Source organism: Mus caroli, unplaced genomic scaffold, assembly GCF_978045245.1.
Source record: "Mus caroli unplaced genomic scaffold, Mus_caroli_1 scaffold_7, whole genome shotgun sequence".
In the NCBI taxonomy this organism is placed as follows: domain Eukaryota; kingdom Metazoa; phylum Chordata; class Mammalia; order Rodentia; family Muridae; genus Mus; species Mus caroli.
Genome location: NW_028227262.1, coordinates 79511042 through 79583130, shown reverse-complemented (window position 1 = coordinate 79583130; position 72089 = coordinate 79511042). Strand labels below are relative to the sequence as shown.

Here is a 72089-nt window from a genome sequence, read left to right as displayed (position 1 = left end):
TTTCCATCAAAACAGGAAAATTTAAATCTCCTCATCGTTAGCTGCATAGTTTAGACAAGACATTACCTTACTTCACAAAATAAATGTGGATATTTATTATCCCTCACTAATTGGTTTTATTTATTTAACAGTGGTTTTTAATAGATGTAATGACATATAATTATGATTGGAAGAAATTGTGCAAATTGTTAACCCTAGAATCTAAACTCTTAAATCCAAAGGCTTGTTCATGATGCATAGAGATACTTATGCAAAGGTCGGTTGATTATGTGCTTCCCAAGAAGTCAAGTCTTGCCTGAAACTGATAATGTAGGCTCTCTGACCCATTTTCCCTACATTTCCCTACAAGTTGAAGGTGGGATGTTGATGGACTTAGGGGTATACAATATCTCTGTGGGTGCTTTTCTAGTCTGTTTCCCTGTCCATGTCTTCCTACACGTTTCAATGAACATTTAATCCTCCTTTTCTGATTTTATATCTCGTGAGAGGGTTGATCATTAAGCATGTCCATAGAACATCATAGAAAGGAAAAAAGATCCTGACAAATATTCTTCTAGAAGACATGAGAGCAAGTGAGGAAATGGAGAACTGACTTGCTGATTTACTGATGCCTCATGATTCAAAATAGTCTAGTGACCAAAACAGTCTAGATCCCTGGATTTTCTGGTTGTATTATATTGCTGTGCAGAGATACCATAACCACAAAAACTCTCCCAAAGAAAGCCTTTATTTGGGACCTGCTTAGTGTTTAGTACATTATCTTCATATTGTTGATCATGGCTGCACTAAGACCTACATGAGAGATGAGCGTGTGGAATCTGGATCAGCAAGCTACCAGAAAGTAGAAATACTGGGCATGGATTAGGCTTTTAAAACCTTAGAGTCTAATGCAGTGACACACTTTCCAGAAAGGCCATACCTCTAAATCCTATCAAATAGGGTTTCTTACTAAGAAATATTTGAAATATATTTAAATATATGAAACTATGATGTCCATTCTTATTCATACAACCACAGTACTCATAGAAATAACCAGAAAAAGGGCCAAGCACTGAATTTCATGTAGTCTTTGGGAACACATAAATTTAAAAGTGTTTCCTTTTTGTTTCAGATGTGTATAGATTTTGCATTAAGCAGTATTTGTCTGTGGAGTCAGGGCTGCTCATAAGCCCATGATCCTCTTTAGGAAGTCTTTTCTTTGCTAGGACTAAAAGTCAAACAACTGATTCTGAAAAAGGTTTCTTGACAAATTATATAAATAATGTGCTAAATACACATTAATATCTTGACTTCCCGTGATGGTGTGACACTTTCTTCTATAGATGGAGACAGAGAGGCTGGTAAATATGTCTGATGGATTTCATACCAACACATTACATTGGAAAATTGAAAACAAACTATTACATAATTATTCCTATTATTATTAAGTGTAAATTAAATTTAATTTAACTGTAATTTAAATTTGAAATTGACAACAAAAATATTTTAAATAATTTCCCTTTCTCTATTTATAATATTAGAATGTCTTTATGATTTTAATTATTCATATTAAGGTAACACACACAAATGGATTCACAGACAGCCAGAGAGACAGACAACCAGACAGACAGATGATAGATAGAAAAAAGCAAAATAGAGAGAGAGGGATTAGTAGAAATAGAGATACAAAAATAATTTTATACCACCCAACATTCAGATAAAAGAAAAAGAAAAAAAAAAAACTTGTATTTTAGACTCAAATTCCCCAGGGAAAATAATTTTGGTTGGATTCTGATCTCAAACTCCCTGCCCTCTGTTACCTGAGACACTGATTAGCAGGAAGCTGAAAATCTGCACTTGAAAATCCATTTTGTCTTTGAATTTTGGTCCCTAGCTAATTGCTACTATTCTCATAAGTACTTTGCTTTAAAACAACTGTGAGATATTTGTGGTTACTAAAAATGTAATATGCAAATAGAAAGATACAGTCTAGACAGTTCTTGGCTTAAAAACACATGGGGCAATAAGGGCTGTAGGTTGATGAAGATGCACTCATCTAAAACGACTCTGAATAATCACCATACTCAGTATTTCATGTGCCCTGAAACAGTTTAATTCCTGTTCTATTTATTATCTGAGAGAATCTGAGAGCACTTTTCAAATAAATTACATGTATTTATAAAGCTCGACAGCCCCTGAGTCTGCAAATTTAAGTCTAAGCTTGATCAAATATTTTACTTATAGCAAACACTAAGGGAATGGGGAAGGACTTGAATGAGTGGGTACTGAGAGGAGAAGGAGGAAACTATACTGTTGAAAAGTGAATAAAACAATTTATTTAAAAATTGTTTTAATTTACCTTAGATAAAGTGTTAATTATCTTTCTATAATGTTAAAGTCTGCATAGCCATGATGAAGCATGACTATGTCTCCAGATCTTAGGAATGATTTCTCATTCCTCCCTTCATGAAATATTTCCATTTTTTAATGAACTATTATGAAAAACAACTGAGAGAATCTGTAAATAGTTAGATATATTGAGAGATACTGACCTAAGAATGGTTGAAATCAATTCACTTATTAAGTATGCCTTTCTAAGAAAACTTTTCTAACTAAATGGCTAGCTTCTTTCTGAATAACGCATATTTTCATCTTTCATTGTATTTAGTAGCTAGTCGTTAGTCTTATTTTGTTTACTACAGAAGGAAATATCTTCTACTATTTTTTGTGAATATGGGCTTTATATTTACCATTTAAGGATACAAAAGTGATTTCCAGAGTGTTTGTACAAGCGTGCAATCCCATCAGCTATGCAAAAAACCAGATACACAGAAACTAATAGACAAGAAAGTGGGTAAGTCTCTTGAGCACATGAGCACAGGGGAAAATTTCCTGAACAGAACAACAATAGCTTATGCCTTAAGATCAAGAACTTGCATATAGGACATCATAAAATTGCAAAGCTTATATAAGGCAAAGGATACTGTCAATAGGACAATATGGCAAACAATAGATTGGGAAAAGGACTTTACCAATCCAATATCTGATGCAGGGCTAATATTAAATATATACAAAGAACTCAATAAGTTAGACTCCAGAGAACCAAATACCCCATTAATAAACTGGATACAGAGCTTAACAAAGACTACTCAACTGAGCCCTTCCAGTTCGACCAGCACCTGGGTAGCTAGGGCACAGAGTTGGCTGACACCCGCCAGATACTCACAACATCCGCCATGGGATCTTAAGACTTCTGTTGAGTGGAACACAGAGTCTGCTCCAATCCAATCTAGTGGGACCTGAGACTGCATTAGTTAGGGAAGCAGAAAACCGGCCTGAGTAGAGGCACAAGCCCCTTCTGGTCCGACCAGCACTGGGGTAGCTAGCGCACAGAGTCAGCACACCCTCCAGCTGCCCAGGACACCCACCAAGGGATCTTTAGACTTCTGTTGAGTGGAACACAGCTTCTGCTCCAATCAAATCGTGTAGGACCTGAGAATGCATTAGTTAGGGAAGCAGAAAACCGGCCTGAGTAGAGGCACAAGCCCCTTCTGGTCCAACCAGCACCAGGGTAGCTAGGGCACAGAGTAGGCTGACACCCACCAGCTACCCAGGACACCCGCCACGGGATCTTAAGACTTCTGGTGAGTGGAACATAGCATCTGTTTCAATCTCTAAACAGAGACAACTATAACAACTAACTCCAGAGATTACCAGATGGCAAAAGGTAAACGAAATAATCTTACTAACAGAAACCAAGACCACTCACCATCATCAGAACCCAGCACTCCCACTTCGCCCAGTCCAGGGCACCCCAATACACTGGAAAGGCTAGATCCGGATCTAAAAGCATATCTCATAATGATGGTAGAGGACATCAAGAAGGACTTTAATAACACACTTAAAGAAATACAGGAGAACACTGCTAAACAGATAGAAGACATTAAAAAGGAAGCACAAAAATCCCTTAAAGAATTGCAGGAAAACCAGACCAAACAGGTGATGGAATTGAATAAAGCCATCCAAGACCTAAAAAGGGAAGTAGACACAATAAAGAAAACCCAAATTGAGACAATACTGGAGATAGAAACCCTAGGAAAGAAATCTGGAACCATAGATGCGAGCATCAGCAATAGAATACAAGAGATGGAAGAGAGAATCTCAGGTACAGCAGACTCCATAGAGAACATCAGCACAACAATCAAAGAAAATACAAAACCCAAAAAGATCCTAACTCAAAACATCCAGGAAATCCAGGACACAATGAGAAGACCAAATCTATGGATAATAGGAGTAGATGAGAAAGAAGATTTTCAACTCAAACACCAGCAAATATCTTCAACAAAATCATAGAGGAAAACTTCCCAAACCTAAAGAAAGAGATGCCCATGAACATACAAGAAGCCTACAGAACTCCAAATAGACTGGACCAGAAAAGAAATTCCTTCCGATACACAATAATCAGAACAACAAATGCACTAAAGATAGAATACTAAAAGCAGTAAGGGAGAAAGGTCAAGTAACATTTAAAGGCAAGCCTATCAGAATTACACCAGATTTTTCACCAGAGACTATGAAAGCCAGAAGGGCCTGGACAGATGTTATACAGAAACTAAGAGAACACAAATTCCAGCCCAGGCTACTATACCCAGCCAAACTCTCAATTACCATAGATGGAGAAACCAAAGTATTCCACGACAAAACCAAATTCACACATTATCTTTCCACGCATCCAGCCCTTCAAAGGATAATAACAGAAAAAAACCAATACAAGGACGGAAACCACATCCTAGAAAAAGCAAGAAGGAAACCCCTCAACAAACCTAAAAGTAGACAGCCACAAGAAAAGAACGCCAACTCTAACAACAAAAATAAAAGGAAGCAACAATTACTTCTCCCTAATATCTCTTAATATCAATGGACTCAACTCCCCAATAAAAAGACATAGACTAACAGACTGGCTACAGAAACAGGACCCAACATTTTGCTGCTTATAGGAAACTCATCTCAGAGAAAAAGATAGACACTACCTCATAATGAAAGGCTGGAAAACAATTTTCCAAGCAAATGGTAGGAAGAAACAAGCTGGAGTAGCCATTATAATATCTAATAAAATTGACTTCCAACCCAAAGTCATCAAAAAAGGCAAGGAAGGGCACTTCATACTCATCAAAGGTAAAATCCTCCAAGAGGAGCTATTCAATTCTGAATATCTATGCTCCAAATACAAGGGCAGCCACATTCATTAAAGATACTTTAGTAAAGCTCAAAGAATACATTGCACCTCACACAATAATAGTGGGAGACTTCAACACACCACTTTCACCAATGGACAGAACATGGAGGCAGAAAGTAAAAAGGGACACAGTGAAACTAACAGAGGTTATGAAACAAATCGATCAGACAGATATCTACAGAACATTTTATCCTAATACAAAAGGATATACCTTCTTCTCAGCACCTCACGGTACCCTCTCCAAAATTGACCACATAATTGGTCACAAAACAAGCATCAACATATACAAAAATATTGAAATTGTCCCATGCATCCTATCTGAACACCATGGACTAACGCTGATCTTCAATAACAAAATAAATAATAGAAAGTCAACACATACATGGAAACTAAACAACACTCTTCTCAATGATACCTTGGTCAAGGAAGGAATAAAGAAAGAAATTAAGGACATTTTGGAGTTTAATGAAAATGAAGCCACAACATATCCAAACTTATGGGACACAATGAAAGCATTTCTAAGAGGAAAACTCATAGCTCTGAGTGCCTCCAAAAAGAAACTAGAGAGAGCACACATTAGCAGCTTGATATCTAAAAGCTCTAGAACGAAAGGAAGCAAATTCACCCAAGAGGAGTAGAAGGCAGGAAATAAACTCAGGGGTGAAATCAGCCAAGTGGAAACAAGAAGAATTATTCAAAGAATCAAGCAATCGAGGAGCTGGTTCTTTGAGAAAATCAACAAGATAGATAAACCCTTAGCCAGACTCACTAGAGGGCATAGGGAAAGTATTCTAATTAACAACATCAGAAATGAAAAGGGAGACATAACAACAGATCCTGAAGAATTCCAAAACACCATCAGATTCTTCTACAAAAGGCTATACTCAACAAAACTGGAGAACGTGGATGAAATGTACAAGTTTCTAGACAGACACCAGGTACCAAAGTTAGATCAAGATCAGGTTAATGATCTAAACAGACCTATATCCCCTAAAGAAATAGAAGGAGTCATTAATATTCTCCCAACCAAAAAAAGCCCAGGACCAGATGGGTTTAGTGCAGAGTTATATCAGACCTTCAAAGAAGATCTAATCCCAGTTCTTCACAAACTATTCCACAAAATAGAAACAGAAGGTACTCTACCCAACTCATTCTATGAAGCCACAATTACTCTGATACCTAAACCACAAAAAGACCCAACAAAGATAGAGAACTTCAGACCAATTTCCCTTATGAATATCAATGCAAAAATACTCAATAAAGTTCTCGCTAACCAAATCCAAGAACACATCAAAATAATCATCCATCCTGACCAAGTAGGTTTCATCCCAGTGATGCAAGGATGGTTCAATATACAGAAATCCATCAATGTAATCCAGTATATAAACAAACTCAAAGACAAAAACTACATGATCATCTCGTTAGATTCTGAGAAAGCCTTTGACAAAATCCAAAACCCCTTCATGATAAAAGTCTTGGAAAGATCAGGAATTCAAGGCCCATACCCAACCATGATAAAAGCAATCTACAGCAAACCAGTAGCAAACATCAAAGTAAATGGTCTGAGAAGCTGGAAGAAATCCCACTAAAATCAGGGACTAGACAAGGCTGTCCACTCTCGCCCTACCTATTCAACATTGTACTTGAAGTCCTAGCCAGAGCAATTAGACAACAAAAGGATATCATGGGGATACAAATTGGAAAAGAAGAAGTCAAAATATCACTCTTTGCAGATGATATGATAGTATACATAAGTGACCCTAAAAATTCGACCAGAGAACTCTTAAGCATGATAAACAGCTTCAATGAAGTAGCTGGATATAAAATTAACTCAAGCAAGTCAATGGCCTTTCTGTACACAAAGGATAAACAGGCTGAGAAGGAAATTATGGAAACAACACCCTTCTCAATAGTCACAAATAATATAAAATACCTTGGTGTGACTCTAACTAAGGAAGTGAAAGATCTGTAGGACAAGAACTTCAAGTCTCTGAAGAAAGAAATTAAAGAAGATCTCAGAAGATGGAAAGAATTCCCATGCTCATGAATTGGTAGGATTAACATTGTAAAAATGACTCTCTTACCAAAAATCAATCTACAGATTCAATGCAATCCCCATAAAAATTCCAACTCAATTCTTCAACGAATTGGAAAGTGCAATCTGCAAATTCATCTGCAATAACAAAAAACCTAGGATAGCAAAAACTCTTCTCAAGGATAAAAGAACCTCTGGAGGAATCACCATGCCTGACCTAAAGCTGTACTACAGAGCAATTGTGATAAAAACTGCATGGTACTGGTATAACGACAGACAGACAAGTAGACCAATGGAACAGAATTGAAGACCCTGGGATGAACCTACACACCTATGGTCACTTGATCTTTGACAAGGGAGCAAAAACCATCCAGTGGAAAAAAGACAGCATTTTCAACAAATGGTGCTGGCACAACTGTCGGTTATCATGTAGAAGAATGTGAATTGATCCATTCCTATCTCCTTGTACTAAGGTCTAATCTAAATGGATTAAGGAATTCCACATAAAACCAGAGACACTGAAACTTATAGAGGAGCATGTAGGGAAAAGCCTCGAAGATATGGATACAGGCGAAAAATTTCTGAATAGAACAGCAAAGGCTTGTGCTGTAAGATTAAGAATCGATAAATGGGACCTCATAAAGTTGCAAAGCTTCTGCAAGGCAAAAGATACCATCAATAAGGCAAAAAGACCACCAACAGATTGGGAAAGGATCTTTACCTATTCTAAATCAGATAGGGGACTAATATCCAATATATATAAAGAACTCAAGAAGGTGGACTCCAGAAAATCAAATAACTCCATTAAAAAATGGGGCTCAGAAATGAACAAAGAAATCTCACCTGAGGAATACCGAATGGCAGAGAAGCACCTGAAAAAATGTTCATAATCCTTAATCATCAGGGAAATGCAAATCAAAACGACCCTGAGATTCCACCTCACACCAGTCAGAATGGCTAAGATCAAAAATTCAGTTGACAGCAGATGCTGGTGAGGATGTGGAGAAAGAGGAACACTCCTTCATTGTTGGTGGGATTGCAAACTTGTACAAAAACTCTGGAAATCAGTTTGGCGGTTCCTCAGAAAATTGGACATAGTACTACTGGAGGATCCAGCAATACCTCTCCTGGGCATATATACAGAAGATGTTCCAACCAGTAAGAAGGACACATGCTCCACTATGTTCATAGCAGCCTTATTTATAATAGCCAGAAGACCAAGTTGTGTACACTTTTCTCCTTCTTAGAATTGGGAACAAAAAAACCCATGGGAAGAGTTACAGAGATAAAGTTTGGAGCTTTGACAAAAGGATGGACCATCTAAAGACTGCCATATCCAGGGATCCATCCCATAATCAGCTTCCAAACGCTGACACCATTGCATACACTAGCAAGATTTTGCTGAAATGACCCAGATATAGCTGTCTCTTGTGAGACAATGCTGGGGCCAAGCAAACACAGAAGTGGATGCTCACAGTCAGCTATTGGATGGATCAAAGGGCCCCCAATGGAGGAGCTAGAGAAAGTACCCAAGGAGCTAAAGGGAACTGCAACCCTATAGGTGGAACAACATTATGAACTAACCAGTACCCCAGAGCTCTTGACTCTAGCTGCATATGTATCAAAAGATGGCCTAGTAGGCCATCACTGGAAAGAGATTCCCATTGGACTTGCAAACTTTATATGCCCCAGTACAGGGGAATGCCAGGGCCAAAATGTGGGAGTGGGTGGGTAGGGAAGTTGGGGAGTGGAGTGTATTGGGGACCTTTTGGATAGCATTGGAAATGTAAAGGAGGAAAATACCTAATTAAAAAATAATTTAAAAAAAAAGAATACTCAACTGAGCAATATCAAATATTTGAAAAGCACCTAAGGAATTTTTCATCATCCTTAGTCATCATGGAAATGCAAATCAAAACAACCCTGTGATTCCATCTCACACAACACAGAATGGCCAAAATAAAAAAAAAATGCAGGTGATGCAGATGCTGGTGAGGTTGTGGAAAAAGAGTAATTCTTGTTTTATAATCTCATGTAGTTACAGCTCTAGGGCTGTTGTTAGTGACTGAATGGAAGTGTGATTGTGCCCTATCAGATTTAGGATAGGTAAAAATCCTTTCCCAATCTATTCGTGGTCTTTTTGTCTTTTTGATCATAATCAGCAACCAAAAGCAGACACTATTTCATATGCCAGCAAGATTTTGCTGACAAAACCCTGACATAGCTTTCTCTTGTGAGGCTATGCCAATACCTGGCAAATATAGAAGTAAATGCCCACAGTCATCTATTGGATAGAACACAGGGCCCCCAATGGAGGAGCTAGAGAAAGTACTCAAGAGATGAAGGGGTCTTCAACCCTATAGATGGAACAACAATATGAACTAACCAGTACCCCCAGAGCCTATGTCTCTAGTTGCATATTTAGCCTAAGATGGCTTAGTCGGCCATCATTGGGAAGAGAGGCCCCTTGGTCTAGCAAAATTTATATGCCCAGTACAGGGGAACGCCTGGGTCTAGAAGTGGGAATGGTTGGGTAGGAGAGCAGGGCAGGGGGTATTGGGGACTTTTGGGATAGCATTTGAAATGTAAAAGAAGAAAATATCTAATATATTTTTTTAAACTAAACAAAAAAAACAGAAATGTGATTGTGCTGCCATATACTGTTGTAGGTTGTTTTTTTTTTAATTTGGAGAGAAAATTATTTTAAGCACATATTAACAGTACAATTTAGTGGAAAAGGCGGTCTACTAATAAAAATCAGAAAATATATTAGAATGGATACTAATTTTCATAGGATAACAAAAGCAGTGTATTGTGAGCAAATAAATATCCTGAAGAAAAAACACAAACCAAGAAAATTCTAAAATGAGTGAAAGAAGCAAAAATTAGATGTGAGGGTTCATGGGTAACACCAGTAAAAGAGACTGCCACACGTGTCTTCAACAAACAGAACAAAAATTAGGAAAAAAATAAACACTGGAAATGTAGATTATTTGAGTACAGCACTGAAGTACAATGGAATATTACAGAGACATTCATCTAAATATGCAATTGACATTGTAAAGCAGAACACACTGTTTGGACTACTGCAATCAAACCACTGGCCAGAGTTTATTTTCTAAGAGGAAGTAGCTAGACCCTAAGGACTTAGAGGGTTTTTGTTCCAGTCCGTATCACTGTGTGGATGGGAACTAGTAAACTGCTGGCAGTAATAAGTGGCAGCATCTTCAGCCTCCATGCTGCTGATTGTGAGAGAATAAGAGGTCCCAGACCCACTGCCACTGAAGCGAGCAGGGACTCCAGAAGCCAAGTTGGATGTGTGATAAATCAAGAGTTTGGGGGAGGATCCTGGCTTCTGCTGGTACCAGTACATGTAAATTACACTTGAGCTGGCACTGCAGGTCATGGTGACCTTTGCCCCTGGAGATGCAGACATGATTGCTGGAGACTGGGTGAGAACAATTTGTCCTCTGGACATTATGACTAGAAAAAAGCAAAATAGAGGGAGAGGGATTAGTAAAAATAGAGATACAAAATAATTTTATACCACCCAACATTCAGATGGAAGAAAAATAAAAACTGTATTTTAGACTCAAATTCCCCAGGGATAATAATTTTGGTTGGATTCTGATCTCAAATTCCCTTACTTCTGTTACCTGAGGCACTGATTAGCAAGAAGCTGAAAATCTGCACTTGAAAATCCATTCTGTCTTTGAATTTTGGTCCCTAGCTAATTACTGCTCTTCTCATAAGTACTTTGCTTTAAAACAACTGTGAGATATTTGTGGTTACTGAAAATGAAATATGCAAATAGCAAGACACAGTCTAGTCAGTTCTTGGCTTATAAACACATGGGAGAATATGGGCTGTAGGTTCATGAAGATGCACTCATCTAAAACTACTCTGAATAATCACCATTCTCAGTATTTCATGTGCCCTGAAACTGTTTAATTCCTGTTCTATTTGTTATCTGAAAGAATTTGAGAGCACTTTTCAAATAAATTACATTTATTTATAAAGCTTGACAGCCCCTGAGTCTGCAAATTTATGTCTAAGCTTGATCAAACCTTTTACTTATAGCAAACACTGAGGGAATGGGGAAGGACTTGAATGAGTGGGTACTGGGAGGAGAAGGAGGAAAATATAGTGTTGAAAAGTGAATAAAACAATTTATTTAAAATTTGTTTTAATTTATCTTAGATAAAGTTTTAATTATCTTCCTATAATGTTAAAGTCTGCATAGCCATGATGAAGCATGACTATGTCTCTAGATCTTAGGAATTATTTCACATTACTTCCTTCATGAAAGACTTCTTCCATTTTTTAATCAACTATTATGGAAAACAACTGAGAGAATCTGTGAATAGATAGATGTATTGAGAGATACTGACCTAAGAATGGTTGAAATCAAGTTACTTATTAAGTATGCCTTTCTAAGGAAAATATTCTAACTTAATGGCTAGCTTCTTTCTGAATAACACACATTTTCATCTTTCATTGTATTTAGTATCTAGTCGCTAGTCTTATTCTGTTAACTACAGAAGGAAAGTCTTCTATTATTTTTTGTGAATATGGGCTTTATATTTCACCATTTAAGAATATTAAGTGATTTCCAGAGTGGCTGTACAAGCCTGCATTCCCATCAGCTATGCAAAAAAACAGATACATGGAAACTAATAGAAGAGAAAGTGGGTAAGAGGCTTGAGCACATGAACACGGGAAATTTTCCTGAACAGAACAACAATAGCTTATGTCTTAAGATCAAGAACTTCCATATGGGACATCATAAAATTGCAAAGCTTCTATAAAACAAAGGACACTTTCAATGGGACGATATGGCAACCAACAGATTGGGAAAAGAACTTTAACAATCCTATATCTGATGCAAGAATAATATTAAATAAATATTAAGAACTCAGTAAGTTAGACTCCATAGAACCAAATACCCTATTAAAAAACTGGATACAGAGCTTAACAAAGAATACTCAACTGAGCAATATCAAATATTTGCAAAGCACCTAAGGAATTGTTCAACATCCTTAGTCATCAGGGATAAGCAAATCAAAACAACCCTGTGAATCCACCTCACACAACACAGAATGGCCAAAATAAAAAAAAAATGCAGGTGATGCAGCTGCTGGTGAGGTTGTGGAAAAAGAGTAATTCTTGTTTTATAATCTCATGTAATTACAGTTCTAGGACTTGTGTTAGTGACTGAATGGAAGTGTGATTGTGCCCTATCAGATTTAGGATTGGTAAAAATCCTTTCCCAATCTATTCGTGGTCTTTTTGTCTTATTGATCATAATAAGCAACCAAAAGCAGACACTATTGCATAAGCCAGCAAGATTTTGCTGACAAAACCCTGACATAGCTTTTTTCTGGTGAGGCAATGCCAATGCCTGGCAAATATAGAAGTAGATTCCCACAGTCATCTATTGGATAGAACACAGGGCCCCCAATGGAGGTGCTAGAGAAAGTACTCAAGAGCTGAAGGGGTCTTCAACCCTATAGATAGAACAACAATATGAACTAACCAGTACACCCAGAACCCGTGTGTCTAGTTGCATATTTAGCAGAAGATGGCCTAGTTGGCCATCATTGGGAAGAGAGGCCCATTGTTCTAACAAACTTTATATGCTCTAATACAGGAGAACAGCAGGGTCAAGAAGTGGGAATGGGTGAGTAGGAGAGAAGGGAGGGCAGGGGGGTATAGGAGACCTTTGGGATAGCATTTGAAATGTAAAAAAAAAAAAAAAATCTAATTTTTTTTAAAGCTAAACAAACAAAAACATAAATGTGGTTTTGCTGCCATCTACTGTTAAGATGTTCATAGCAGCCTTATTTATAATAGCCAGAAGCTGGAAAGAACCCAGATGCCCTTCAACAGAGGAATGGATACAGAAAATGTGGTACATTTACACAATGGAGTACTACTCAGCTATTAAAAGGAATGAATTTATGAAATTCCTAGGCAAATGGATGGACCTGTAGAGCATCATCCTGAGTGAGGTAACAGAATCACAAAGGAACTCACACAATATGTACTCACTGATAAGTGGATATTAGCCCAAAAAATTAGGATACCCAACATATAAGATACAATTTGTTAAACGCATGAAACTCAAGAAGAACAAAGACCAAGGTGTGAACACTTTTCCCCTTCTTAAAATTGGGAACAAAAAAACACATGGGAAGAGTTAGAGAGATAAAGTTTGGAGCTTTGACAAAAGGATGGACCATCTAAAGACTGCCATATCCAGGGATCCATCCCATAATCAGCTTCCAAACGCTGACACCATTGCATACACTAGCAAGATTTTGCTGAAATGACCCAGATATAGCTGTCTCTTGTGAGACAGTGCCGGGGCCTAGCAAACACAGAAGTGGATGCTCACAGTCAGCTATTGGATGGATCACAGGGCCTCCAATGGAGGAACTAGAGAAAGTACCCAAGGAGCTAAAGGGAACTGCAACCCCAAAAGTGGGTCATTATTAGGAACTAATAAGTACCCCAGAGCTCTTGTCTCTAGCTGAATTTGTATCAAAAGATGGCCTAGTAGGCCATCACTGGAAAGAGAGGCCCATTGGACTTGCCAACTTTATATGCCCCAGTACAGGGGAATGCCAGGGCCAAGGGGTGGGGGTGGTTGGGTGGGGGACTGGAGGGGGGAGTGTATTGGGGACTTTTTGGATAGCATTGGAAATGTAATTGAGGAAATTACCTAATTAAAAAAAAAGAAAATGTTAAATACTTGCAATTTGAATGCAGGTTTCCATTGAAAACTGAAGTAATTTGGTAGCCTTATAAATGGAAAATTTTGCTTACTTGAACTAACAAATACAGTATTAGTATGTTAAGATATATTATATTGAATATCTCTAAAATTTCAACACCATCTGAACTGTACAGGCCTCACTGAGATTCCCCACCTGGATAGGTAATGCTTTTCAATTCTTAGAGGAGGGACAGATTTCCAAAAGGGAGTAATGGTGCATAATCAATGCACTTTTTCTTATTGAAATATTTATCTCTTTTCGTATTTCGGTAAGTTTTGTCATCTCTTTAGTCTTGAATTATGTGGAAGAAATAGGTTGGGATAAATAATACTCATTTTCTTACCTTTTAAAAGTCATAACATAGCCACATACTGTTTGTCACTACTTTTTCCTCCATTCATACAAATCCACATACACTGCTTGCTCTTTCTCTGATTCGTGTCTTCTTATTACATCTATTCATACATAAATAAATTTGTTTAATTGATATGGTTTAGATATTTGATGTGCAATTCCCTTAGCAACAGATGTTATCATTCCAAAAATACTCCATAAATTATCAAAATGCTGATATTAGGAGATTATGTGGTGACCAGTCCTAAATTATCCAACAACAACACACTTTCTGCATCTATTTCATAGGAATCATTGCAGAGTGGGTAGAAATATTATAAGAGCCAGAGAAACTTGAGATTTGCTTTTAGATAGTGTGATGGTTTATATATGCTCAGCCCAGAGTGTGGCACTATGAAGTGTGGCCTTGTTGGAGTAGGTGGGACATTGTGCGTATGGCTTTAAGGCCTTCATCTTAGATTCCTTGAATTCAGTATTCTGCTAGCAGCTTTCAAATGAAGAAGTAGAACTTTCAGATCCTCCCAAACCATGCCTGACTGGATGCTGCCATGTTACTGCCTTGATGATAACAGACTGAATCTGGGAACCTGCAAGCCAGGCCCAAATAAATGTTGTCCTTATAAGACTTGCCTTGGTCATGATGTCTGTTCAGAGAAGTAAAACCCTTAGGCAGACTGTGTCTCCTAGAAACACTAGAGAAGCTGAATCCAGGTGGTCTAATGGCTGATGCATAAACAAGACATGAAAAAGAATGACTCCTGAATACATGTAAATATTGAAATAGTAATTCTTCATGGTATTCCACCCAGAGTAAAAATTATGGTGAAACTGTGGAAATTCTGAGAGTAGGCAAAATAACACTGTTAACTAGAATAGAACCCCTGGATAATCAGTAAAACAGGACTGTATTCAAACTCTGTGTTTTCAACTTTATTTTACCTCAAAGGACATTAGTAATAAGGAAAGTGATTTTCTGACTTTCTTCTGATGGAAGGTTCCTGAGGATCCTACCGCTTCTCAGGATGCTATGATGTACCTGATATAATCTGTCTCCTAGGAAAATTATCTGAATATGAGGATATCAAAATAATACAGGCTATTGCAACTGTTCTTAGATTCTCAATAAAACTTGATAGTAGGACTGTATTGATGAATAGAAGACACATTGTGGACACAGAACATGATAGAATCAAGTTAATATGGATAAAGTAACTGCTAATAAGGGACTAAAGCTGGATAAATCAACCATTTGTAATCATACAAATGTCCAGGCATTTGGTTTCTCTATTTCTTGTCTACTTTGGTCATTAAAGGTTGTTTTTCAATTAATCAGAAGTCAATGGAGAAATACATGACTAGTCAGAATGATGACACACTCAGACCTGAGTACTTAAGTTAATCTGGAACATCTAGCTTATATCTCAATCTCAGGTCTCAGAAAATGTCATGGAATAGGTTCAGATTAAATGTAAAACTCAGAAAATAGGAGAGCTGTGAAATGCTGTCCTCTGGACACAATGTGGCTATTGCAATCTTGAACTCAAGAAGCAGTGATTATCTATTTGCAAGATCACGGCAGTTAAAATCCTGATCTAGATGACAAGTTCACCTCCAGGACTCAATCTATACTGACCAATTAGTGCTATAGTGGTTTCTGGAGATCCAGAACCTTTAGTATTAGAGAATATAATATACTCTAGTACTAAAAGTGACCACAGGGTACCATATTTCAGAAAACAGAACCACGTAAATGCTCATGTGGATATCACTAACTAGGGTAAGTAGGTTATAAAGAGAGAAATATGAGGAAATTTGGGAAGGTGGTTGTATTACATGGATATTAAATGTATGAGAGGGAGGAAGTGATGATAGGCATGATAATAGTTTGTTGTGTGGTTGAGTAAAACTCAAAAATATAGAAAATTTTAAAAATAAGCTTTCATCTGAATGCACAGATTGAAACTAATTTATCAGTCTCCCCCACTCACCTTCTTCATTGCTTTTACTATGAGAAAACCCAAAACATCAACTCTTAATATTTAATAAAAACATGTTTACCCATCAACATAGCTCTAGGTTTTCTTTGTCTATTTCCTAGTTTGGATTTACATTATCTGTACCAGAAACCTCTCTGTCCCTTTTCTTTCCCATGTCCCCTTTCAGAATAATTGTCACTCTTTTCACTCTGTATTTTTACTCTTCAATTTTACACTTCTCATTTATCTTTAAACTATTATTCATAGCTATTACATTATTGTTTTGCACATGTTTCTAAGTTTTAGATTGTGATGATAGGTGTTTATGCTTCCTATTTAAGCCCTTTTGAGAACCCTAATCACTTCTCTGAAATTTGTCACTTTTTGATGTCAGCAAAGCTATAGAAAGAGACATTCCTAAAGACAGAGGGTCTTCAGAAATGGCAGATAAACATGACACAGAACACTCCTGAGAAAGCACCTTTGTAGACTCTTTAGGATAAACAATCACACTTGCTTCCTTTCCCCATACATTGGGTAGCTCTACAGGGGCAACTCAGCTCTAGGGTTGCTTATGTTCACACAGAGAAATGTTGATGTTAATTATGTTCAAACTTGAGGACTTAAGAATGAATTGGGGAGCAATCTCATCAATATACTCAAGAAATAATACACTGGAAATAGAAATTGGCAAATGGTAATTCTCTTTGTTCTCTTAGGTGAGTTTTACACAAATTCTCATTTGATAAAAACCAAATACCTCTTTCACTCAACTGAAAGATAAATCTTCCTTTTAAACTTTGTTGTCACAGATCAAGGAAATACATAGGTAAGAAAGATTCATGCATAAGATCCAAATATCATGAGACCTTTAACAAAAATAGGGCAGAATAAATGTCCCAAAACTGTGTTCAGTTTTGTATTTGTGAGAGTAGAAGCCAAATCTCACATGGATCTATAGACCTCAATTCCTAGGCTCCTGGTACAGATCCTCATCTTGGCTCCACTAATTTCAGAAGTAATCATTCTGCTACTTTACTATTCCCCATCCTTCAATAGTAAAACACTTAATTGAATAGATTTACATGAAATGATCGAGTAAAAAATTTATAAGAATATAATGACTCATGAATCAGAGGTAAAGGTAATTTGATGTTGATTACTAGAAATCTTGGATTATCATTAGATTATACCATAAATAGAACACCTATGAATTTAATTAATATGTAGCATTATTTTAATAGGTTAATATGGAGTAAACCTTCTTTTCTTTATATATATATATATATATATATATATATATATATATATATATATATATACAGAGAGAGAGACAGAGAGAGAGAGAGAGAGAGAGAGAGAGAGAGAGAGAGAGAGAGAGAGGAGGGTCCCTGAATTTGTAAACTTAGCACAGCTGAGGCTGTAAACATTCTGTACAAAGTGGGAAGTCTGAATGAAATCCCTCTCCTTGGAGCTCCAAGAACCCCAGAAAAGTGGAGACAGAAAGAAGAGACAGAAGTATGGAAAGACCAAGAAACAAAGTCCTCTTTTTTTTTTTTTTTTTTTTTTTTTTGGTTTTTGAGGTAGGGTTTCTCTGTGTAGCCTTGGCTGTCCTGGAACTCACTCTGTAGATCAGGCTGGCCTCGAACTCAGAAATCTGCCTGCCTCTGCCTCCGAGTGCTGGGATTAAAGGCATGTGCCACCACGCCCAGCTGAATAAAGCCCTCTTAATCGACATGAACAAAGATCACATGAGACCACAGAAATGAAGGAGCATTCACAGGGCCTTCACAGGTGTCTACCATATCCTCTGCATGTATATTATGGTGTTCACTTTCATTTATTTATGAGATTCCTAAAGTATGCAAATAAATGTTTCTCGAACTCTTGCGTTCTGTTGGATTTCTCTGTCCAATTTCAATGTGTGTACTGGTGATATCATAAATATCATAAACTGAAAATATTTCTCCTCAGCCAAGCAGATGGGGTTTTAGAATTGTCTACTATGTAAGTCCTTCCTAATTCTCTGATTTCTATAAATTGAACCCTAAAGAATATGATACAGAACAGAGGAAAGCTGAAGGAATTTATAGGGCAAAGGACCTTACTCCCCATTCTATTTGGAGACAATTTATCTTGGGTCAGTTCTGGAAAGACTTGGGTGTGAATATTATATTAATTCATGTTCCATAATTAAAGGAGGAGGCATATTTTCTCATTTTGTTTTATGTCCATAGTTGTTTTGCTTGCATATCTATTCATCATATTCATAGTCCAAGGCATCCAAAAGGAGGTGTTCGATGGTGAATATTCTGGAATTGGAGTTACAGAGAGTTGTGAATTTCCAAGTGAGTTGTGGTTGCTGAGTTCAGGATCATCTCTGCAGCCCTGGAGGAAGATAATTTTTTAAAGTCACCAGTATCACTACTTGTCCCACATACTAAGGAACTGTGGACAATATTTATAAATGGCAGAAAAAAGGTTTTGCTTTGTATTTTTTCTTTTTTTTAAATTGGGCATTTATTTCATTTACATTTCCAATGCTATCCCAAAAGTCCCCTACACGCTCCCCCACCAACTACCCCCCCCATTCCCACTCTCACTTCTTGGCCCTGGCATTCCCCTGTACTGAAGCATATGAAGTTTGCATAACCAATGGGCCTCTCTTTCCACTGATGACCAACTAGGCCATCTTCTGATTCATATGCAGCTAGAGACAAGAGCTCTGGAGAGGGGGTACTGGTTAGTTCATATTGTTGTTCGACCTATAGGATTACAGATCCATTTAGCTCCTTGGGTACTTTCTCTAGCTCCTCCATTTGGGGCCCTGTGATCCATCCAATAGCTGACTGTGAGCATCCACTTCTGTGTTTGCTAGGCCCTGGCATAGTCTCACAAGAGACAGCTATATCTGGGTCCTATCAGCAAAATCTTCTTAGTGTATGCAATGATGTCAGATTTTGGAGGCTGATTATGGGACGGATCCCCAGGTATGGCAATCTCTAGATGTCCCATCATTTTGTCTCAGCTCCAAACTTTGTCTGTGTAACTCCTTCCTTGGGTGTTTTGTACCCTATTCTAAGAAGGGGCAAAGTGTCCACACTTTGGTCTTCGTTCTTGAGTTTCCTGATTTTAGGAAATTGTGTCTTATATCTTGGGTATTCTAAGTTTCTGGGCTAATATCCACTTATCAATGAGTACATACTGTGCGAGTTCTTTTGTGATTGGGTTACCTCACTCAGGATGATACCCTACAGGTTCATCCATTTGCCTAGGAATTTCATAAATTCATTCCTTTTAATAGCTGAGTAGTACTCCATTGTGTAAATGTACCACATTTTCTGTATCCATTCCTCTCTTGAGGGGCATCTGGGTTCTTTCCAGTTTCTGGCTATTTTAAATAAGGCTGCTATGAACATAGTGGAGCATGTGTCCTTTTTACCAGTTGGAACATCTTCTGGATATATTCCAAGGAGAGGTATTGCGGGATCCTCCAGTAGTACTATGTCCATTTTTCTGAGGAACTGCCAGATGATTTTCAGAGTGGTTATACAAGGTTGCAATCCCACCAACAATGGAGGAGTATTCCTCTTTGTCCACATCCTTGCCAGCATCTGCTGTCACCTGAATTTTTGATCTTAGCCATTCTGACTGGTGTGAGGTGGAATCTCAGCGTTGTTTTTATTTTCATTTCCCTGATGATTAAGGATGTTGAACATTTTTTTCAGGAATACCTTGGCATGACTCTAACTAAGGAAGTGAAAGTTCTTATCTGTATGATAAGAACTTCAAGTCTCTGAAGAAAGAAATTAAAGAAGATCTCAGAAGATGGAAAGATCTCCCATGCTCATGGATTGGCAGGATCAATATAGTAAAAATGGGTATCTTGCCAAAAGCAATCTACAGATTCAATGCAATCCCATTCAAAATTCCAACTCAATTGTTCATTGAAGTAGAAATGGCAATCTGCAAATTCATCTGGAATAACAAAAAACCTAGTATAACAAAAACTCTTCTCAAGGATAAAAGTACTTCTGGTGGAATCACCATGCCGGACCTAAAGCTGTACTACAGAGCAATTGTGATAAAAACTGCATGGTACTGGTATAGCAACAGATAAGTACACCAATGGAATAGAATTGAAGACCCAGTAATGAACCCACACACCTATGGTCACTTGGTCTTTGAAAAGTGAATTAAAACCTTCCAGTGGAAAAAAGACAGCATATTCAACAAATGGTGCTGGCACAACTGGTGGTTATCATGTAGAAGAATGTGAATTGATCCATTCCTACCTCCTTGAACTATGGTCAAATCTAAGGGGATTAAGGAACTCCACATAAAACCAGAGACACTGAAACTTATAGAAGAGGAAGTAGGGAAAAGCCTCGAAGATGTGAGTACAGGGGGAATACTGAATAGAACAGCAATGGCTTGTCCTATAAGATTGAGAATCAACAAATGGCCCTCATAAAATTGCAAATCTTCTCCAAGGCAAAAGACACCATCAATAAGACAAAAAGGCCACTAATTGATTGAGAAAGGATCTTTACCTATCCTAAAACAGATAGGGGACTAATATCCAATATATCTAAAGAACTCAAGAAGGTGGACTCCAGAAAATTAAATAACCCCATTAAAAAGTGGGGCTCAGAGCTAAACAAAGAATTCTCATCCGAGAAAACAGATTTTGAATACAAGTAAAAACTCCAAACCAGAAATACATTATAGTCTATTCAGTGGTTTAGTAAGAATAAAACCTGTACATTTTCCCAAGGTGGTTCAACAAATGACATACAATTATAAATGAAAATTCACTATAGGGTTATTTCAAATGGCTAGGTTGGTTAAGTGCACACTTGGTAAATGACAGTCTCCACCTCATACCCACCCCCCGCTACCATGACTTATTTGGTAGAATAAGTGAGCTGACATCCTCCTAGTAGAAGTGCTATAAGTATAAATATTTGAGAGTAAGAGTTCAAGTTGCAAACAGTTGTTCAATTCACGTTACTAATTTAAAGAAGAAAATGAAATATCACCAATGCCAATATCTACTTCAATGCTGAAAATGTATCAAAGAATCTTTTATAAAAAGGTCTCCCATTGGCGAAAATAATTGGTAGCAAATTTTTTCAATAGTCTGTTCTATTATGGGAGACCTGGGCACAGTACAGTAGAGTTACTAAGAAATATTAGCCCTTCCCAGGCCCTGATTATTTGGTTTGGTCCACTATTCTCACTTGCAACTTTTTGTTAGTCTTGTTGTACCCTATCTAGGAGTCAATCAATGTCTGCTCACAGTACAGCCATAAAGACTCCCTCCCAGTTTTTAGTGTTCTTGCTGATTTGGATCCCAGGTATTGAAGGATGACTATGGGTATTCTTTAACCATTTGCAATCATGACTTGGAACTTCAGCAAAGTTGTTTTTGTCTTGATTAAACAAGTATATTGTTTGTATGATTCCAATTACAAGCATAATATTTGGCATCAAGTTGACCCAATCCCCATCCTACTCATCTGCATATGTAGAGGGGAGAGTCACTATTAATTGCATGACAAGTTAGAAGATTACTATATCATTAGCCTGATATCAGCAGAAACAAAGGAATGCTCCTAAACTCCTCATATACCACACATTCAGGTTGAAATCAGGGGTTCCTTGAAGGGTTAGAAATCATGGATCATTTTGTAGTTTCATATTCTTTTCTACTTTTCATCTGTCCCAGTAGATGGACACCTTTAGAAATAAAAATGAATAGTAAAGAAATAGGTTGTGTTCTCTCTAATGAAAGACAAATGCTATACATTAGATGGCTTGTGGTTATGCCCAAGGCTCCCTGTTCGGTGAATTTTCATGAAATTCTGGGATTATGAAATAATGGAAGCTTTTCTTTAAGAATATGAGATTGTGATGTCCAGGCTGCAGAGGGATGGAATAAATGTCATTTAGCCTACTTTGCTATTAATGAATGTAAAACTGCCATGGAATAACAGTGTGTTGGGTGAGTTAATTTGTAGCTGAATATAAACATTAATTCCACATTATAGTGAGACCAACCATCATAACCTAGCAAGAGAAAACTTATTTTGAACTTTGTTTTTTATTTACTTATGTATATGTCTTTATGTAATGTGTATATGCCAATGCCCTGAGAGTCTTTGTTGTTGTAGTCTGCCATGTAGATATATACCTGTTGATTTGCAATGAGGTAAGGCCTCTCTAGCTAGGGTTTAAGATACTAATCTCACTACACCATAAATGAAGCCAATAGTGTTAGTAAATAATGAGATTTTCTAATATGCCTTTGTACATGCTTGAATAAGAACCCTTGTTTAATAAATGTTATGAATCTTTACTTTTGACAGTTTTGTTTTGTTCCCATTACACACAGCCCAGCTATCACAACACTAGATTAAGGCATGGCTCTTTTTCATATCTATAATATAAAAATAGTGCTATTTAGGATATATGGTTTGTGTGTATGTATGTGTGTGTACATTGATTATGTATTCTTGTATGTGACCACATGGTTTGTGTGTGTGTGTTTGTTTGTGTGCCTTTGTGTGTTTGTTTGAATTATAAATTTAAAGGAAGAGAATTTTAGGAGAAGAATTGTTTTTTACTGGATAAAAAATTTCTCACGACATTGATAGATGTACATAATTTTCTGATATCATTTAGTCATCTTGTAGGAGAGGGAGACTCAGGAAGTCCTTTATCCCTTTTTTCAGTCTCCTGTGAGCCAAATAGGAACAAAGACCACAGAGACGAAATAAAAATCTTCTGTTGTTTTGAGAGGTCTATTCTACTCAAGGCAGTCTGTTGGGCCTCTGGGGAGGCAAGAGTATTAACTGTAAGACGTATGGAATCCCTAAGCGTCGCTATGCAAAATCAGTAAGTTAGAACTGAAATTATGATGTTAAAAGAAGACACCTTCTGTTTCCACCCTTCTTCACTCTATTATTAAATGTGATGTATAGCACTTTCTGTAGTGTACATGTCAAAATAGTTTATAATAGGAAATGAATGAAACTGGCTCATCATATGACTGAATTATAGCTCTCCATAAATCCTCAGAGTTAATTGTAATAATGAATTTCAGGATCATTTTAGTGAACAAATCTTAGAGACATAAGGTCACACTAATGAGCAACATATTTAAGGACATTTGACGAACAAATTGACAACCAAAAAACCTGAGAATTTATACTTCCTTTGAATAAATGTCATAGTCTCACTTGAACAAATTTTGACTTGATTAAATATTGTAAGTTTCAGAGTGCAGACTGGAGGAGATTGTACACAATACAATGTCTTTTAAAAATATTATGTTTATCCTAATAGTTTTGCATCAAAGATCATTCAGAGCCAGTTTCAAAGTGATATATGTTGTCAATGTTCCATTTCGTGATGCATACCTTCCACCATGCTTTTTCCTTTGAGCTAATCATTCTCTTTTTTTGGTTTTTGCTTTCTTTCTTTCCTTCTTTCCTTCTTTCCTTCCTTCTTTCTTTCTTTCTTTCTTTCTTTCTTTCTTTCTTTCTTTCTTTCTTTCTTCCTTCCTTCCTTCCTTCCTTCCTTCCTTCCTTCCTTCCTTCTTTCTTTCTTTCTTTCTTTCTTCCTTTCTTTGTTTCTTCCTTCCTTTTTTCTTTCTTTCTTTCTTTCTTTCTTTCTTTCTTTCTTTCTTTCTTTCTTTCTTTCTTTCTTTCTTTCTTTCTTTCTCTCTTTCTTTCTTCTTTCTTTCTTTCCCTAGACAGGGTTTCTCTGTATAGCTCTGGCTGTCCTAGGTAAGCTAAGGATGTCTACATAGTTGCGATTTTGTTTCCACATATGGATTCAGAAATAGTATCTTGGTTTCTAACTCATCTAATTAGCAGAACAAGGAGAAAACACTGGAACATACAGAAAAGAATCCTTTCAGATGGCCGTTATTTTAGTGGTGAAGAAAGTATAGATGCCAGGACAAAGTAAAAAAGGCAATGCATGTTAATGTTATAGAACTGTAAGTGCAATTCACCAAAAACTTAGTCATACAGGCTGATGATATGAATAAGTCACACTTACTTACTATGTTCAGGTACTAGGGTTTCTTTAGTAAAACATGAGTATTCAATTATTCATATCTCATGTTACGAGAAGTTATTAGAAAATCAAGGTTATGTACAAATGGAAAAAGTCTTCCAAAAGAATACATGTTTTGTTTCGGCTAGAAAGGAATCCTCTAATTTATTTCTGTTTTCATCTTTTATGTAGTTATGTGACTAGAATTTTGGCAAAGGCTTGCTAGACATCATTCTGAAGGTGATAAAAAGTGTAGGACAACAATCCAAAAAAATTGACTATTTTCATTTAGATTTTTACATACGATTGAATGTTCCTTGGGTGTATTTTTTCATAATTATTTATTGAACATTTATAAGGCAACTTTTGAATATTCATTTAAGTAGGTTGCATAAGTAAAGTTGTCTTTATAAAGAAATGAAATTCAGTTCATTATGAAAAGTTCTTGGCTGTATTTCAAACAATCCATTATAACTTCAACCTAATATTCCCCTCTGGCAGAATATATATCCTAATATTAATTTTTGGAATTGAATCTTTTGGTGCCTTGTTCTTATTCATATGAAACTCTAGTATAGGAGTAGTATCTGGACGGGAAGAAAAACAAAAAAGAGCTCCAAATTGGGTGTCCACTTTTAAGGTCCATCCTTGCAGAAAAGATGAGATAATCAAGAGGAAAGAACTCAATCAAGAGTTTCTTCCTCGTCATCATTGAGGATTATTAATAAGATGTCAAACGCTATAGAAACTCTCAGGTGAAGCCTTGGGCATTTATGCTTTACAAATAAAAACATGAAGATTTGCTCCAAGTACTTCTGCAGGGGATACTGACATTCGTCATCATGCCACATTTGGATCTCCATGAACAAATACTTCCCATTGACACCTTTCATGCAAACCTTACACTAATCTCCAAAAAGGAATACAAAATGTATCATAAGCTTTAATTTACATTGGAATCCTAATGATTTTCTAGAGGACTTTGTTCATAAATGTTCACACAAGACAAGTTCAACAACTACAAGCATCAAATCTCTAAGAGATTATGGTGAGTAAGCTTGAGGAAGACAACCATGCAGGGCCACAGATAAAATGATAAGAAAAGAAAAATATCAAAATGGAATAGATGAGTGGGTTTATCTGAAAGAAAGACATGAGGGGTGTTAGAAATAATAGACTGACATTGAAAAAGACAGCTATGTAACTGTTAAAACCCACTATTTATATTTAGAATCTAGTTAGTAATAGAGAATGTTGTTAATCATTGAAGTTAAACAAGACCAGTATTTTGTAATACAATTAAAATACCAACAGAAATTCGTAGTTTGCATGGGTAAAAACATGAAGTCTACAAAATAATAAGTAAATAGTTAGTTGATAATTTCCTCAGCTGAAAATATAATCTCACTGAGCTAAAATCAAGGATTAAGAAGAACTATGTCCCTCCAGAGGCCAAAGTGAGTAATCAAAATACAAATTTTGCATCTTTAAGATGCCCTATATATTCTGTATTCAAAGCCCTATTCTTTCCCTCAGCATTGTCTTTGTTATCATGCCTTTTCTGAATATAACTCCAAGCCCTAGTTAATGGTGAACCATTATAATCGCATTAATTCCACTATATCATTTCAATATATACTCTACATATCAAAATCTCTAACTACTATTTGACAAAACTCATATGCCAAATAACATGAATGGAATTAAATAACTAGGATTCATAGGACAGGGTCCACTATCTATGTGTCAATAAATTTTTGCATATATTATAAATATAATTGATAAACTGTCTTCTTGTAATAGAAAATGAAAATCTCATATGGAAAATTTATGGTAGAAGAAATGATGAGAGAAATAAAACTCTTAGAGACACCAGCTATGTGAGACTAAGGGCTAGGGAGCTTCTTGTATGTTTAAAATCGATTTCATGCTCCACATGAGAGTAAAGAATCTTAGAGACACCTGTGATTTTTTGTCAAAAGTTTGTAGGAGTGAGTGAGAGTTACTGCTCATTAAAATAATCAGATATTCCAGGGTAATTGACCAATCCTTAAATCTTCTCTCCTTAAAATCAAAAGCCCAAACCAAAATCAAACCAACCAAACCAACCAAAAATACAAAAACCAAACTATATCATGCATCATGATACATTCTCTGATTAGTGCCTTAGGGTATCTTACACATCCTTGTGATTCTACTTCATGAAGACAATAAACAACTATCAAAAATTAGTTAATACGATTTCATCAAAACGGGAAAATTAGAATCTCCTCACTAATTGGTTTTATTGATATAACAGTATTTTTTAATAGATCTAATGACATATAATTATATTTGGAAGAAATTGTGCAAATTGTTAACCCTAGAATCTAAACTCTTAATATCCAAAGGCTTGTTCATGATGCATCGAGATACTTATGCAAAGGTCGGTTGATTATGTGCTTCCCAAGATGTCGTCTTGCCTGAAACTGATAATGTAGGCTCTCTGACCCATTTTCCCCACATTTCCCTACAAGTTCAAGGTGGGTTGTTGATGGACTTAAATGTATACAGTATCTCTGTAGGTGCTTTTCTAGTCTGTTTCCCTGTCCATGTCTTCCTACAGGTTTCAACGAACATTTAATCCTCCTTTTCTGATTTTATATTTTGTGGGAGGGTTGATCATTAAGCATGTCCATAGAATATCATAGAAAGGAAAAAAAGATCATGACAAATATTCTTCTGGAATACACGAGAGCAAGTGAGGAAATGGAGAACTGACTTGCTGATTCACTGATGCCTCATGATTCAAAATATTCTAGTGACCTTTCTAGATCCCTGGATTTTCTGGTTGTATTATATTGCTGTAGAGAGATACCATAACCACATAAACTCTCCCAAAGAAAGCCTTTATTTGGGACCTGCTTAGTGTTTAGTACATTATCTTCATATTCTGAATCATGGCTACACTAAGCCAGACATGAGAGATGAGCGTGTGGAATCGGGATCAGCAAGTGACCAGAAAGTAGAAATACTGGGCATGGATTAGGCTTTTAAATACTTAGAGTCTAATGCAGACTTTCCAGAAAGGCCATGACTCTAAATCCTCTCAAATAGGGTTTCTTAAGAAATATTTGAAATATATTTAAATATATGAAACTATGATATCCATTCTTATTCATACAACTATAGTACACATAGAAATAACCAGAAAAAGTGCCAAGCACTAAATTTCATGTAGTGTTTGGCAACACATAAATGTAAAAGTGTTTCCTTTTTTGTTTAGATGTGTATAGATTTTGCTTGAAGCAGTATTTGTCTGTGGAGTCAGGGCTGCTCATAAGCCCATGATTCTCTTTATGCAGTCTTTTCTTTGCTAGGACTAAAAGGCAAACAACTGATTCTGAAAAAGTTTTCTTGACAAATATATAAATAATGTGCGAAATACACATTAATATCTTGACTTCCTGTGATGGTTTTACACTTTCTTCTATGGATGGAGACAGAGAGACTGGTAACTGTGTCTGATGGAATTCATACCAACACATTACATTGGAAAATTGAAAATAAACTATTATGTAATTATTCCTGTTATTATTAAGTGTAAATTAAATTTAATTTAACTGTTATTTAAATTTGAAATTGACAACACAAATATATTAAATAATTTGTCTTTCTCTATATGTAACTTTAGAATGTCTTTATGATTTTAGTTATTCATATTAAGGTAACACAAAAATTAATTCACAGACGGACAGACAGACAGATGATAGATATAAGAAAAATTAATGTTAATTTATTAGTTCTCTGTTGCCTTCCTGGTTTCTTTATTAGTGGTGTGTTCCAATTATTTGTAATGAGAATAGAATGAAAATATACATGCCTGTCAGTAGTTTTTCTTTTTTAATTTGGAGAGAAAAATATTTTAAGCACATATAAAGAGGACAATTTAGTGGAAAAGAAGGTGTACTAATAAAAACCAGAAAATATATTAGGATGGATACTACATTTGTAGGATAACAAAATCAGTGTGTTGTGAGCAAATGAATATCCTGAAGAAAAACCACAATCTAAGAAGATTCTAAAATAAGTGAAAGTAACAGAAACTAGATGTAAAGTTTCATGGGGACCACCAGTAAAAGAGAATGCCACACTTGTCATATACAAGCAGAACAAAAATTGAGAATAAATAAACACTGGAAATGTAGACTATTTGAGAACAGCACTGAAGTACAGTGGAATATTATAGAGACATTCATATAAATATGCAAATGACATTGTAAAACAGAACACCCTGTGGGGACTACTGCAATCAAACCACTAGCCACAGTTTATTTCTAGGAGGAAGTAGCTAGACCCTAAGGACTTAGAGGGTTTTTGTTCTAGTCTGTATCACTGTGTGGTTGGGTGACTTCTCCACTGCTGGCAGTAATAAGTGGCAGCATCTTCAGCCTCCATGCTGCTGATTGTGAGAGAATAAGAGGTCCCAGACCCACTGCCACTGAAGCGAGCAGGGACTCCAGAAGCCAGGTTGGATGTGTCATAAATCCAGAGTTTGGGGGAGGATCCTGGCTTCTGCTGGTACCAGTACATGTAACTTACACTTGAGCTGGCACTACATGTCATGGTGACCTTCTCCCCTGAAGATGCAGACATGATTGCTGGAGACTGGGTGAGAACAATTTGTCCTCTGGACATTGTGACTAGAAAAAAGCAAAATGGAGAGAGAGGGGTTAGTAGAAATAGAGATACAAAAATAATTTTATACCACCTAACATTCAGATGAAAGAAAAAGAAAAAAAACTGTATTTTAGACTCAAATTCCCCAGGGAAAATAATTTTGGTTGGATACTGATGTCAAATTTCCTGCCCTCTGTTACCTGAGGCACTGATTAGTAGGAAGCTGAAAATCTGCACCTGAAAATACATTTTGTCTTTGAATTTCGGTCCCTAGCTAATTACTGCTATTCTCATAAGTACTTTGCTTTAAAACAACTGTGAGATATTTGTGGTTACTGAAAATTAAATATGCAAATAGCATGATATATTCTAGGCAGTTCTGGCTGATAAACACATGGGAGAATATGGGCTGTAGGTTCATGAAGATGCACTCATCTAAAACTACGCTGAATAATCACCATTCTCAGTATTTCATGTGCCCTGAAACTGTTTAATTCCTGTTCTATTTATTATCTGAGAGAATCTGAGAGCACTTTTCAAATAAATTATATTTATTTATAAAGCTCGACAGCCCCCGAGTCTGCAAATTTAAGTCTAAGTTTGATCAAACATTTTACTTATAGAAAACACTGAGGGAATGGGGAAGGACTTGAATGAGTGGGTACTGGGAGGAGAAGGAGGAAAATATAGTGTTGAAAAGTGAATAAAACAATTTATTTAAAATTTGTTTTAATTTACCTTAGATAAAGTTTTAATTATCATCCTATAATGTTAAAGTGAGCATAGCCATGATGAAGCATGACTATATCTCTAGATTTTAGGAATGATTTATCATTTCTCCCTTCATGAAAGACTTCTTCCATTTTTTAATCAACTATTATGAAAAACAACTGAGAGACTCTGTGAATTGATAGATGTAATTGAGAGATACTGACCTAAGAATTGTTGAAATCAAGTTACTTATTAAGTATGCCTTTCTAAGGAAACTATTCTAACTAAATGACAAGCTTCTTTCTGAATAACACACATTTTCATCTTTCATTGTATTTAGTAACTAGTTGCTAGTCTTATTCTGTTTATACAGAAGGAAAAATATTCTATTAATTTTCTGTGAATATGCGCTTTATATTTCACCATTTAAAGATACAAAAGCGATTTCCAGAGTGGTGTACAAGCCTGCAATCCCATCAGCTATGCATAAAACCAGATACACGAAAACTAATAGAAGAGAAAGTGGAAAAGATTCTTGAGCACATGAGCACAGGGGAAAATTTCCTGAACAGAACACCAATAGCTTATGCCTTAAGATCAGAACTGGCATATGGGATATCATAAAATTGCAAAGCATCTGTAAGGCAAAGGACATTGTCAATAGTACAATACGGCAACCAACAGATTGGCAAAAGAACTTTACCAATCCTATATCTTATACAGGGCTAATATTAAATATATACAAAGAATTCAATAAGTTAGACGCCAGAGAACTAAATACCCTATTTAAAAAACTGGATATAGAGCTTAACAAAGAATAATCTACTGAGCAATACCAAATATTTGAAAAGCACCTAAGGAATTGTTCATCATCCTTAGTCATCAGGGATATGCAAATCAAAACAACCCTGTGATTCCATCTCACACAACTCAGAATGGCTAAAAAAAAAAAAAAAAAAAAAATGAGGTGATGCAGATGCTGGTGAGGTTGTGGAAAAAGAGTAATTCTTGTTTTATAATCTCATGTAATTACAGCTCTAGGGCTGGTGTTAGTGACTGAATGGAAGTGTGATTGTGCTGTATGAAATTTAGGATTGGTAAAAATACATTCCCAATCTATTGGTTGTCTTTTTGTCTTATTGATCATAAAGAGCAACCAAAAGCAGACACTATTGCATATGCCAGTAAGATTTTGATGACAAAACCCTGACATAGCTTTCTCTTGTGTGGCTATGCGAGTGACTGGCAAATATAGAAGTAGATACCCACAGTCATCTATTGGATAGAACACAGTGTCCCAATGGAGGAGCTAGGGAAAGTACCCAAGAACTGAAGGGGTCTTCCATCCTATAGATGGAAGAACAATATGAACTAACCAGTACACCCAGAGCTCCTGTCTCTAGCTGCATACATAGCAGAAGATGGCCTAGTCAGCCATCATTGAGAAGAGAGGCCCGTTGGTCTAGCAAACTTCATATGCCCTAGTACAGGGGAACGCCAGGGTCAAGAAGTGGGAATGGGTGGGTAGGAGAGCAGGTCGGGGGTGGGGTATAGGGGACATTTGGGATAGCATTTGAAATGTAAAAGAAGAAAATATCTAATAATTTTTTTTTAAAGCTAAACAAACAAAAACAGAAATGTGATTGTGCTGCCATCTACTGTTAACATAACCAAAGTGAAGGCAGGGCTGTATAATATCCACTTTGCAGTCTAGAGGAAGTATTACAATTATAGGACTGTGAGCCAAGTAGTAGTATGTTTAGAACAAAAAAACTACTATGACAAATGTGGTGATTCTTTATTTCCAATCGTTACAAACATAAATAAAATAGTGTTCACACAGACATGTTCACACTTATACCACATTTCATGACTTCATGAAATGAAAAAAGAGATATAAAATGTTCTCTGAGATAATGTGAGATTACATAAAGATACAATAATATAGAACTGAATGGTACAAAGTCATTTAATATAAAGCCATAATATAACAAACTGCAGAATATGCCATGATGTTTTAAATTGATGGCACATTATGCTGTGTTCTTGCAATCATGTGGCTACTTTAGAGTCATAGGTTGTTGCTACTGCTCAGAACCAAGGAAGAGTAGTGATACCACATAAAATGGTATAGAAAATGTTAAATACTTGCAATTTGAACTAAGGTTTACGTTAAAAATGCAGTAATTTTGTAGCCTTACAAATGGAAAATTTTGCTTACCTGAACTACCAAATATACTATTAGTATTTTAAGATACATTATATTGAATATCTCTATAATTTCAACACCATCTAAACTTTATAGGCCTCACTGAGATTCCCCAACTGGATAGGTTCTACTTTTCAATTCTTAGAGGAGGGACAGATTTCCAAAAGGGGGTTATGGTGCACAATCAATGCACTTTTTTCTTATTGAAATATTTATCCCTTTTCTTATTTTGGTAAGTTTTGTCAACTCTTTGGTCTTGAATTAGGTGGAAGAAAAAGGTTAAGATAAATTATACTCATTTTCTTACCTTTTAAAAATCATAACATAGCCACATAATGTTTGCCACTACTTTTTCCTCCATTCATACAAATCCACATACACTCCTTGCTCTTTCTCTGACTCATAGCTACTTATTACCTCTACTCTTACATAAATAAAGTTTGTTTAATTCATATGGTTTAGATATTTGATGTGCAATTCCCTTTGCAACACATGTTACCATTCTAAAAATACTCCATAAATTATCAAAATGCAGATATTAGGAGATTATATGCTGACCAATCCTTAATTATCCAACTACAACATACTTTCTGCACCTATTTTGCAGGAATTGAAAGACCCACAACATGAGGACTCCCTCAAGTTCTGACTCAGGAGAGGCGACATCCTAAATCACTCACAAGAAACAGTCTTGCTGCAAACTGCAAGAGGACTTTTAATTCAAGAGTGCTCTTGGGCCCAAGGTCTTACACCACACAGGGTAGAGGACCATGGTGCCAAGTAGCTGAGTAAGGGGGTATTTAAAGGAAGAAACCACAACCAAGGAAGTAGGGAGGGCATTGTTGGAAAATACTAAAGATACCAGTTAAGAGTCCCAAGGAAGTGCAAAGTCAGGAGTGTCACAAGGAATACCTAGTAGTTGTTCCAGTTATCTCTCAAGACAGGTTCTAAGAGCCCCTAACAATAGCACATTCTTTGAATGAACACTCTTTGAACCCAGGAAGCAGGGTGGGTGGAGGAATGTTGCCATCTGTTTTATGATTAGCATACCTTGGAGCATTGAGTCACAGAGGTCACATTCCCAAGCCTGGGCCGAAAGGCCTAGAATTTTGTTTTATATTTTTTCAGAATCATTGCAGAGTGGGTAGAAATATTTTAAGAGACAGAGAAACTGGAGATTTGCTCTAACATATTGTGATGGTTTGTATATGCTCATCACAGAGAGTGGCACTATGAGGTGTGGCCTTGTTGGAGTAGGTGGGACATTGTAGGTATGGCTTTAAGGCCTTCATCTTAGATACCTCATAGCCTGTATTCTGCTAGCAGCTTTCAAATGAAGAAATAGAACTTTCAGTTCTTCTCTTACTATGCCTGCCTGAATGCTGCCATGTTACTGCCTGATGATAATAGACTGAACCTCAGAACCTGCAAACCAGGCCCAAATAAATGTTGTCCTTATAAGACCTGCCTTGGCCATGATTTCTGTTAAGAGAATTAAAACCTTAAGGCAGACTGTGTCTCCTAGAAACATCAGAGATGCTGCATTCAGGTGTTCTAATGGCTGATGCATAAACAAGGCATGAACAAGGATGACTCCTGAATACATGTAAACATTGAAATGGTAATTCTTCATGGTATTCCACCCTAAGAAAGATTTATGGTGTAACTGGAAATCCTGAGAGTAGGCAAAATAACACTGTTAACTGGAATAGAACCCCTGGATTGTCAGTAAAACAGGACTGTATCCAAACTCAGTGTTTTCCACTTTATTTTACCTCAAAGGACATTAGTAATAAGGAAAGTGATTTTCTGAGTTTCTTTTGATGGAAGGTTCCTGAAAATCCTACAAATTCTCAGGTTGCTATGATGTACCTGATATAATCTGTTTCCTAGTAAAATTATCTGAATATATAGGTACCAAAATAATACAAGCTATTGTAGTTTATCTTACATTCTCAATAAACCTTGATAGTAGTACTGTATTCATGAATAGAAGACACTTTTTGGACACAGAACATGATAGAATCAAGTTACTATGGACAAAGTAACTGCTAATAAGAGACTAAAGCTGGATAAATCAATCATTCTATGGTATGACAGCATTTTATATTACATGAATACTCTCTGGTAATTGAAAAATTATGTAATTATACAAATGTCCAGGCATTTGGTTTCTGTACTTCTTGTCTATTTTGGTTATTGAAGCTTGTTTTTCAATTAATCAGAAGTTAATGGAGAAATACATGACTAGTCAGAATAATGACACACTCAGACCTGAGTGCTTAAGTTAATATGGAACATCTAGCTTATATTTCTATCTCAAGTCTCAGAAAATGTCATGGAATTGGTGCAGATAAAATGGAAAACTGAGAAAATAGGAAAGCTGTGAAATGCTATCCTCTGGATACAATGTGGCTATTGCAATCTTGAACTCAAAAAACAGTCATTATCTATCTGAAAGATCATGGCAGTCAAAATCCTAATCTGGATGACAAGTTCACCTCCAGACTGAATTTATACTGAGCAGTTAGTGCTATAGTGGTTTCTGGAGATCCAGAACCTTTAGTATTATAGAATATAAAAATATTCTCCAGTATTAAATGTGACCATAGGGTTACCATGTTTCAGAAGACAAAACCCCATAAATGCTCATGGGGATATCACTAACTAGGGTAAGTAGTTGGTTCAACAAATGACATACAATAAAAATGAAAATTCACTATAGGAATATTCAAATGTCTAGGTTGCTTAAGTGCACACTTGGTAAAGGACAGTCTCCAACCCCCCCCCCTTCCCTGCCCCAATGACTTATTTGGTAGAATAAGTGAGCTTACATTCTCCTGATATAGGGGCTATAAGTATAAACATTTGAGAGTAAGAGTTCAAGTTGTAAACAGTTTTTCTCTTCATGTTACTCATCTAAAGCAGAAAATGAAAAATCACTAGTGCCAGTATCTACTTCAATGCTGAAAATGTATCAAAGAATCTTTTCGTGGTGGCGCAATCCTTTAATCCCAGCACTTGGGAGGCAGAGGCAGGAGGATTTCTGAGTTCAAGGCCAGTCTGGTCTACAAAGTAAGTTCCAGGACAGCCAGAGCTATACAGAGAAACCCTGTCTTGAAAAACAAAAACAAAACAAAAAAAAAAAAAACAAAAAAAAACAAAAAGGTCTCCCATTGGCCAAAATAATTGGCCGCAATTTTTTTCCAATATTCTGTTCTATTATGGGAGACCCAGGCACAGCACAGTAGAGTTACTAAGAAAAATTAGCCCTTCCCAGGCCCTAATTATTTGGTTTGGTCCACTATTCTCACTTGGAACTTTTTGTTAGTCTTGTTGTACCCTATCTAGGAATCAATTAATGTCTATTTACAGTACAGCCATAAAGACTCCCTCCCAGTTTTTGGTGTTCTTGCTGATTTGGATCCCAGGTATTGAAGGATGACTATGGGTATTCTTTAACCATTTGCAATCATGACTTGGAACTTCAGCAAAGTTATTTTTGTCTTGATTAAACAAGTATATTGTTTGTATGATTCCAATTACAAGCATAATATTTGGCATCAAGTTGACCCAATCCCCATCCTACTCATCTGCATATGTAGAGGAGATAGTCACTATTAATTGCATGACAAGTTAGGAGATTACTATATCATTAGCTTGATATCAGCAGAAACAAAGGACTGCTCCTAAACTCCTCATATACAATACATTCAGGTTGAAATCAGGGGTTCCTGCAAGGGTTAGAAGTCATGGATCATTTTGTAGATTCATATTCTTTTCTCTTTTTCATCTGTCCTAGTAGATGAACACCATTAGAAATAAAAATGAATTTTAATAAAATGGGTTGTGTTCTCTCTAATGAAAGACAAATGCTATACATTAGATGGCTTGTGGTTATGCCTAAGCCCTGTGAATTCTCATGTAATTCTGGGATATGAAATAATGGAAGTTTTTCTTTAAGAATATGAGATTGTGATGTCCAGGCTGCAGAGGGATGGAATAAATGTCATTTACCCTACTTTTCTAATAATGAATGTAAAACTGCCTGGAAAAACACTGTATTGGGTGAGTTCTTTTGTAGGTGAATATAAACATTTATTCCACATTATAGTTTGACCAACCATCATAAGCTAGCAAGAGAAAACTTATTTTGAACTTTGTTTTTATTTACTTACGTATATATCTTCATGCCATGTGTATATGCCAATGCCTGCCCTGAGATTTTTTGTTATTATAGTCTGCCATGTAGATATATACCTGTTGATTTTCAATGAGGTAAGGCCTTTCTAGCTAGGGTTTAAGATACTAATCTCACTACACCATAAATGAAGCCAATAGTGTTAGTCAATAATGAGATTTTCTAATATGCCTTGGTACATGTTTGAATAAGAACACTTGTATAATAAACGTGATGAATCTTTTCTTTTGAGAGTTTTGTTTTGTTCCCATATACACAGCCAAGCTATCACAACACTAGATTAAGGCATTGCTCTTTTTCATAACTATAATATAAAAATTTCCTATTTAGGATATGTGGTTTGTGTGTATGTATGTGTGTGTACATTGATTATGTATGCTTGCATGTGTCCACATGGTTTGTGTGTGTGTGTTTGTGTTTGTGTGTTTGAATTATAAATGTAAACGAAACTAATTCCAGGAGAAGACTTGTTTTTTACTGGATAAAGAATTTCTCAGGACATTGATAGATGTACATACTTTTCTGTTATTCTTTAGGCATCTTGTTGGAGAGGGAGACTCAAGAAGTCCTTTATCGCTTTTTCCAGTCTCCTGTGAGCCAAATAGAAACAAAGACCACAGACATGAAATAAAAATCTTCTGTTGTTTTGAGAGGTCTATTCTACTCAAGGCAGTCTGTTAGGCCTCTGGGGAGGCAAGAGTATTAACTGTAAGAAGTATGGAATCCCTAAGGGTCACTATGCATAAAACAGTAAGTTCAAACTGAAAGTATGTCGTTATAAGAAGACACCTTCTGTTTCCACCCTTCTTCACTGTATTATTAAATGTGATGAATAGTACATACTGTAGTGTACATGTCAAAATATTTTATAATAGGAAATGAATGAAATTGGCTGGTCATATGACTGAACTATAGCTCACCATTACTACTCAGATTAATTGTAATAATGAATTCCAGGATCATTTAAGTGAAAAAATCTTAGAGACATAGGTCACATTAATGAACAACATATTTAAGGACCTTTGAAGAACAAATTGACAAACAAAAACCCTGAGAATTTATACTTCCTTTGAATAAATGTCATAGTCTCGCCTGAAGAAATTTTGACGTGATTAAATATTGTAAGTTTCAGAGTGCAGACTGGAGGAGATTGTACACAATACAAAGACTTTTAAAAATATTATGTTTATCCTAATAGTTTTGCATCAAAGATCATTCAGAGCCAGTTACAAAGTGATATATGTTGTCAATGTTCCATCTCGTGATGCATACCTTCCACCATGCTTTTTCCTTTGAGTGAAATATTCTCTTTTTGGTTTGTTTGTTTCTCTTTCTTTCTCTTTCTTTCTCTTTCTTTCTTTCTTTTTTTTTTTTTTGGCGAGACAAGGTTTTTCTATATAGCTCTGGCTGTCCTGGAACTCAATCTGTAGAACCGGCTGGCCCCGAACTCAAAAATACACCTGCCTCTGCCTCTTGAGTGCTGGCATTAAAGGTGTGTGCCACCACACCTGGCCCTGAGCTAAATATTCTAATGAGTTTTATTTTTAATTTTGCTTTTCCTTAATCTTACTCCCTCTTTGTAATTGTTACAATATTCAAATTTTGGTGTACAACATAATTGAAGTTTCTGGTGCCATGTATTCACAATTAAATGAGTATTCATACTGACATTTTCTAACACTAAACTCATCATTGTACTTTTTCACCAGACATATGTGGGCTGAGCTACATTCAGAAATCTACTGCCAACTTTTCTGGCACAACAGAAACAACCAGGTAAAGAGAAACCCTCTAGATTTGCTGCTCTTGTGGTCTCTTTTACAATTAACTTGATTTTCTCATAGATAAGCTAAGGATGTTTACATAGTTGTGATTTTGTTTCCACATATGGATTCAGAAAGAGTATCTTGGTTTCTAACTCATCTAATTAGCAGAACAAGGAGAAAACACTGGAACACACATAAAAGAATCCTTTCAGATGGCCATTATTTTAGTGGTGAAGAAAGTATAGATGCCAGGACAAAGTAACAAATGCATTGCATGTTAATGATATAGAACTGTAAGGGCAATTCACCAAAAACGTAGTCATACAGGCTGGTGATATGAATAAGTCACACTTACTCACTATGTTCAGGTACTAGGGTTTCTTTAGGAAAACATGAATATTCAATTATTCATATCTCATATTACGAGAAGTTATTAGAAACTCAAGGTTATGTACAAATGGAAAAAGTCTTCCAAAAGAATAAATGTTTTGTATTGGCTAGAAAGGAATCCTCTAATTTATTTCTGTCTTCATCTGTTATGTAGTTATGTGACTAGAATTTTGGCAATGGCTTGCTAGACATCATTCTGAAGGTTATAAAAAGTGTAGCACAACATTCCAAAAAAATTGACTATTTTCATTTAGATTTTTACATACTATTGAAAGTTCCTTGGTTGTATTTATTCATAATTATTTATTGAAAATTTATACAGACAACTTTTGAATATTCATTTAAGTAGGTAGCAATAAGTTGAGTTGTCTTTATAAAGAAAAGGAATTGAGTTTATTATGAAAAGTTGTAGGCTGTATTTCAAACAATCCATTATAACTTCAACCTAATATTCCCCTCTTGGCAGAATACATATCCTAATATTAATTTTTGGAATTGAATCTTTTTGGTGCCTTCTTCTTATCCATAAGAAACTCCTGTATAGGAGCAGTATCTGGACGGGAAGAAAACAAAAAAGAGCTCCAAATTGGGTGTCCACTTTTAAGGTCCAACCTTGCAGAGAACATGAGAGAATCAAGAGGAAAGAACTCAATCAAGAGTTTCTTCCTCGTCATCATTGAGGATTATTAATAAGATGTCAAACGCTATAGAAACTCTCAGGTGAAGCCTTGGGCATTTATGCTTTACAAATAAAAACGTGAAGATTTGCTCCAATTACTTCTGCAGGGTATACTGACATTCGTCATCATGCCACATTTGGATCTCCATGAACAAATACTTCCCATTGACACCTTTCAGGCAAACCTTACACTAATCTTCAAAAAGGAATACAATATGTATCATAAGCTTTAATTTACATTGGAATCCTATGATTTTCTAGAGGACTTTGTTCGTAAATGTTCACACAAGACAAGTTCAACAACTACAAGCATCAAATCTCTAAGAGATAATGGTGAGTAAACTTGAGGAAGACAACCATGCAGGGCCACAGATAAAATGATAGGAACAGAAAGTTATCAAAATGGAAGAGATGAGTGGGTTTCTCTGCAAGGAAGACATGAGGGGTGTTAGAAATAATAGACTGACATTGAAAAAGACAGCAACGTAACTGGTAAAACCCACTATATATATTTAGAATCTAGTTAGTAATAAAGAATGTTGTTAATCATTGAAGTTAAACAAGACCAGTATTTTTGTAATACAATTAAAATACCAACAGAAATTCATAGTTTACATTGATAAAAATATGATATCTACAAATTAAGAAATAAATAGTTAGTTGATAAATTCCTAAAGTGAAAACATAATCTCACTGAGGTAAAATCAAGGATTAAGAAGGCCTATATCCCTCCAGAGGCCAAAGTGAGTAATTAATATACTAATTTTGCATCCTTAAGATGCCCTATATATTCTGTACTCAAAGCCCTAATCTTTCCCTCAGCATTTCCTTTGTTATCAGCCCTTTTCTGAATATTACTGCAATCCCGAGTTAGTGGTGAACCATTATGATTGCATTAATTCCACTATATCATTTCAATATGAACTCTACATATCAAAACCCCTAACTACTATTTGACAAAACTCATATGGCAAATAACATGAATGGAATTAATTACCTAGGATTCATTGGACACGGGCCACTATCTATGTGTCAATAAATGTTTGCATATGTTATAAATATAATTGACAATCTGTCTTCTTGTAAAAGAAAATGAAATTCTCATATAGCGAATTTATGCTAGAAGAAATGATCAGAGAAATAAAACTCTTAGAGACACCAGCTATGTGAGACTATGGGCTGGGGAAGTTTCTTGCATGTGTAACATAGACTTCATGCTCCACATGAGAGTGAAAACTCTTAGAGACACCTGTCATTTATTGTCATGGGTTTGTAGGAGTGAGTGAGTGTTAAAGCTTATTAAAATATTCAGATATTCCAGGGTAATTGAGCATTCCTTAAATTTTCTCTCCTTAAAATAAAAAGCTAAAACCAAAATCAAACCAACCAAACATACAAAAACCAAAAGAGTATCTCATGCATCATGATACATCCTCTGATTAGTGCCTTAGGGTATCTTAGGCATCCTTGTGATTCTACTTCATGAAGACAATAGACAACAATCAAAAAATAGTTAATAAGTGTCCATCAAATTGGGAAAATTAGAATCTCCTCATCTTTAGCTGCATAGTTTAGTTATGACATTACTTTGCTTCATGAAATAAAGGTGGATATTTATTAGCCCTCACTAATTGGTTTTATTGATCTAACAGTAGTTTTTAATAGATCTAATGACATGTAATTATAATTGGAAGAAATTGTGTAAATTGTAGAACCCTACAAAAAAATAGAACCCTAGAATCTAAACTCTTAATATCCAAAGGCTTGTTCATGATGCATAGAGATACTTATGCAAAAGTCGGTTGATTATGTGCTTCCCAAGAAGTCAAGTCTTGCCTGAAACTGATAATGTAGGCTCTCTGACCCATTTTCCCCACATTTCCCTACAAGGTGAAGGTGGGTTATTGATGGACTTAGGTGTATACAGTATCTCTGTGGGTGCTTTTCTAGTCTGTTTCCCTGTCCATGTTTTCCTACACGTTTCAATGAACATTTAATTCTCTTTTTCTGATTTTATATCTCGTGGGAGGGTTGTTCATTAAGCATGTCCAAAGAACATCATAGAAAGGAAAAAAGATCCTGACAAATATTCTAGAAGACACGAGAGTAAGTGAGGAAATGGAGAACTAACTTGTGATTCACTGATGCCTCACGATTCAAAATATTCTAGTGACCTTTCTAGATCCCTGGATTTTCTGGTTGTATGATATTGCTGTGCAGAGATACCATAACCACAAAAACTCTCCCAAAGAAAGCCTTTATTTGAGACCTGCTTAGTGTTTAGTTTATTATCTTCATATTGTGGAGCATGGCTGCACCAAGACAGACATGAGAGATGAGAGTATGGAATCTGGATCAGCAAGTGACCGGAAATTAGAAATACTGGGCATGGATTAGGCTTTTAAAACCTTAGAATCTAATGCAGTGACACACTTTCCAGAAAGGCCATAACTCTAAATCCTATCAAATAGGGTTTCTTACTCAGAAATATTTGAAATATATTTATATATATGAAACGATAATATCCATTCTTATTCATACAACCACAGTACTCATAGAAATAACCAGAAAAAAGTGCCAAGCACTAAATTTCATGTAGTGTTTGGCAACACATAAATGTAAAAGTGTTTCCTTTTTTGTTTACATGTGTATAGATTTTGCTTGAAGCAGTGTTTGTCTGTGCAGTCATTGCTGCTCATAAGCCCATGTAACTCTTTATGCAGTCTTTTCTTTGCTAGGACTAAAAGTCAAACAACTGATTCTGAAAATGTTTTCTTGACAAATTATATAAATAATGTGCTAAATACACATTAATATCTTGACATCCTGTGATAGTGTGACACTTTCTTCTATAGATGGGGACAGAGATGCTGGTAACTGTGTTTGATGGATTTCATACCAAAACATGACATTGGAAAATTGAAAATAAACTATTACATAATTATTACTGTTATTATTAAGTGTAAATTAAATTTAATTAAACCGTAATTTAAATTTAAAATTGAAAACACAAATATTTTAAATAATTTGTCTTTCTCTATTTATAATATTAGAATGTCTTTGTGATTTTAATTATTTATATTAAGGTAACACACACAAATGGATTCACAGACAGACAGAGAGACAGACAGACAGACAGATGATAGATATAAGAAAAATTAATGTTCATTTATTAGTTCTCTGTTGCCTTCCAGGTTTCTTTTTTTTTTTTTTTTTTTTTTTTTTTTTTTTTTTTTTTGGTTTTTCGAGACAGGGTTTCTCTGTATAGCCCGGGCTGTCCTGGAACTCACTTTGTAGACCAGGCTGGCCTCGAACTCAGAAATCCGCCTGCCTCTGCCTCCCGAGTGCTGGGATTAAAGGCGTGCGCCACCACGCCCGGCTCCAGGTTTCTTTATTAGTGGAGTGTTCCAATTACTTGTAATGAGAACAGAAAGAAAATATACATGCCTGTCAGTAGTTTTTCTTTTTTATATGGAGAGAAAAATATGTTAAGCACATATTAATAGGACAATTTTGTGGAAAAGAAGGTGTACTAATAAAAACCAGAAAATTTATTTGGATGGATACTACTTTTTGTAGGATAACAAAAGCAGTGTATTGTGAACAAATGGATATCCTGAAGAAAAACCACAAACCAAGAAGATTCTAAAATCAGTGAAAGTAGCAGAAAATAGATGTAAAGGTTCATGGAGACCATCAGTAAAATAGTCTGCCACACTTGTCTTCGACAAACAGAACAAAAATTGAGAATAAGTAAACACTGGAAATGTAGATTATTTGAGAACAGCACTGAAGTACAATGGAATATTATAGAGACATTCATATAAATATGCAAATGACATTGTAAAACAGAACACCCTGTGGGGACTACTGCAATCAAACCACTGGCCACAGTTTATTTCTAGGAGGAAGTAGCTAGACCCTAAGTAGTTAGAGGGTTTTTGTTCTAGTCTGTATCACTGTGTGGGTGGGTTACTACTCCACTGCTGGCAGTAATAAGTGGCAGCATCTTCAGCCTCCATGCTGGTGATCGTCAGAGAATAAGAGGTCCCAGTCCCACTGCCACTGAAGCGACCTGGGACTCCAGAAGCCAGGTTGGATGTGCCATAAATCCAGAGTTTGGGAGAAGTGCCTGGCTTCTGCTGGAACCAGTGCATGTAACTTACACTTGAGCTGGCACTGCAGGTCATAGTGACCTTCTCCCCTGGAGATGCAGACATGATTGCTGGAGACTGGGTGAGAACAATTTGTCCTCTGGACATTATGAGTACAAAAAAGAAAAATAGACAGAGAGGGATTAGTAAAAATAGAGATACAAAAATAATTTTATACCACACAACATTCAGATGAAAGAAAAAAATCTGTATTTTAGACTCATATTCCCCAGGGAAAATAATTTTGGTTGGATTCTGATCATAAATTCCCTGCCATCTGTTACCTGAGGCACTGATTAGCAGGAAGCTAAAATTCTGCACTTGAAAATCCATTTTGACTTTGAATTTTGGTCCCTAGCTAATTACTGCTATTCTCATAAGTACTTTGCTTTAAAACAACTGTGAGATATTTGTGGTTACAGAAAATGAAATATGCAAATAGCAAGACACAGTCTAGGCAGTTCTTGGCTGATAAACACATGGGAGAATATGGGCTGTAGGTTCATGAAGATGCACTCATCTAAAACTACTCTGAACAATCACCATTCTCTGTATTTCATGTGCCCTGAAACTGTTTAATTCCTGTTCTATTTATTATCTGAGAGAATCTGAGAGCACTTTTCAAATAAATTACATTTATTTATAAAGCTCAACAGCCCCCGAGTCTGCAAATTTCAGTCTAAGCTTAATCAAACAATTCACTTATAGCAAAGACTGAGGGAATGGGGAAGGACTTGAATGAGTGGGTACTGGTAGGAGAAGTTGGAAAATATAGTGTTGAAAAGTGAATAAAACAATTTGTTTAAAAATTATTTTAATTTACCTTAGGTAAAATTTTATTTACTTTCTTATAATGTTAAAGTCAGAATAGCCATAATGAAGCATGATTATGTCTCTAGATCTTGGGGATGATTTCACATTCCTCACTTCATGAAAGACTTCTTCCATTTTTTAATCAACTATTATGAAAAAAACTGAGATGTATTGAAAGATACTGACCTAAGAATTGTTGAAATCAAGTTACTTAATAAGTATGCCTTTCTAAGGAAACTATTCTAACTAAATGACTAGCTTCTTTCTGAATAACACAGATTTTCATCTTTCATTGTATTTATTAGCCAGTCGCTAGTATAATTCTGTTTACTACAGAAAGAAAAAACTATTATTTTTTTGTGAATATGGGCTTTATATTTCACCATTTAAGGATACAAAAATGGTTTTCACAGTGGTTGTACCAGCCTGCAATCCCATCAGCAATGCATAAAACCAGATACACGGAATCTAATAGAAGACAAAGTGGGAAAGAGTCTTGAGCACATGATCACAGGGGAAAAATTCCTGAACAGAACACCAATAGCTTATGACTTAAGATCAAGAACTGGCATATGGGACATCATAAAATTGCAAAGCTTCTGTCAATAGGACAGTATTACAACCAACAGATTGGGAAAAGAACATTACCAATCCTATGTCTGATACATGGCTAATATTAAATATATACAAAGAACTCAATAAGTTAGACTCCAGAGAACCAAATAACCTAGTGAAAAACTGGATACAGAGCTTAACAAAGAATACTCAACTGAGCAATACGAAATATTTAAAAAGCACCTAAGGAATTGCTCAACATCCTTAGTCATCAGGGAAATGCAAATCAAAACAACCCTGTGATTCCATCTCACACAACTCAGAATGGCTAAAATAACAAAAAAAAAAAATGCAGGTGATGCAGATTCTGGTGAGGTTGTAGAAAAAAAAAGTAATCCTTGTTTTATAATCTCATGTAATTAGAGCTTTAGGGCTGGTGTTAGTGACTGAATGGAAGTGTGATTGTGCTGTATCAGATTTAGGATTGGTACAAATCCTTTCACAATCCATTGGTGGTTTTTGTCTTATTGATCATAAAGAGCAACCAAAAGCAGACACTATTGCATATGCCAGTAAGATTTTGATGACAAAACCCTGACATAGCTTTCTCTTGTGAGGCTATGCCAGTGTCTGGCAAATATAGAAGTAGATGCCCACAGTATTCTATTGGATAGAACACAGGGTCCCAATGGAGGAGCTAGTGAAAGTACCCAAGAGCTGAAGGGGGGTCTGCAATCTTATAGATGGGAGAACAATATGAACTAACCAGTACCCCCAGAGCTCGTGTCTCTAGCTGCATATGTAGCAGAAGATGGCCTAGTCAGCCATCATTGTGAAGAGACAGCCCTTGGTCTAGCAAACTTTATATGCCCTAGTACAGGGGAACACCAGGGGTAAGAAGTGGGAGTGGGTGGGTAGGAGAGCAGGGCAGGGGGTTTAGGGGACTTTTGGGATAGCATTTGAAATGTAGATGAAGATAATATCTAATAATTTTTTTAAAAAGATAAACAAACAAAAACTAAAATGAGATTGTGCTGCCCTCTACTGTTAACATAGCCAAAGTGAAGGCAGGGCTGTAAAATATCCATTTTGAACTATAGAGAAAATACTGCATTTAGAGTACTGTGCACCAAGTTGTAGTATGTTTATAACAAAAAAAATACTTATGGCAAATATGGATTCTTTATGTCCAATCGTTGCAAACATAAATACAATAGTTTTCACACAGGCACATTCACACTTATACCACATTTCATGACTTCATGAAATGAAAAAACAGAGATATAAAATGTTCTATGATACAGTGAGATTACAAAAAGATACAATAATATAGAACTCGATGGTATAAAGTCATTTAATATAAAGTCATAATATAACAAACTGTAGAATATGCCATGATGTTTTAAGTTGATGGCACATTATGCTGTCTTCTTGCAATTATGTGGCTACTTTAGAGTCATAGATTGTTGCTACTCCTCAGAATCAAGGAAGAGTAATGATACCACATACAATGGTATAGAAAATGTTAAATACTTGCAGTTTGAATTCAGGTTTCCATTGAAAAATGCAGTAATTTGGTAGTCTTATAAATAGAAATTTTTGCTTACCTGAACTACCAAATACAGTATTAGTATGTTAAGATACATTATATTGAATATCTCTCTGATTTCAACACCATCTGAACTGTACAGGCCTCACTGAGATTCCGCACCTGGATAGGTTCTGCTTTTCAATTCTTAGAGGAGGGGCAGATTGCAAAAAAGGGGTTATGGTGCACAATCATTGCACTTTTTTCTTATTGAAATATTTATCTATATTGGTAAGTTTTGTCCTCTCTTTGGTCTTGAATTAAGTGGAAGAAATAGGTTGAGATAAATAATACTCATTTTCTTACCTTTTAAAAGTCATAACATAGCCACATACTGTTTGTCACTACTTTTTCCTCCATTCATACAAATCCACATACAATCCTTGCTCTTTCTCTGATTCGTGTCTTCTTATTACCTATATTCATATATAAATAAAGTTTGTTTAACTGATATGGTTTAGATATTTGATGTACAATTCCTTTTGCAACAGATGTTATCGTTCCAAAAATACTCCATAAATTATCAAAGTGCAGATATTAGTAGATTATGGTGAACAGTCCTAAATTATCCAACAACAACACACTTTCTGCACCTATTTCCCAAGAATAATTGCAGAGTGGGTAGAAATATTATAAGAGCCAGAGAAACTTGAGATTTGCTTTTAGATAGTGTGATGGTTTGTATATGCTCAGCACAGAGAGTGGCACTATGAGGTGTGGCCTTGTTGGAGTAGGTGGGACATTGTGGGTATGGCTTTAAGGACTACCTCTTAGATTCCTTGAATTCAGTATTCTGCTAGGAGCTTTCCAATGAAGAAGTAGAACTTTCAGATACTCCCAAACCATGCCTGGCTGGATGCTGCCATGTTACTGCCTTGATGATAATAGACTGAATCTGGGAACCTACAAGCCAGGCCCAAATAAATGTTGTCCTTATAAGACTTGCCCTGGTCATGATGTCTGTTCAGAGAAGTAAAACCCTAAGGTAGACTATGTCTCCTAGAAACACCAGAGAAGCTGCATCCAGGTGGTCTAATGGCTGATGCATAAACAAGACATGAACAAGAATGACACCTGAATACATGTAAACATTGAAATAGTAATTCTTCATGGTATTCCACCCTAATAAAAATTATGGTGTAACTGTGGAAATTCTGAGAGTAGGAAAAATAACACTGTTAACTAGAATAGAACCCCTGGATGATCAGTAAAACAGGACTGTATTCAAACTCTGTGTTTTCAAATTTATTTTACCTCAAATGACATTAGTAATAAAAAAAGTAATTTTCTGAGTTTCTTCCCATTGAAGGTTCCTGAGGATCCTACAGCTTCACAGGCTGCTATGATGTACCTGATATAATCTGTCTCCTAGTAAAATTATCTGAATAGGAGGATATCAAAATAATACAGGCTATTGCAACTGATCTTAGATTCTTTTTTTTTTTAGCTGTATTATATTTATTTATTTATTTATTTATTTTGATTTTTAATATTTTTATTACATATTTTCCTCAATTACATTTCCAATGCTATCCCAAAAGTCCCCCATAGCGCCCCCCACTTCCCTACCCACCCATTCCCATTCTTTTGGCCCTGGCATTCCCCTATATTGGGGCATATAAAGTTTGCAAGTCCAATGGGCCTCTCTTTCCAATGATGGCCGACTAGGCCATCTTTCGATACATATGCAGCTAGAGACAAGAGCTCCGGGGTTCTGGTTAGTACATCATGTTGTTCCAACAATAGGGTTGCAGATCCCTTTAGCTCCTTGGGTACTTTCTCTAGCTTCTCCATTGGGAGCCCTGTGATACATCCAATAGCTGACTGTGAACATCCACTCCTGTGTTTGCTAGGCCCCGGCATCATCTCACAAGAGACAGCTATATTTGGGTCCTTTCAGCAAAATCTTGCTAGTGTATGCAATGGTGTAAGCGTTTAGAAGCTGATTATGGGACGGATCCCTGGATACAGCAGTCTCTAAATCGTCCATCCTTTCAACACAGCTACGAACTTTGTCTCTGTAACTCCTTCCCTGGGTGTTTTGTTCCCAATTCTAAGAAGGTGCACAGTGTCCACACTTTGGTCTTCATTCTTCTTGAGTTTCATGCGTTTATCAAATTGTATCTTATATCTTGGGTATCCTAAGTTTTGGGCTAATATCCACTTATCAATGAATACATATTGTGTGAGTTCTTTTGTGATTGTGTTACTTCACTCAAGATGATGCCCTCCAGGTCCATCCATTTGGCTAGGAATTTCATAAATTCATTCTTTTTAATAGCTGAGTAGTACTCCATTGTGTAAATGTACCAGCATTTTCAACAAATGGTGCTGGCACAACTGGTTGTTAACATGTAGAAGAATGCGAATCGATCCATTCCTATCTCCTTGTACTAAGGTCAAGTCTAAGTGGATCAAGGAACTTCACATAAAACCAGAGACACTGAAACTTATAGAGGAGAAAGTGGGGAAAAGCCTTGAAGATATGGGCACAGGGGAAAAATTCCTGAATAGAACAGTAATGGCTTGTGCTGTAAGATCGAGAATTGACAAGTGGGACCTCATGAAACTACAAAGCTTCTGCAAGGCTAAAGACACCATCAATAAGACAAAAAAACCACCAACAGATTGGGAAAGGATCTTCACCTATCCTAAATCAGATAAGGGACTAATATCCAATATATATAAAGAACTCAAGAAGGTGGACTCCAGAAAGTCAAATAACCCCATTAAAAAATGGGGCTCAGAACTGAACAAAGAATTCTCACCTGAGGAATACCGAATGGCAGAGAAGCACCTGAAAAAATGTTCAACATCCTTAATCATCAGGGAAATGCAAATCAAAACAACCCTGAGATTCCACCTCACACCAGTCAGAATGGCTAAGATCAAAAATTCAGGTGACAGCAGATGCTGGCGAGGATGTGGAGAAAGAGGAACACTCCTCCAATGTTGGTGGGATTTCAAGCTTGTACAACCACTCTGGAAATCAGTCTGGCGGTTCCTCAGAAAATTGGACATAGCACTACTGGCGGATCCAGCAATACCTCTCCTGGGCATATATCCAGAAGATGTCCCAACCGGTAAAAAGGACACATGCTCCACTATGTTCATAGCAGCCCTATTTATAATAGCCAGAAGCTGGAAAGAACCCAGATGTCCCTCAACAGAGGAATGGATACAGAAATTATGATCTTAGATTCTCAATAAAACTTGATAGTAGGACTGTATTGATGAATAGAAGACACATTGTGGACACAGAACAGGACAGAATCAAGTTACTATTAATAAAGAAACTGCTAATAAGGGACTAAAGCTGGATAAATCAACCATTCTATGGTGTGACAATATTTTTTTTAATTTTTAATATTTTTTATTACATATTTTCCTCAATTAAATTTCCAATGCTATCCCCCACCATCCCCCACCCACTTCCCTATCCACCCATTCACTTTCTTTTGGCCCTGGCATTCCCCTATATTGGGGCATATAAAGTTTGCAAGTCCAATGGGCCTCTCTTTCCAGTGATGGCCAACTAGGCCATCTTTCGATACAAATGCAGCTAGAGACAAGAGCTCCGGGGTACTGTTTGGTTCATCATGTTGTTCCAACTATAGGTTTGCAGATCCCTTTAGCTCCTTGGGTACTTTCTCTAGCTTCTCCATTGGGAGCCCTGTGATACATCCAATAGCTGACTGTGAGCATCCACTTCTGTTTTTTCTAGGCCCCGGCATAGTCTCACAAGAGACAGCTATATTTGGGTCCTTTCAGCAAAATCTTGCTTATGTATGCAATGGTGTCAGTGTTTGGAAGCTGATTATGGGATGGATCCCTGGATATGGCATTCTCTAGATGGTCCATCCTTTCATCACAGCTCCAAACTTTGTCTCTGTAACTCCTTCCATGGGTGTTTTGTTCCCAATTCTAAGAAGGGGCATATTGTCCACTCTTTGGTCTTCATTCATCTTGAGTTTCATGCATTTAGCAAATTGTATCTTATATCTTGGGTATCCTAAGTTTTGGGCTAATATCCACTTATCAGTGAATACATATTGTGTGAGTTCCTTTGTGATTGTGTTACCTCACTGAAGATGATGCCCTCCAGGTCCATCCATTTGGCTAGGAATTTCATAAATTCATTCTTTTTAATAGCTGAGTAGTACTCCATTGTGTAAAGGTACAATAATTTCTGTATCCATTCCTCTGTTGAAGGGGCATCTGGGTTCTTTCCAGCTTCTGGCTATTATAAATAAGGCTTCTATGAACATAGTGGAGCATCTGTCCTTCTTACAGGTTGAGACATCTTCTGGATATATGCCCAGGAGAGATATTGCTGGATCCTCCGGTACTACTATGTCCAATTATCTGAGGAACCTCCAGACTGATTTCCAGGGTGGTTGTACAAGCTTCCACTGGAATGTTTTAGCTCCCGTGATGAAGATCAAGTGACCATAGGTGTGTGGGTTCATTTCTGGGTCTTCAATTTTATTCCATTGGTCTACTTGTCTGTCACTATACCAGTACCACGCAGTTTTTATCACAATTGCTCTGTAGTAAAGCTTTAGGTCCGGCATGGTGATTCCACCAGAGGTTCTTTTATCCTTGAGAAGAGTTTTTGCTATCCTAGGTTTTTTGTTATTCCAGATATATTTGCAGATTGCAATTTCTAATTCGTTGAAGGATTGAGTTGGAATTTTGATGGGGATTGCATTGAATCTGTAGATTGCTTTTGGCAAGATAGCCATTTTTACAATGTTGATCCTGCCAATCCATGAGCATGGGAGATCTTTCCATCTTCTGAGATCTTCTATAATTTCTTTCTTTAGAGACTTGAAGTTTTTATTATACAGATCTTTCACTTCCTTAGTTAGAGTCACGCCAAGATATTTTATATTATTTGTGACTATTGAGAAGGGTGTTGTTTCCCTAATTTCTTTCTCAGCCTGTTTATTTTTTGTTATAGAGAAAGGCCATTGATTTCTTTGAGTTAATTTTATATCCAGCTACTTCACCGAAGCTGTTTATCAGGTTTAGGAGTTCTCTGGTGGAATTTTTAGGGTCACTTATATCATATCATCTGCAAAAAGTGGTATTTTGACTTCATCTTTTCCAATTTGTATCCCTTTGATCTCCTTTTGTTGTCTAATTGCTCTGGCTAGGACTTCAAGTACAATGTTGAATAGGTATGGAGAAAGTGGATAGCCTTGTCTAGTCCCTGATTTTAGAGGGATGGCTTCAAGTTTCTCACCATTTACTTTGATGTTGGCTACTGGTTTGCTGTAGATTGTTTTTATCATGTTTAGGTATGGGCCTTGAATTCCTAATCTTTCCAAGACTTTTTATCATGAATGGGTGTTGGATCTTCTCAAATGCTTTTTCCGCATCTAAGGAGATGATCATGTGGTTTTTGTCTTTGAGTTTGTTTATATACTGGATTACGTTGATGGATTTCCGTATATTGAACCATCCCTGCATCCCTGGGATGAAACCTACTTGGTCAGGATGGATGATTGTTTTGATGTGTTCTTGGATTCGGTTAGAAAGAACTTTATTGAGAATTTTTACATCAATATTCATAAGGGATATTGGTCTGAAGTTTTCTATCTTTGTTTGGTCTTTTTGTGGTTTAGGTATCAGAGTAATTGTGGCTTCATAGAATGAGTTGGGTAGAGTACCTTCTGTTTCTATTTTGTGGAATAGTTTGTGAAGAACTGGGATTAGATCTTCTTTGAAGGTCTGATAGAACTCTGCACTAAACCCATCTTGTCCTGGGCTTTTTTTGGTTGGGAAACTATTAATGACTGCTTCTATTTCTTTGGGGGATATAGGGCTGTTTAGATCATTAACCTGATCTTGATTCAACTTTGGTACCTGGTATCTGTCTAGGAATTTCTCCATTTCATCCAGGTTCTCCAGTTTTGTTGAGTATAGCTTTTGGTAGAAGGATCTGATGGTGTTTTGGATGTCTTCAGGATCTGTTGTTATGTCTCCTTTTTCATTTCTGATTTTATTAATTAGAATGCTTTCCCTGTGCCCTCTAGTGAGTCTGGATAAGGGTTTATCTATCTTGTTGATTTTCTCAAAGAACCAGCTTCCTTGATTGGTTGATTCTTTGAATAGTTCTTCTTGTTTCCACTTGGTTGATTTCGCCCCTGAGTTTGATTATTTCCTGCTGTCTACTCCTCTTGGGTGAATTTGCTTCCTTTAGTTCTAGTGCTTTTAGGTGTGTTGTCAAGCTGCTAATGTGTGCTCTCTCTAGTTTCTTTTTGGAGGCACTCAGAGCTATGAGTTTTCCTCTTAGAAATGCTTTCATTGCGTCCCATAAGTTTGGGTATGTTGTGGCTTCATTTTCATTGAACTCTAAAAAGTCCTTAATTTCTTTCTTTATTCCTTCCTTGACCAAGGTATCATTGAGAAGAGTGTTGTTCAGTTTCCACGTGAAGGTTGGCTTTCTATTATTTATTTTGTTATTGAAGATCAGCCTTAGTCCATGTTGATCTGATAGGATGCATGGGACAATTTCAATATTTTTGTAGATGTTGAGGCCTGTTTTCTGACTAATTATGTGGTCAATTTTGCAGAAGGTACCATGAGGTGCTGAGAAGAAGGTATATCCTTTTGTTTTAGGATAGAATGTTCTGTAGATATCTGCCAGATCCATTTGATTCATAACTTCTGTTAGTTTCACTGTGTCCCTGTTTAGTTTCTGTTTCCATGATCTGTCCATTGGTGAAAGTGGTGTGTTGAAGTCTCCCACTATTATTGTATGAGGTGCAATGTGTGCTTTGAGATTTGCTAAAGTTTCTTTAATGAAAGTGGCTGCCTTTGTATTTGGAGCATAGATATTCAGAATTGATAGTTCCTCTTGGAGGATTTTAACTTTGATGAGTATGAAGTGCCCCTCCCTGTCTTTTTTGATGACTTTGGGTTGGAAGTCAATCTTATCAGATATTAGAATGGCTACTCCAGCTTGTTTCTTCATACCATTTGCTTGGAAAATTGTTTTCCAGCCTTTCATTCTGAGGTAGTGTCTATCTTTTTCTCTGAGATGAGTTTCCTGTAAGCAGCAAAATGTTGGGTCTTCTTTGTGTAGCCAATTTGTTAGTCTATGTCTTTTTATTGGGGAGTTGAGTCCATTGATATTAACAGATATTAAGGAAAAGTAATTGTTGCTTCCTGTTATTTTTGTTGTTAAAGTTGGCATTCTGTTCTTATGGCTATCTTCTTTTAGGTTTGTTGAGGGATTACCTTCTTGTTTTTTCTAGGGCTTGGTTCCCATCCTTGTATTGTTTTTTTCTGTTATTATCCTTTGAAGGGCTGGATTCGTGGAGAGATAATGTGTGAATTTGGTTTTGTCGTGGAATACTTTAGTTTCTCCATCTATGTTAATTGAGAGTTTGGCTGGGTATAGTAGCCTGGGCTGGAATTTGTGTTCTTTTAGTGTCTGTATAACATCTGTCCAGGATCTTCTGGCTTTCATAGTCTCTGGTGAAAAATCTGGTGTAATTCTGATAGGCTTGCCTTTATATGTTACTTGGCCTTTTTCTCTTACTGCTTTTAGTATTCTATCTTTATTTAGTGCATTTGTTGTTCTGATTATTATGTGTCGGGAGGTTTTTTTTTTCTGGTCCAGTCTATTTGGAGTTCTGTAGGATCTTGTATGTTCATGGGCATCTCTTTCTTTAGATTTGGGATGTTTTCTTCTATAAATTTGTTGAAGATGTTTGCTGGCCCTTTGAGTTGAAAATCTTCATTCTCATCCACTCCTATTATCCGTAGGTTTGGCCTTCTCATTGTGTCCTGGATTTCCTGGATGTTTTGAGTTAGGATCTTTTTGCATTTTCCATTTTTTTTGATTGTTGTGCCGATATTCTCTATGGAATCTTCTGCACCTGAGATTCTCTCTTACATCTCTTGTATTCTGTTGCTGATGCTTGCATCTATGGTTCCAGATTTCTTTCCTAGGGTTTCTATCTCCAGTGTTGCCTCATTTTGGGTTTTCTTTATTGTGTCTACTTCCCTTTTTAGGTCTAGTATGGTTTTGTTCATTTCCATCATCTGTTTGGATGTGTTTTCCTGTTTTTCTTTTAGGACTTCTACCTGTTTGATTGTGTTATCCTGTTTTTCTTTAAGGACTTGTAGCTCTTTAGCAATGTTCTTCTGTAATTCTTTAAGTGAGTTATTAAAGTCCTTCTTGATGTCCTCTACCATCATCATGAGATATGATTTTAAATCCAGGTCTAGCTTTTCAGGTGTGTTGGGGTGCCCTGGACTGGGCGAAGTGGGAGTGCTGGGTTCTGATGATGGTGAGTGGTCTTGGTTTCTGTTAGTAAGATTCTTATGTTTACCTTTCGCCATCTGGTAATCTCTGGAGTTGTTATAGTTGTCTCTGTTTAGAGATTGTTCTTCTGGTGATTTTGATTACTGTCTATCAGCAGACCTGGGAGACAGGCTCTCTCCTCTGAGTTTCAGTGGTTTGAGCACTCTCTGCTGACAAGCTCTCCTCTTAAAGGGAAGGTGTACAGATATCTGGTATTTGGACCTCCTCCTGGCGGAAGAAGAATGCCCTAAACAGGACCTTTCCTAGATGCTGTGTTGCTTTGGCAGGTCAAAGAAGCTGTCAGCTTCTGTGGTGCACACTCTCTCCTTTGCAGACTAAGTTCTTAAGTTCGGTGGAGTCCTGGATCCAAGATGGCGCTCCCTGCTCCTGAGGCAGAAGGCTCCCATGCAGGGCAGACCACTGTCCTCTGGCTGGGAGGGTGGCGGATGTCTGCGGCCCCAAAAGGGTGCTGCCTCAGCGGCTCTGTGGCTCCCACCTGTCCCAGAAGCTGTCTGCCTCTGTGGTACACACTCTCACCTGTGCAGACTAAGTTCCTAAGTTCAGTGGAGTCCTGGATCCAAGATGGTGCTCCCATGCAGGGCAGACCACTCGTGACAACATTTTTTAATACATGAATAATCTCTAGTAATAGAAAAATTATGTAATCATACAAATGTCCAGGCATTTGGTCTCTATTTCTTGTCTACTTTGGTTATTGAAAGGTTGTTTTTCAATTGATCAGAAGTCAATGGAGAAATACATGAGTAGTTAGAAGGATGACACACGGAGACCTGAGTGCTTAAGTTAATATGGAACATCTAGCTTATATCTCTATCTCAAGTCTCAGAAAATGTCATGGAATAGGTGTAGATTAAATGTAAAACTCAGAAAATAGGAAAGCTGTGAAATGCTGTTCTCTGGACACAATGTGGCTATTGCAATATTGTACTTAAGAAGCAGTGATTATCTATCTGCAAGATCATGGCAGTCAAAATCCTGATCTGGATGACAATTTCACCTCCAGGACTCAATCTATACTGAGCAGTTAGTGTTATAGTGGTTTCTGGAGATCTAGAACCTTTAGTATTAGAGAATATAATAATATTCTCTAGTACTTAAAGTGACCATAGGGTTACCATATTTCAGAAGACATAACCACATAAATGCTCATGAGGATATCACTAACTAGGGTAAGTAGGTTATAAAGAGAGAAATATGAGGGAATTTGGGAAGGTGGCTGTATTACATGGATGTTAAATGTATGAGAGGGAGGAAATGATGATAGGCATGATAATAGTTTTTTCTGAAGTTGAGTAAAACTCAAAAATATAGAAAAATTTAAAAATAATCTTTCATCTGAAAGCACAGATTGACTCTACATTATCAGTCTCCCCCACTCACCTTCTTCATTGCTGTTACTACAGGAAAAACCAACACATCAACGCTTAATATTTAATAAAAACATTTTTACCCATCAATATAGCTCTAGGTTTTCTTTGTTTATTTCCTAGTTTGGACTTACATTATCTGTAGCAGAAACCTCTCTGTCCCTTTTCTTTCCCATGTCCCCTTTCAAAATGATTGTCACTCATTTCATTCTGTATTTTTCCTCTTCACTTTTACACTTCTCATTTTTCTTTAAACTAGTATTCATAGCTATTACATTATTGTTTTGCACATGTTTCTAAGTTTTGGGTTGTGGTGATAGGTGTTTATGCTTCCTATTTAAGCCCTTTTGAGAACCCTAAAAGCTTCTCTGAAATTTGTCACTTTTTGATGTCAGCAAAGCTATGGAAAGAGACATTCCTAAAGGCAGAGGGTCTTCAGAAATGGCAGATAAACATGACACAGAACACTCCTGAGAAAGCACCATTTTAGACTCTTTAAGATAAACAATCACACTTGCTTCCTTTCCCCATGCATTGGGTAGCTCCACAGGGGCAACTCAGCTCTAGGGTTGCTTATGCTCACACAGAGAACTGTTGATGTTAATTATGTTCAAACTTGAGGACTTAAGAATGAATTGGGGAGCAATCTCATCAATATACTCAAGAAATAATACACTGGAAATAGAAATTGGCAAATGGTAATTCTCTTTGTTCTCTTAGGTGAGTTTTACACAAATTCTCATTTGATAAAAACCAAATACCTCTTTCACTCAACTGAAAGATAAATCTTCCTTTTAAACTTTGTTGTCACAGATCAAGGAAATACATAGGTAAGAAAGATTCATGCATAAGATCCAAATATCATGAGACCTTTAACAAAAATAGGGCAGAATAAATGTCCCAAATCTGAGTTCAGTTTTGTGTTTGTGAGAGTAGAAGCCAAATCTCACATGGATCTCTAGACCTCAATTCCTAGGCTCCTGGTACAGATCCTCATCTTGGCTCCACTAAGTTCAAAAGCAGTCATTCTGCTACTTTACTACTCCCCAACCTTCAATAGCAAAACACATAATTGAATAGATTTACATGAAATGATCGAGTAAAAAAATTTGTAAGAATATAATGACTCATGAATTAGAGGTAAAGGGAATTTGATGTTGATTACTAGCAATCTTGGATTATCATTAGATTATAGCATAAACAGAACACATATAGATTTAATTGATATTTAACATTATTTTAATAGGTAAATATGGAGTAATCCTTTTTTGATATTATATATATATACATATATATATATATATATATATATATATATATGTATATATATATATATATATATTGAGAGAGAGAGAGAGAGAGAGAGAGAGAGAGAGCAGGGTTCCCGAATTTGTAGTCCCAAGAACTTAGCACAGCTGAGGCTGTAAACATTCTATAGTATGTGGGAAGTCTGAATGAAATCCCTCTCCTTGGAGCTCCAAGAACCCCAGTAAAAGGAGACAGAACGAAGAGGCAGAAACATGGAAACACCAAGAAACAAAGCCCTCTTAATCGACAAAAACAAAGCTCACATGAGCCCACAGAAATGAAGGAATATGCACAGGGCCTTCACAGGTGTCTACCACATCCTCTGCATGTATATTATGGTGTCCACTTTCATTTATTTATGAGATTCCTAAAGTATGCAAATAAATGTTTCTCCATCTCTTTCGTTCTGTTGGATTGCTCTGACCAATTTCAATGTGTGTAGTGGGGAGGGTACACAGAAATATCATAAATTGAAAATATTCCTCCTCAGCCAAGCAGATAGGGTTTTAACAATTGTCTATTAAGTAAGTCCTTCCTAATTCTCTGATTTCCATAAATTGAACCCTAAAGATTATGATATAGAACAGAGGAAAGCTGAGGGAATTTATAGAGCAAAGGACCTTACTCCCCATTCTATTTGGAGACAATTGATCTAGGGTGAATTCTGGAAAGACTTGGGTGTTCATATTATATAAATTCTTGTTCCATAATTAAAGAAGTGGGCATAACTTCTCATTTTTTATGTCCATAGTTGTTTTGCTTGCATAAAGGACTATGCATAATATTCATAGTCCAAGGAATCAAAAACGAGGTGTTAGATGGTGAATATTCTGGAATTGGAGTTACAGAGAGTTGTGAATTTCCAAGTAAGCTATGGTTGCTGAATTCAGGACCATTTCTCCAGTCATGGAAGCAGATAATTTGTTAAAGTCACCAGTATCACTACTTCCCCCACATACTAATGAACTGTGGACAATATTCATAAATGGGAAAAAATGGGTTTTGAACAGAAGTAAAAACTCCAAACCAGAAATACATTGTAGTCTATTCAGTGGTTTAATAAGAATAAAGCTTGTACATTTTTCCTAGGTGGTTCAACAAATGACGTAAAATTAAAAATGAAAATTCGCTACAGGGATATTCAAATGGCTAGGTTGTTTAAGTGCACACTTGGTAAAATACAGTGTCCAACCCTCCCCCCCCCTTCCCTGCCCTAAAGACTTATTTGGTAGAATAAGTGAACTGACATCCTCCTGATAGAAGTGCTATAAGTATAAACATTTGAGAGTAAGAGTTCAAGTTGCAAACAGTTGTTCTCTTCATGTTACTCATCTAAAGGAGAAAATGAAACATCACCAATGCCAATATCTATTACAATGCTGAAAATGTATCAAAGAATCTTTCATAATAAGGCCTGCCATTGGCAAAAATAATTGGCAGCAAATTTTTCAATATTCTGTTCTAGTATGGGAGACCTGGGCACAGCACAGTTGAGTTACTATGAAAAATTAGCCCTTCCCAGGCCCTGATTATTTGGTTTGGTCCACTATTCTCACTTAGAACTGTTAGTTAGTCTTGTTGTACCCTATCTAGGAGTCAATCAATGTCTGGTCACAGTACAGCCATTAAGACTCCCTCCCAGTTTTTGGTGTTCTTGCTGATTTGGATCCCAGGTATGGATGAATGACTATGGTATGGGTATTCTTTAACCATTTGCAATCATGACTTGATTCAACTTCAGAGAAGTCATTCTTGTCATGATTAAACAAATATATTGTTTGTATAATTCCAATTACAAGTATAGTGTTTGGCATCAATTTGACCCAATCCCCATCCTACTCAACTGCATATGTAAAGGAGAGACTCACCATTAATCGCATGACAAGTTAGGAGATTACTATATTATTAGCCTGATATAAACAGAAACCAAAAAAATGCTCCTAAACTCCTCCTATATATACCACACATTCAAGTTGAAATCAGGGGTTCCTCCAAGGATCAGAAGTTGTGGATCATTTTGTAGTTTCATATTGTTTTCCATTTTTCATCTTTCCTAGTTGATATACACTTTTAGAAATAAAAATGTATAGTAATAAAATGGGTTGTGTTCTCTCAAATAAAAGATAAAGTTGTACATTAGATGCATTGTGGCCCCCTGTTCTGTGAATTTTCATGAAATTCTGGGATTATTAAATAATGGAATTTTTCTTTAAGAATAGGAGATTGTGATGTCCTGGCTACAGATGGATGGAATAAATGTCATTTAGCCTACTTTTCTAATAATGAATGTAAAACTGCCATGGAATAACTGTATGCTGGGTGAATTTTTTTGTAGGTGAATGTAAATATTTATTCCACTTTGTAGTGAGTCCAATAATCATAAGCTAGCAAGAGAAAACTTATTTTGAACTTTGTTTTTTATTTACTTATGTTTATGTCTTTATGCCATGTGTATATGCCAATGCCCTGAGAGTCTTTGTTATTGTAGTCTGCCATGTAGATATATACCTGTTGATTTGCAATGAGGTAAGGCTTCTCTAGCTAGGGTTTAATAAGATACTAATCTCACTACACCATAAATGAAGCCAATAGTGTTAATAAATACTGAGATTTTCGAACATGCCTTGGTCCATGTTTGAATAAGAACCCTTGTTTAATAAATGTGATGAATCTTTTATTTTGACAGATTTTCTTTGCTCCCATTATACACAGCCAAGGTATCAGAACACTAGATTAATGCATTCCTCTTTTTCATATCTATAATATAACAATAGTGCTACTTAGGATATATGGTGTGTGTGTATATATGTGTGTGTACATTGATTATGTATGCTTGTATATGTCTACATGGTGTGTGTGTGTGTGTGTGTGTGTGTGTGTTTGAATTATAAATTTAAAGGAAAAAAATTTTAGGAGAAGAATTGGTTTTTCCTGGATAAAGAATTTCTCAGGACATTGATAGAAGTACATAATTTTCTGTTATTCATTAAGCATCTTGTAGGAGAGGGAGACTCAAGAAGTCCTTTATCCCTTTTTTCAGTCTCCTGTGAGCTAAATAGGAAAAAAGACCACAGGGATGACATAAAAATCTTCTGTTGTTTTGAGAGGTCTATTCTACTCAAGGCAGTCTGTTGGCCCTCTGGGGAGGCAAGAGTATTAAGTGTAAGACATATGGAATCCCTAAGGGTCACTATGCAAAAAAAAAAAACCCAGTAAGTTAGAACTGAAAGTATGTTGTTATAAGAAGACACCTTCTGTTTCCACTCTTCTTAACTGTTTATTAAATGTGATGAATAGCACTTTCTGTAGTGTACATGTCAAAGTAGTTTATCATAGGAAATGAATGAAACTGGCTGGTCATATGACTGAACCACAGGTCACCATTAATACTCAGAGTTAATTGTTATGATGAATTCCATATCTTAGAGACATTAGGTCCCACTAATGAAGAACACATTTAAGGACATTTGAAGAACAAAAGTTACAAACAGAAACCCTGAGAATTTATACTTCCTTTGAATAAATGCCTTAGTCTCACTTGAACAAAATTTTGACTTGCTTAAACATTTTAAGTTGCAGAGTGCAGACTACAGGAGATTCTATATAATACAAAGCCTTTTTAAAAATATGTTTATCCTAATAGTTTTGCATCGAAGATCATACAGAGCCAGTTACAAAGTGATCTATGTTGTCAGTCATCCACTTCATGATGCATACCTTCCACCATGCTTTTTCCTTTGAGCTAAATATTCTTTTTTGTTTGTTTGCTTGTTTTGTTTTGTTTTGTTTGAGACAAGGTTTCTCTGTATAGCTCTGGCTGTTCTGGAAATCACTCTGTAGACCAGGCTGGCCTCGAACTCAGAAATCTAACTGCCTCTACCTCCTGAGTGCTGGGATAAAGGTGTGTGCCACCATGTCTGGCAAATCTAAATATTCTAAATGGGTTTGATTTTAAATCTGCTTTTCCTTAATCTTACTCACTGTTTTTTAAGTTTTACAATATTCAAAGTTTGGTCTACAACAAAATTAGAGTTTCTGGTGCCAAGTATTCACGATTAAATGAGTATTCATAGTGACATTTTATTACAATAAACTCATCATTCTACTTTTTCACCAGACATATGTGGGCTGAGCTTTCTTCAGTAATCTACTACCAAATTTTCTGTCTCACCAGAAAGAACTAGGTAAAGAGAAACACTCTAGACATGCTGCTCCCGTGGGCTCTTTTACAATTAATTTGATTTTCTCATAGGTGAGCTAAGGAAGTCTACATACTTGTGATTTTCTTTCCACATATTGATTCAGAAAGTGTATATTGGTTTCTAACTCATTTAAAGAGCAAACAAGGGAACACCACTGGAGCATAATTAAAAGAATCCTTTCAGATGGTCAGTATTTTAGTGGAGAATAAAGTATAGATGCCAGGAAAAGTAACAACCCCATTACATGTTTATGATATAGAACTGTAAGTGCAATTCACAGAAAACCTAGTCATACAGGCTGGTGATATGACTGAGTCACACTTGCTTACTATGTTCAGGTACTAGGGTTTCTTTAGGGGACCATGAATATTCAATTATTCATATCTCATATTACCAGCAGTTATTAGAAACTCAAGGTTATGTACAAATGGAAAGAGTCTTCCAAAAGAATACATGTTTTGTTTTGGCTAGAAAAGAATCCTGTAATTTATATCTGTTTTCATCTTTTATGTAGTTATGTGACTAGAATTTTGGGCAACTGCTTGCCAGACATCATTCTGCAGGTTATAAAAAGTGTAGCACAACAATCCAAAATCTTGACTATTTTCACTTAGATATTTACATAGTATTGAAAGTTCCTTGGGTGTATTTTTGTGTAATTATTTATTGAACATATTATATAGGCAAGTTTTGAGTAGTCCTTAAACTAGGTTTCATAATTTAAGGTTTCTTTATAAAGAAAAGAAATTGAGTTCATTATGAAAAGTTGTTGGCTGCATTTCAAACAATCCATTATAACTTCAAACTAATATTCCCGTCTTGGCAGAATACATATCCTAATATTAATTTTTGGAATTGAAACTTTTTGGTGCCTTCTTTTTATGCATATGAAACTCTAGTAAATGAGTAGGATCTGGACTGGAAGAAAAACAAAATAAGCCTCAAAATGTGTGTCCACTTCTAAGGTCCAGCCTTGCAGAGATGAGAGAATCAAGAGGAAAGAATTCAAATCAAGAGTTTCTTCCTCATCATCATGGAGGATTATCAATAAGATGTCAAAACCTATAGAAACTCTCAGGTGAAGCCTTGGGCATTTATGCCTTACAAATAAAAACATGGATATTTACTCCAGGCACTACTGCATGGGACACTGTCATTCATCATCATGCGACATTTGGATCTCCCTGAACAACAACTTCCCAGTGACACCTTCATGCAAACCTTACACTAATTTCCAAAAAGGAATACAAAATGTATCATAAGCTTGAATGTACATTGGAATCCTTATGATTTTCTACAGGACTTTGTTCATGAATGCTCACACAAGTTGAGTTCAATAACTACAAGTATCGAATCTCTAAGAGATAATGGCGAGTAAGCTTGAGGTAGACAACCATGCAGGGCCAAAAATAAAATGATAAAAGTTATCAAAATGAAAGAGATGAGTGGGTTTATGTGCAAGGGAGACATAAGGGGTGTTAGAAATAATAGACTGATATGGAACAAGACAGCTATGTAACTTGTAAAACCCACTATTTATATTTAGAATCTAGTCAGTAATAGAGTATGTTGTTAATCATTGAAGTTAAACAAGACCAGTATTTTTGTAATACAATTAAAATACCAACAGAAACTCATAATTTACATGGGTGAAAACTTGAAGTCTACAAAAGCAGGACTTGGTGGCACATGCCTGTAATACCAGCAATTGGAAGGCAGAGGCAGGAGGATTTCTGAGTTCGAGGCCAGCCTGGTCTACAAAGTGAGTTCCAGGACCTCCAGGGCCATACAGAGAAACCCTGTCTCAAAAAAAAACAAAATAAATAAATAAATAGTTGATATGTAGGTATGAAGATATTGTCCTATAGCTTACAAAAATTACTGATTATCTTGTAATTCAATATCAAATATGTTTGAATGACAGTTCTCTCCATAGACTGATAATGTTTCTTTCAAAAGCCATGGCATATTCAGAAAATTTGTCATTTTTCCAAAATGTGGGAAACCTTCTTACAAGTTGTCCAGGAGTGCCTAAGGGCCTCAAAGCAAAGTAGGATGTTGCTATTGCTCTTGGCTAACCACCAAATGTTAATGGTAAGATTAGATTGCTGAAGGCACAGGATATACTAATCACCTTTGAGACCTCAGAATGTCAATTATACTTACAGTATTCAGTTAAAATCATGACTTGCTAAAATTAAGGGAATGTTTGTACTGTCCCTACGTTCCTGTGCAGAATTTTCCCATATGCCATAACACAGTGTAATTACATTGTAGGTTTTGAATGAATTTCAAAGTGTTATCTCTTATAATTGAAGACTCTTGTCTAGGAAACACATGTGAGATACTTGGCTCTCTGTGTGTCAAGTATAAAGAAATGAATCCATCCTGATATTCCCCATCTGGTTGACGAAACTCTTAAAACCATTGCAGTAAGCACAGGGTCCCCAATGGAGGAGCTATAGAAAAGATCCAAGGAGCTGAAAGGGTTTGCAGCCCCATAAGAGGAACAACAATTTGAACCAACCAGTACCCCTGAAAACTCCCAAGGAATAAACCAACAAACAAAGAGTATACATGGTGACCCATGGCTCCAGTTGCATATGTAGCAGTGGTTAGCTTTGTTGGTCATCAATGGGAAAATAGGCCCTTGGCCCTTTGAATGCTCTAGCCACAGTGAAGAGGAATGCCTGGTCCGTGAAGCAGGAGTGGGTAGGTTGGTGAACAGGGGGAGGGGGGGAAAGAATTGGGGGGTTGGATGGGAAATCAGGAAAGGAGATAACATTTGAAATGTAAATATAGAAAATATCTAATTAAAATGATTTCATAAAAAACAAAAAAAATATCTCACTTGCATCTTTCAGAACATGATTGATTATATAGTAGTGATTCTCAACAAAATAATTTTATGTTTGGGATCAACACAATAAGAGGAAGTATATTAAATAATCTTAGTATTAAGAAGGTTGAAAACCTCTAGTATAGAGGAAAGATGAGTGAAAACACAGGAAGTTGATCTGAGTCCTCTTTGTTGCTGGAAACAATTGATCTTGGTTCACCAGGAATTAGAGGTTCACATTACATTAATACATATTCTATACCTGAGAGAAGACACATATTTTTTTATTATTTTATTCTGTCTTTTTGTGTTTTGCTTGCATGTATGTATATATATATATTTATTTAGTACCTTAAAGACCAGAAGATGGTGGTGGAACTCCTAGAACTAGAGTTAGAAATGGTTGTGTCCTGCCCACTGAGTGTTGGTTGCTGAATCCAAGACCTCTGGAAATAAGCCTTTGTTAAAGTCACCAGCATCACTACTCACTCTATGTAGTGAGTAACTATAGACAATGTTGGGAAATGGAGAAGAATATTAGATATGATGGCTTGACCAAATATAAAAAACCTCAAACTCAGGCATGCATTGCAGCCAATTGTGTGACTAGATACCTGTAGATTTAGACATGAGGGATCTATGAGTTACATACACTTAAGAAATATCACAGGGATATGTAAATAGGACAGTATTGATACTTTCCACTAAACTTGAAGACCTAGTTTTAGTCCTTGTAACTTCCATGTCATAATCATTAAACTGCCTCCATTATGCTGTCTTCTGACTATACACACACACACACAACCACACACACACACACACACACACACACAAATTTACACACACACACACAAATCATAATGTGCTGTTAAAAGATTCTTTTTTTTTGTTCTTTTGTGTGTGGGTATTTTGTCTGCAGGTATTTTTGTGCACCAAGTCTGTCCCTGGTATCTATGAAGACAAATAAATGGTGTTGGATCCTGCTGCCAAACTGTTGTTCCAAAGGGCTCTGACAATCTGCTTGGTGCTGTTAATCCAAGTAGGGCAAGTAGGGACCCAAGCAAGAGGAAACAAGACCTATCAATTGCTGTTCCATATCTCCACTTTCTGTAATAAAAGATTTTTTAATAATTTTGTATGTTGACACAAAAATATGTAGTATAATAAGGAAAACAGTATTAAATGGTCATCAAAATATTTCAAATGTATTTCTGTTTTTGAGAAGCATGTTATAATGATTGTTTCAAGTGGAACAATTCCTTGTAGAAGTATGGAAATAATGAAACATTTTAGAGTTACATTCTAATATTTATTAGAATGTTATCCCGCTATCCCCTTTCCTACTTTCCCCTCTGAAAATCCCCTATCCCTCCTCCCCCTGCTCCCCAAACCTCCCACTCCCATTGCTGGTCCTGGCATTCCCTTATACTGGGGCATATAGCCTTCACAAGACCAAGGGCCTCTCCTCCCATTGATGACTGACTACGCCATCCTCTGCTACATATATATCTAGAGCTACAAGTTCTATCATGTGTTTTCTTTAATTGGTGTTATAGTTCCAAGGAGCTCTGGGTGTACTGGTTAGTTCATATTGATGTTCCTTCTATGGGTCTTCAGTCCCCTTCAGCTCCCTGGGTATTTCTCTGGCTACTTCATTGGGGACCTTGGGCTCCATCCAATGGGTGACTGTGAGCATCCACTTCTGTATTTGCCAGGCACTGGCAGAGACTCTCAGGAGACAGCTATATCAGGTTCCTGTAAGCAGGAAACTTAGAATACCCAAGATACAATTTACAAAGAACATGAAACTCAAGAAGAAGGAAGACTAAAGTGTGGATACTTCGTTCCTTCTTAGAAGGGGGAACAAAATACCCATGGAAGGGGTTACAGAGACAAAGTTCAGAGCAGATCCTGAAGGAACTACCATCCAGAGACTTTCCCACTTGGGGATTTGCCCCATAAACAACCACCAAACCCAGACAATAGGCAGAAGTAAACTGATGATTTCTTAAAGCATTTAAGTCTGACTTACCTTGCAATACTTGAAAGGAGATTACTTACCTTTTGAATGGGTAATCCAATGTGGACCTTGGCCAATTTATATTTCTCAGTGATTTTTTAATATCATTGAGAGTTTGTAATTGGTTTCTTCTGATCTTTACTTTTTGTGCCTGGATTTTTTTATATAGTTATTTTATAGCCTAGATAATTAAGATAATCAAATCTGTATTTTTAGGAGACATTTGTACTCCCCAATAAGGCAAAATTTTCTTTCATTAAATATTTTTCTAAATTATCTGCATCTGAACCAGCCAGCAAAATATGATCCATGTAATGGTGAATGATGGGTGGAGGAAATTCTTTACAAATTATTTTTAACAACTGTTACACATAATATTTATACAAGGTAGGACTGGTTTACATGTCTTCTGGTAAAAGTTTCCAGTAATATCTCTTTATTGAACAATTATTATTAAAACTGTGTATTGAAAAAGGAAACATTTCCATATATTGCTTATGTAAAGGGTTGTGAAAAATGCAATCTTTAAATCAATTACTACAATAGGCTGTCCCTGAGGTAACAGAAGTTAAAGCGATTTCAGGTTGTAAGGACTACAGAGCATGAATGATTTTCTTGCATTTCTCAGATCTGTCAACTCCTTCCATTTCTAGAATCTTTTAAATGACAAATATAGGAGAATTCAAAGTGGATTCTTCTATATATTGAGCCTCCAGCTATTCTTGTACTGCCTGTTTTGGTGCCTTTTTATTTTTTATTTAAAGAGTACACATGGTGGGACTCATAGCTCCAGCTGCATATGTAGCAAAGGATGGATTAGTTTTGATCATCAATGGGTGTAAAGACCCTTGGTCCTGTGAAGCCTCTATGCCCTGGTATAGGAGAATGCCAGGGCCAGGAAGTAGGAATGGGTAGTTTGGTGATCAGGGGTAGCGGGGAAAGGACAGGGGGTTTTCAGAGGGGAAACCCAGGATGCTAGCTTTGAAAGGTGGAATCAGGGTATCCCCAGAACAAGCCAGTTTGTGAGATTAGACATATTGGTAAGCTCTGGGTTCAATTGATAAAACCTGAATCAATGAAAGGAGGAAAGAGTGACAAAACGAGACTCTTGATGTCACCCTCAGGACTCTCTTCATGTATGTGGACATTTGTGCATGTGCTTGCACCCACACACAAGTGTGCCTACACTTTTGCAAACAGGTATTCACATACAATAAAACACACACACACACACACACACACACACACATTCAAATTAAGTAAATGTATAAAAAGAGGTTACATTGTGGCAGTTTGTATATGCTTGGCTCAAGGGAAATTGTACTATTAGGAGAAAGTGCATCACTATGGGGGGTTGGGTTTTAAGGCTCTATGTTTAGTGCAGAAGAGAGCTCTCCTGGTTACCTTGGGATCAAAATGTAGAACTTTCAGCTCCTTCTCCAGTAACATGTCTGCCTGCATGCTGCCGTGCTTCTTGCTATGCTGATAATGGACTGAACCTCTGAACCTGTAAGCCACTCTCAATTAAATGTTATCCTTTATAAGAAAAAAAAAAGACACTTACCTATATGAATACAATTATTTCCGTGAGTATTTTATTAAAAAGAAATGTAAATAAATTAAATATCTAATAAAAAAGAATATTTTCTAACCAAACAGGCTCATCAGTTAACCATTTAGTGGTAGGACATTTTGAATTCTATTAACAGTGATTCTCCAATATGAATTTGGAGAGTCAAACTTTTTTGTGAGTGGCTATAATTGTCCTTGAATACTTATTAAAATATATGTATTAGGAATGTCTCCTTTTTTAAGCATGTTTCTGAAGTAGTTAGCAATGCTATGCTGTGCTTCCCATTATGAAACAGATCTCTTTTCCATATATCTTATGGCTTTAATTGTCATATTAGGCTTTAATGTTCCTACTTGACCTTCTACTCCATTTAGACTTTGTTTTACCTAAGAAAATGTCCCAATTCCTACGTGTAGTATGGATATCTCTAGATATGTCTAAACTGGATTCCAGGTATCTTGAGAAATTAAGTTGTCATCTGCTCCTGTAAGCATTAACCTTCCATCTCAATTCCATCTACCTGTAATTTTAACTTTTGTCTATTATCATTTTAGTAGATTGCTAAAATATCTTTTTATATGTATCTTTAGGGTCTATTGTGCTATCTATAGAAAGTACTCTAACTCTGTTAAATGATTTAAGTTTGAATAGCTATTTGTCCTAGCAGGGTTTAATTTTTCTAATTGCTTTCTATACCCATTTCTCTTTGGTTTATAGAAAACAAATGACTCACTTTGTATTTTTTCAAGCCTTGAATGAGGTTACTTAGTCAGTGTTCCAACATTAAAGAATGTTCTTTTTTAAAAATTTTTATTAGATATTTTATTTATTTACATTTCAAATGTTACCCAATTTCCTAGTTTCCCTTCTGAAAACCCACTGTCCCATCCCCTGCTCTTCCTGCTCACCAACCCACCCACTCCAGGTTCCTGGACCTAGAATTTCCTTACACTGGGGCATAGAAACTTCACAGGACCAAGGACCTCTCCTCCCACTGATGACCAACTAGGCCATCCTCTGCTATATATGCTACTAGAGTCATGAGTCCTCCCATGTGTTTCCTTTGATAGATGGTTTAGTCCCAGGGAGCTCCGGGGGGGGGGGTTACTGATTAGTTCATATTTTTGTTCCTCCTATGAGGCTGCAAACTTCATCTCCCTGGGTACTTTCTCTAGCTCCTTCCTTGGGGACTCTGTGCTCAGTCCAATGGATGCAATGGATGGCTGTGAGCATCCACTTCTATATTTGTCAGGCATAGCAGATCCTCTCAGGAGACAACTATATTAGTCTCTAGTCAGCAAGCTCTTGTTGGAATCCACAATAGTATCTGGTTTTGGTGGTTGTTTATGGGATGGATCCCCAGGTGGGGCAAACTCTGTATGATCATTCCTTCAATCTCTGCTCCAAACATTGTCTCTGTAACTCTTTCAATGGGTATTTTGTTCACTCTTCTAAAAAGGATTGGTGTATCCACACCTTTGTCTTCCTTATTCTTAAGTTTCATGTTTTGCAAATTGTATCTTGTGTACTCTGAGCTTCTGGGCTAATATCTACTTATCTGTGAGTGCATATCATGTGTGTTCTATGGTGATTGGGTTACCTCACTCTGGACGATGTTCACTCGATCCATCCATTTATCTACTAATTCCATGAATTCATTGTTTTTAATAGCTGAGTAGTACTCCATTGTGTAAGTATACCACACTTTTTGTATCCATTCCTCTGTTGGGGGACATCTGGGTTCTTTCCAGATTCTTACTGTTATAAATAAGGCTTATATGAACATAGAGAAGGTGTGTCATTATTACATGTTGGAGCATATTCTGGGTATATGCTTGGTACTTGTATCTTCCGGTAGTACTATGTCCAATTTTCTGAAGAACTGCCAAACTGATTTTGAGAGTGGATGAAACAGATTGCAACCACAACATAAATGCTGGAGTATTCCTCTTTCTCCACATCCTTATAAGAATCGGCTGTCACCTCTATTTTTTATTTTAGCCATTCTGACTGGGGTGAGCTGGAATCTCTGGGTTGTTTTAATTTGCAATTCACTGGTGATTAAGGATGTTGAACATTTCTTAGGTGCTTCTCAACCATTCAGTATTCCTCAGTTGAGAATCCTTTGTTTAGCACTGTACCCCATTTTTAATTGGATTAATTGGATTTTCTGAAGTCTTGATATATATATATTTGATATTAGCCCTCTATCATATTTAGGATTTGCAAAAATCCTTTCCCAATCTGTTGGTTGCCTTTTTGCCTTATTGAGAGTATCTTTTCCTTTCAGAAGTTTGCAATTTTATGAGGTCCCCTTTGTTGATTCTAGATCTTACAGCAAAAGCCTTTGCTGTTCTGTTCAGGGAAATTTTCCTTGTGCCCATACCTTCGAGGCTTTTCCCCACTTTCTCCACTATAAGTTTCAGTGTCTCTGGTTTTATGTGGAGGTCCTTGATTCACTTTGATTTGAGCTTTGTACAAGGAGATAAGAATGGATCAATTCACATTCATCTACATGCTAACTACCAGTTGTGCCAGCACCATTTGTTGAAAATGCTGTCTTTTTTCAACTGGATGATTTTTAGCTCCTTTGTCAAACATCAAGTGGCCATAGGTATGTGGGTTCACTTCTGGGTCTTCAATTCTATTCCATTTATCTACCTGTCTGTCTCTGTACTAGTACCATGCAGTTTTTACCACAATTGCTCTGTAGTACAACCTGTGGTCAGGCATGGTAATTCCCCCAGAGGTTCTTTTATTGTTGAGAATAGTTTTTGCTCTGTGAAGAATTGAGTTGGGATTTTAACGGGGATTGCATTGTATCTGTACATTGCTTTCGGCAAGATGACAATTTTTACTATATTAATCTTGACAATCCATGAGCATTGGAGATCTTCCTACCCTCTGAGATCTTCTTTGATTTCTTTCTTCAGAGATGTGAAGTTCTTATACAGATCTTTCACTTGATTATTTAGAGTCACACCAAGATATTTTATATTATTTGTGACTATTGTAAAGGGTGTTGTTCCCCTAATTTCTTTCTCAGCTTGTTTATTCTTTGTGTAGATAAAATGGACTGATTTGTTTGAGATAATTGTATCTCCAGCTCCTTCACTGAAGCTGTTTATCAGGTACAGGAGTTCTCTAGCAGAATTTTTGGGGTCACTTATATATAATATCTTATCATCTGCAAAAAGTGATATTTTGACTTCTTCCTTTCCAATTTGTATCCCTTTTACCTCCTTTTTTTTTTTTTTTCTAATTGCTCTTGCTAGGACTTCAAGTACTATATTGAATAGGTAGGGACAGAATGGTCAGCCTTGTCTAGTCCCTGATTTTAGTGGGATTGCTTCAAGATTCTCTGCATTAAGTTTGATGTTGGCTACTGGTTTGCTATATATTGCTTTTATTATGTACATGTATGGTCCCTGATTTACTGTTTTTTCCAAGACTTTTATCATGAATAGATGATGGATTTTGTCAAATGCTTTTTCAGCATCTAAGGAGATGATCATGGGGTTTCTGTCTTTGAGTTTGTTTATATAATGGATTACGTTGATAGATTTCCATATATTAAACCATCCCTGCATCACTTGGATGAAGACTACTTGATCATAATGAATGATCATTTTGATATCTTCTTGGATTTGATTTGTGACAATTTTATTGAGTAATTTTGCATTGATATTCATAAGGAAAATTGGTCTGAAGTTCTCTTTTTTTCTTGGGTCTTTACGTGATTTATGTATCAGAGTAATTGTGGCTTCATAGAATGAATAGGGTACAGTACATTCTCTTTCCATTTTGTGGAATAGTTTGAGGAGAATAGGAATTAACTCTTCTTTGAAGTTCTGATATCACTCTGCACTTAATCCAACTCATCTTGGACTTATTATTTTGTCAGTAGACTATGAATGATTGCTTATATTTCTTTAGGGGAGATGGGACTGTTTATATCTTTAATCTGATCCTGATTTAATGTTGATACCTGATATCTGTCTAGAAAATTTTCCATTTCATCCATGTTTTCCAGTTTTGTTGAGTATAAGCTTTTTAAATACATTTTTATTAGATATTTTCTTCATTTACATTTCAAATGCTATCCCCAAAGCCCCCTATACCAAAACCCTGTCCTCCCCCCCAACCCACCCACTATAGCTTCCTGGGCCTAGCATTCCACTGTACTGGGGCTTATGATCTTCACAATACCAAGGGCCTGTCCTCCCATTGATGGCTGACTAGGCCATCCTTTGCATATGCAACTAGAGACCCATCTCTGGGACAGGGC

General features: G+C 36.4%; 2 pseudogenes; both read right to left on the bottom strand.

The window, feature by feature from the left end:
- Window positions 1-10389: 10389 nt before the first annotated feature.
- On the bottom strand, window positions 10390-10728 carry LOC110287644 (Ig kappa chain V-VI region NQ2-6.1 pseudogene; annotated as a pseudogene).
- Window positions 10729-28797: 18069 nt separating this feature from the next.
- LOC110288494 (Ig kappa chain V-VI region NQ2-17.4.1 pseudogene) lies at window positions 28798-29103 on the bottom strand (annotated as a pseudogene).
- Between the last annotated feature and the right edge of the window lie 42986 nt (window positions 29104-72089).